This window comes from Mobula birostris, chromosome 9 (genome assembly GCF_030028105.1).
Source record: "Mobula birostris isolate sMobBir1 chromosome 9, sMobBir1.hap1, whole genome shotgun sequence".
NCBI classification, from domain to species: domain Eukaryota; kingdom Metazoa; phylum Chordata; class Chondrichthyes; order Myliobatiformes; family Myliobatidae; genus Mobula; species Mobula birostris.
Genome location: NC_092378.1, coordinates 137,275,300 through 137,346,314, shown reverse-complemented (window position 1 = coordinate 137,346,314; position 71,015 = coordinate 137,275,300). Strand labels below are relative to the sequence as shown.

Here is a 71,015-nt window from a genome sequence, read left to right as displayed (position 1 = left end):
TGCTCCTGTACAAATAGCCTTAGTTGCCGTGCAGCTGGAATTTTTAGTATATAATATGTTAATTTAAAGTGCTTCACCGTTTTCAGGCCATGTAATGAAATATCCTGCTCAGAGGTTGATCTGCGCAGCTGTGGGGAAAAAAAAAAATTAGAGGGAAGGTTGGTGGCAAGCTTATTTTTAATTTGATTTATATAACTACAGCATGTAAATCTTGAATTAATAGTCTATTTGACAGTCCTAGGCTTTATCCAATGTTTTATTCATCAATGTATTCATTGTGAATAAATCTGTTACATTAAGTGTAACAAATATAAACTTTTGCTTCTAATAAAGAGTTTATTTCATCATGATTTGAGTAGAACTAACAAACATAATTTGTACATTTATAAATCATAGCAAGCTTACAGTGATAGTAACTCATTTCACTGGTTGAGCTGTTCAATATTGTCACTCAGTGAATCCTTGGTATTTAACTCCACATTAGTCTCACAGCATGCTACTAAATCTCAGGATAGATAACTGGAATAATGCATTTGGATTTCATGGTGCAAACTACCTTAAGATGTATCCACACACACATATTCAAAGATGACTATTTTGGATAAGGCTCAATGCAACGCTGTGTTTCAGATAGAGGGTTGTCAAATACTCTCATGAGCTTTACTGCACTTGGCCAAATGCAAACAACTGACAAAAGTAGTAGTTAGGCTGTCTAAAATAATATATTTCGCAGGAATAATCCAAATGTACCTAGTGAGCATTTTTAATTTGCTCAGTTTGTTGCATCTCCCAAATACTGAATGAAATCAGACATTGCATACAAGAACTTGTGTGCTTCTATGAAAAGACAATTCGAAAAAGACAATTGGAAGAAATATTGTATTTGAAAAGACAGAAATAGAATTTAATATTCTTGGTTTCAGAAATAGGCTTAAATTCTCAACAGATGTTATATGGATGTTTTCAACAGGTATAATATTTTCATGACGAGACATTTTGTCTAACAGCAATTGAAAATTAAATAGTTGCAGTTGTTACTAGCCCAAATTTTTTTAAAATGAAGGTCAGGCAATATCTGCAAAGGACACCAGAATGAATGTTTTAGGCCAAAGATCCTTCATGACAACTGGAAAAGTGAGTAAAATGGAGGTGTGAGGGACAAAGGGCAAGCTGATGTGAGGTCAGAGTTTCCCAATGGAGAAATTGGCTTGTGAGTTCTCAGGATCAGAACCCCATGCATCCCATGAGTTGACTGTATCCTGAGCCCAATATATTGATGCAATCACAAAGAAGGCACACCAGCAGCTATACTTCATTAGGGGTTTGGTATGTCATCAAAGACTCTAGCAGATTTCTACAGATATACTATGGAGTGAATTGCATCACCACCTGTTATGGAGGCTTCAGTGCCCAGGATCAAAAAAAGCTGCAGAGGGTTATACACTCAGCCAGTTCCATCATAGGCACTAGCCTCCTCACCATCAAAGACATGTTCAAAAGATGGTGCCTCAAGAAGGCGTCATCCATCATTAAAGACTCACCATCTAGGGCAGGGGTTCCCAATCTTTTTTATACTATAGACCCCTGCCATGAACCAAGGGGCCTATGGAATCCAGACTGGGAAGCCCTCATCTTGGAGATGCCGCCTTCTCATTATTGCTGTCAGGGAGGAGGTACAGGAGTCTGAGGATACACGTTCAATATTTCAGGAACAGCTTCTTCCTCTCCACCATCAGACCGTCACTGGATTCCGGCAAACTAGCAACAGAGGAGCTGAAGGCAGTGTGGACAGGGCCAACGAACTTAACCTGTTCTTTAACAGATTTGACATTGTGGCCCCTGCCCATCTCTCACATGAGTCATCTGTTGTCGACCCCCAACCAACACATATTCCACTCTCCACTCCTACCCCTCTTCACAGTCTCCCACCCTGCTCTCATGACTATACCCCTTCCCCACACGAAACCACCACGGTGGGCTTCACAGCTGAACAGGTGAGAAGACAGGTGAAACGTCTCAACCCAAGCAAGGCTGCAGGACCGGATGGTGTCAGTACCAGGGTGCTCAAAACCTGTGCCCCTCAGCTATGTGGAGTATTTCGCCATGTCTTCAACCTGAGCCTGAGGCTCTGGAGGGTTCCTGTGCTGTGGAAGACGTCCTGCCTCGTCCCTGTGCCGAAGGTGCCGCGCCCCAGCGGCCTCAATGACTACAGACTGGTGGCATTGACCTCCCACATCATGAAGACCCTGGAGAGGCTTGTTCTGGAGCTGCTCTGGCCTATGGTCAGGCCACACTTAGATCCCCTCCAGTTCGCCTACCAGCCCTGACTAGGAGTTGAGGATGCCATCGTCTACCTGCTGAACCGTGTCTACATCCACTTGGACAAGCCAGCGAGCACTGTGAGAGTCATGTTTTTTGACTTCTCCAGCGCGTTCAACACCATTCGCCCTGCTCTGTCGGGGCAGAAGCTGACAGTGATGCAGGTGGATGCTTTCCTGGTGTCATGGATTCTTGATTACCTGACTGGCAGACCACAGTACGCGTGCTTGCAACAGTGTGTGTCCAACAGAGTGATCAGCAGCACTGGGGCTCCACAGGGGACTGTGTTGTCTCCCTTTCTATTCACCATTTACACCTCGGACTTCAACTACTGCACAGAGTCTTGTCATCTTCAGAAGTTTTCTGATGACTCTGCCATAGTTGGATGCGTCAGCAAGGGAGATGAGGCTGAGTACAGGGCTACGGTAGGAAACTTTGTCACATGGTGTGAGCAGAATTATCTGCAGCTTAATGTGAAAAAGACTAAGGAGCTGGTGGTAGACCTGAGGAGAGCTAAGGTACCGGTGACCCCTGTTTCCATCCAGGGGTTCAGTGTGGACATGGTGGAGGATTACAAATACCTGGGGATATGAATTGACAATAAACTGGACTGGTCAAAGAACACTGAGGCTGTCTACAAGAAGGGTCTGAGCTGTCTCTATTTCCTGAGGAGACTGAGGTCCTTTAACATCTGCCGGACGATGCTGAGGATGTTCTATGAGTCTGTGGTGGCCAGTGCTATCATGTTTGCTGTTGTGTGCTGGGGCAGTAGGCTGAGGGTAGCAGACACCAACAGAATGAACAAGACCTCTCGGGTAGTAATCTCTGGATAACTCCCAGTACCACGTGCTAGTCAGGGCAGGAATCAGGTGATAGCACGGATAAATGAGTGGCTGAAGGAGGGGTGCAAGGGGCAAGGTTTCAGATTTTTGGATTATTGGGATGTCTCCTAGGAAGGTATGATCTTTACAACTCCTCCCTTGGAGGGTCAGACACCCTGAGCCAATAGAGTGGTCCTGGACTTATTTCCTGGCATAATTTACATAGTACTATTTAATTATTTATGGTTTTATTACTATTTATTTATGGTGCAACTGTAACAAAAACCAATTTCCCCCGGGATCAATAAAGTATGACTATGACTATCTGTAGAAAAAAGACTGGTTACACCTGCACCCAAGGGGGCCCAATATCCTTGAGGCAAGTTTATTGGAGCTGTTGGGGAGAAGTTAAACCTATTTGGCAAAGGGATGGGTACAAGAGTGATAGAGCAGAAGATGGGGAAGTTGGCATAACAGTCGATGCAGTGTGTAGTTGAACGAGGAGGAAAGACGACAGATGATGGACAAAATTGCAGTCAGTGGGAGGAGTTGCAGTATAACATGGGCTCAAAATTGAAAAGGATAATGAATACTGAACTGAAGGTTTTATATCTGAATGCATGTAATTCAAATATATGCATTCAAATAGGTGTCCAAATAGTATCCAAGATGTGGGATATAAATTACAATGGGAAGATAGAAAAGGCATATAATAAGGGCTATGTTACAATAGTCATGGGGATTTTAATATGCAAGTAGATTGGGAGAATTAGATTGGTGCTGGAACCCTAGAGAGGGAATTTGTAGAATGCCTATGAGATGGGTTTTTAGAGCAGCTTGTGGTTGAGCCTGCTAGAGGAAAGGCAATTTTGGATTAGTTGTTGTGTAACGAACCAGATTGGATTGGAGAGCTTAAGGTAAAGGAACCCTTAGGAGACAGTACCAATAATATGACAGAATTCACCCGCAGTTTGAGAGGGAGAAGATAAAGTCAGGTGTATCAGTGTTACAGTGGAGTAAAGGAAATTATTCGGCATGAGAGGAGCTGACCAAAGTTAGTTGGAAGGGGACTCTACCAAGAACGATGGCAGAACAGTAATGGCTGGTGTTTCTGAGGGCAATTCATAAGACGCAGGATAGATATATCCCAAAGGTGAAGTATTCTAAAGGAAGGATGAGGCAACCGTGGCTGACAAGGGAAGCCAGAGCATTAATGCAAAAGAGAGGGTATATAATAGTGCGAAAATTAGGATATTAGAGGATTGGGAAGCTTTTAAATCCAACAGAAGGCACCTAGAAAAGCTATAAGGAGAGAAAAGATGAAATAGGAAGGTAAATTAGCCTATAATATAAAAGAGAATACCAAATATATTCTCTATATAAAAAGTAAAAGAGAGGTAAGAGTGTATATTGAACCACTGGAGAGATAGTAATGAGGAACAAAAATGGCAGGCAAACTTAATAAGTATTTTGCATCAGTCTTGGTTGCGGAAGATAGCAGCAAAATGCCAGAAATGTGAGATTGTCAAGAGGCAGAAGTCAGTGTTCCTGCTTTTACTAAGGGGAAGGTGCTTAGCAAAACTGAACAATCTAAAGGTAGACAAGTCACCTGGACCAGATGGAATACACCCCAGGTTTCCAAAAGAGGTAGCTGATAAATGTGAGGTGCTATATTTTGGTAGGACTAATCAAAATAGGACATACATAGTAAATGGTAGGGCATTGAAGAGTGCAGTAGAACAGAGGGATCTAGGAATAATGGTGTATAGTCCCCTGAAGGTGGAACCTCATGTGGATAGGGTGGTGAAGAAAGCTTTTGGTATGCTGGCCTTTATTAATCAGAGCATTGAGTATAGGAGTTGGGATGTAATGTTGAAATTGTATAAGGCATTGGTAAGGCCAAATTTGGAGTATTGTGTACAGTTCTGGTCACCGAATTATAGGAAAGATGTCAATAAAATTGAGAGAGTACAGAGGAGATTTACTAGAATGTTATCTGGTTTCATCACCTAAGTTGCAGAGAAAAGTTGAACAAGTTGGGTCTTTATTCTTTGGAGCGTAGAAGGTTGAGGGGGGACTTGATAGAGGTATCTAAAGTTATGAGGGGGATAGATAGAGTTGATGTGGATAAGCTTTTTTCCATTGAGAGTGGTGGAGATTCAAACGAGGACATGAGTTGAGAGTTAAAGGGCAAAAGTTTAGGGGTAACATGAGGGGGAACTTCTTTACTCAGAGAGTGGTAGCTGTGTGGAACAAGCTTCCAGCAGAAGTGGTTGAGACAGGTTCGATGTTGTCATTTAAAGTTAAATTGGATAGATATATGGACAGGAAAGGAATGAAGGGTTATGGGCTGAGTGCAGGTCGATGGGACTAGGTGAGAGTAAGAGTTCAGCACGGACTAGAAGGGCCAAGATGGCCTGTTTCCGTGCTGTAATTCTAATATGGTTATAAGAGATTGTGGAGGCATTATTAATGATCTTTCAAGAATCACTAGATTCTGGAATGGTTCTGGAGAACTAGAAAACTGCAAGTGTCACTTCATCTTTACGAAGGGAGGGAGGCAGAAGAACAGAAATTATAGGACAGTTAGCTTGACTTCAGTAGTTGGGAAGATATTGGAGTCTTATTAAGGATGAAGTCTCAGGGTACTTGGAGGCATATAATTAAGTAGGCCAGAGTTGGCATGGTTTCCTTAAGGGGAAATCTTGCCTGACAAATCTGTTGGAATTCGTTGAGGAAATAACGAGCAGGAAAGACAAAAGAATGTGTGTGGATGTTGTCTACTTGGATTTTCGAAAACTTTTTTTTAAAGTGCTGCACATGAGCCTGCTTAACAAAATAAGAACCATGGTATTACAGAAACTATGCTAGCATGGATATAAGATTGGCTGATTGTCAGGAGGCAAAGAGGGAGAATAAAGGGGGCTTATTCTGTTTATCTGACAGTAACTAGAGGTGTTCCACAGGGGTTAGTATTGGGACAGCTTCTTTTCGTGTTATATGTCAACAATTTGGATAATGGAATTGATGGCTTTGTGGCCAAGTTTGCAGATGATACAAAGATAGGTGGAGGAGCAGATAGTGTTGAGGAAGCTGGAAGTCTGCAAAAAGACTTGGGCAGATTGGGAGAATAGGTAAAGTGGCAGACAAAACGCAGTGTAGTGAAGTGTATGGTCATGCACTTTGGTAAAAGGAATAAAAATGTAGACTATTTTCTAAATGGAAAGAAAATTCAAAAATCAAAGGTGCAAAGTGTCTTGGGAGTTCTTGTGCAGGATTTCCCCCAGGTTATCTTGCAGGTTGAGTCAATGATTAGGAAGGTAAATGCAATGTTAGGATTCACTTCAAGAGGACTTGAATGTAAGAGCCAGGATGTGATGCTGAGCTTATATAAGGCATTGGTCATTCACATGGAGTATTGTGACCAGTTTGGGCTCCTTATTTATGAAGAGGTGTGTTGACATTGGAGAGCATTCAGATGAGGTTCACAAGAATGATTCTGGGAAATGAAAGGAACCATTTGATGGCTCTATGCCTGTACTAGCTGGAGTTTAAAAGAATGAGCATGAGGGGTCTCATTGAAGCCTATCCAATACTGAAAGGCCTAGACAGAGTGGATGTAGGGAGGATGTTTCCTGTAGGGAATGAGTCTAGGACTAGAGGGCACAGCCTCAGAATAGAGATGAGGAGGAATTTCTCTAGCCAGAGGGTGGTGACTCTGTGGAATTCATTGCCACAGATGGCTGCAGAGACTAGGTCATTGGGTAGATTTAAAGCGGAGATTGATAGGTTCTTGATTAGTCATGACCTCAAATGTTATAGCTAGAAGGCAGGGGATTGGGGTTGGGAGGGATAATAAATCAGCTATGATTGAATGGCGGAGCAGACTCAATGGACCGAATGGCCTTGTTCTGCTTCTCTATCTTATGGTCTAATACATAGACCTCAGCATCTCTATATGGACAATGGAGTTTTCATGTTCAAAGAGACAAGTTTCCATTGATGATATTTTAAAGTGAATTGGGCCGTTTGGTCCAATGAAACCGCTCCGCCATTCTATCATGGCTGATTTATTATCCCCCCTACGCAGAAGTTGATAAGTTCTTGATTTGTCAGGGCTCAAAGGTTATGGAGAGAAGACATGAATGGGGTTGAGAGGGATAATCAATCAGCCATGTTGGAATGGTGGAGCAGACTTGATGGGCCAAATGGCCAAATTCTGTTCCTCTGTCTTATGGCCTTATAACTGCTTTATTACTATGTCTTAAGAGATAATCAAGTAACATACAAAGATAAAAATTCTACAGATACTAGAAATGCAATATAAGAACAGAATATATTAAAAATATTCAAGTTTGGAAGCAGCATCTGTTGATTGAATACCACATTGCCAGCTGCAGCTGGTAGAAAACCAATACTTGTTCACAACATAGTGTAATGGACGTTCTTCTGTCCCAATATCTGTAATCAGAACACATGCAGAATCCATGTTTGCAGGATTTGGACTTTTTTGTGCTTGCATTTTATGGCATCTAGGAGTATTCAAAATGATAGTGCAAAGTATGGTGATGTGGAAAGCCAGCTGACATTTACAATTATATGTAAAGTTGAAATTCTACAAAAAAAATACACAAAAATGAGCTAGTGCACAACCTGATGGATTATTTTGATAATGGTAGTAAACCATTGCTCTTCAGAAACCTGTTTAAAATTTGACATCAAGGTTGATTCAAGCAAGAGCTTTGGGTTTGGGTATTTGATCCTCCACAATATTCCACGTGGGAATTTAAACTGGAAGTGGCAGTGTTTTTTTTTAACGAGGTCGAGTTGCAAGCTCAACATCAACCCGGCACGGATGGAGAGCACACTCGGGAGTGGTCTGTCACTGGATTGAACTCGGGAACCTCAGTTCTCAAGCCCAGTGCTGATCTCACTGCGCCACCAGCCGACCTAGCTTTGTTAGTGAGCAACCATTAACACATAAGAAATAGTAGCAAAAGTAAGACCATTCAGCCCTAATTTCCTGCTGTGCCATTCAGTAAAATCATGGCTAATTTTTATCAGTGCCAGTTTTCTGCACATATCTAAGGTTGCTTTGGCATAACTTCTGGGTACTATTCATTGAAAAGGCCAGAAAAATCATTGAGTTATTATAGACAAGTAAGTCTTGGAAATTTGGAATGGATTGTTGGAAAATATTAAGTTGTGCTGTGACATCTGCAGTATAAAAACAAAGGATTATCCACAACGAAAGGCCACAAAGAAATGCATTGATTTATTTTAATGTACCTTATGAGTTTAATACATCAAGGGTTACAAACACAATTTGTGCAATACCTTGCCCATTCGCCATGTACATTTACATGTATTAGGAATTTGCTGTGGTGTCTTGGTGTGACATGCAACAAAAAATATTCAACAATTGAAAATTACAGGTTGAAGTACGAATATGGAGTGAAATGTGCACAAATACATATATATCAATGTGTATTTATGATGTAAACAGCATTATAAAAATGGTTTAAAATGCTTACAGTGCAGTGATGGGGGTAATTGATAGAGGGGGTGGGAGCTAAACAGAATGATTGATCAGATTAAACTCCCTGGGGGGAAGAAATCTTAAATGGAATGATGTGTTGTACAAGTAGCCCTATAGTGCTTTCCAGAAGGTTGCTTTTGGGAAAAGGCGGTTTGCAGGGTAAGTAGTTAAGTAACATTTTTTCACGCCCACTTCCTTGTCCTGGACGTATACACACAGTGATAGTGGACAGCAGTCAGTGATGTTTTCTGCTGACCTGAGAGAATGCTGCACCAAACCAGACAGTGAGGATGCTCTCTATAATGGCAGTGTAGATCTGTATAGTTAATTTATATAATTAATGAGAAATAATGATGTTCCTGCTTGAGCAAGTTGTATTCCAGATAAAACTCTTCTGGCGCTGGATTTCAAGAATAAAATATGTTGAAACATGAATAGGCAGTGAAGGAAGTGCACAGCAAAATGGGTTTCTGTGCCTGATCAGATGTGACTTTCACACACAAGTATAAGTGGTTGGTGATGAGCAAGAATGGCCACCCTTGAGCACTGAAGGGAGTGAAGGTGTTGTACATGCTTAAAAGAAGTAATCAACGTGCCTAGTTTACTCGGGGGCTAACCACTGAGTGGTTTGATAATTACTTTATCGTAGAGGCTCTGAAACGTTATCGCAACCAAGATTTGCTGCAAATTGTAAGATTCTGTTCTTCCTAGATCAAAATTACATTTATCATTATTGATTTGTGATGTGAAATTTGTTTTATTGCAGCAGGATAGTGCAAAGATATCAAACTACTGTAAATTACAAAAATAGTACACAAAAAAGGAATAACAAGATATTCATGGACTGTTCAGAAATTTGATGGTGGAAGGGAAGAAGCAGTTTCTGACTCATTTGAGTGTGAATCTTCCAGTTCTTATAGCTCCTCCCCAATAGAAGTAATGAAAAGAAGGCTTATCCTGGATGGTGATGGTGCTTAGTGCTGGATGCCACTGCCTTGAAGTGCCACTTCTTCAAGATGTCCTCAATGGTGGACATGATGGAGCCAGCTGAATCTACAATCCTTTGCATTGGAGTCTCCACGCAAGACTGTGATGCAATCAGTGAGAATGCTATCCACCGTACATTCTGAGAAATTTGTAAGAGTCTTCAGTGACATACTACATCTCTTCAGACTCCTAATGAAGCTGAGCTGCTGGTGTGCTACTGTTAAGGAAAAAGTTACATGAGCAAAGGTCTCTCTTCCTCCCTTCCCCCACCAATTCTGATCCAGATTCAGATTTGCAGTGTGAAACTCGTCTTCCAGATGATGGAGAAGAGATTATAAATCCCACTAATGAAATTCATGACAGTAACGAAGAATCATAGAAAAATTGCCATGGATCAAGGGATAAGCATGAAAGATCAGTACACAAGATTATTTTTAGGTATGCAGCAACTATAAGAATGAACTGTAAGAATGTGGTTAGTTCTTGTTCATCTGATGGTGAACTTGAGGATCGTGCAGATGCACATCATTGGAAATCATTGGCACAAGCTGTATTGAAAAATGCCTGATATAACTTATGGCCTCTTTACCTGCCTCTTAACCATGTTGAACAACAAGCTTTAAATTTTCAGGATAAGGATATGAAAGCAGAATTGTTATTGTGTGGAAAAGATGTGGACAATGAATAATAGAGACTTAAGTGACAATGACATCATGGATTAGATTGCTGTGCTGAAACTCTTGTAGTTTGCCAAATGATAAATGAAGATGTTGCCATGGTTATGAACCTCACTAAAGACACTCATGACGATAGTGAAGAACCACAGGAGAAAATTGGCAAGGAACAAGGGATAAAAATGGAAGATGAATGTACAAGATTCTTCAAACATCAGCCAGTGAGACATTGTTTCTGTTTACTATATCCATTTGAAACTAAAAATGAAATGCATTTCATGAAGCAAATGATTCTGAAAACTATTTATAAATGCTCAAAAGTCCAATTTTTTAGGAGTTCATCTATTATTATACTTAAAGCATATTATAACTTTATATCCTAACCCACAAAGTGCTGACTTTTAAATGCCCACTATAATAGATTAGCACCCCATTGAGTTAGTTGTACCCATTGAAACAGTAGAAGAATAAATGTGAGCCAACAAGCAGCAATTTGGTTACTGAAAACAGATATGGTGAAGTTCACTGTATAAAGAACTTCCTGCAGACAGCTAGGGGCTGGTATCTAAATTGGGATAGCCTTTCAATAACCTGATTTTACCAAACTGACTGAATCATACTGTACAGACAGACAACATGGCAGACTCATCCATTACAATCCTGGGTACATCCTGTACCATAGACAGGGCAGACCCATGGGGGGTGGGGGTAGTTCATTGCCGCAAAGGAGAGCGGGAGCATAAGTTGGAATAAACTAACGAGCTTGTCCTCACAAACCCACCAATGGCAGTTCATCTATCTTCGGTGGCATTAGTAGAAATGGTCACCTCACATTCCTTATGAAGACAGTCTTATCCTCACACCAAAGATTCTTATTGTGCTGAATGAGATTGATTCAGAAACTGGACATCCATGAGGAACTGGGCACCATTACATAATCTGTAACCTCTTGTGCCCCACATAACTCTTTGCCAATGAATCTTGGTTCAGTGGAAAGGATTAATGGAGGATTTATGTAAAATTTACAGAATGGATTAATGGAGGATTTATGTAAAATTTACACTAAAAGTGGATGGCTGATGGTAGACATGGACATGTTCCTGTTTTTGTGCTATATCCCCTGACTCTTAAGAATGCCAGGAATTCCTAAAAATGAGGTATCAGGCTGCTGGAGCTCCAGTGCAGGACATGTACTCTCAGAGAATGTATTCCCTACGCCACAGAAATAGGCCCTTCATAACCTTGCCATCTGTTGTACCCATGTACACTAATTTCATTTACCTGTACTAGGTCCAATATGTCTTGGTGATTCAAAGACTTGCATCATAAAGTACCTTACTAAACAACAAAAACAGCATGCAACGGATTCTGGTAGATCTCTCAACTATCAGAGCAGTTAATAGCTCAGCAGTTTACTACATTTGGTGATGGAAAGTAGTAGACTAATAAATAGGTAATGAAAGAAGGAGGCAACAAAAACATCTCCATTCTTAAAGATAACATGACTAAGCATGAGTGCTCAAAGTTTCAATGGTTCATTTGTTAGCTAAGTATGTGTACAGCATACATCTCTGAGATTCTTCTTCTCCAGATAGCCATGGAAAAAAGAAAAACCATAAATGTCATTTTGGAGAGAAACAACAAACCCACCAACACAATCATCAACCCCCAAACCCCTCTTCCCCTCTGCACAAAATGCAACAAGAACATCACTCCCAAATCCCCCTCCCATGCACAAAACGCAACAAGGACATTGACCCCCAAAACCACCTCCTCCGCACAAAAACACGAGAACGGCAAAAACAATATAAAAACCATAAGATTGAAAAAATAATCCTTAGTCCAAAATCCATACGCAGAAACCTCGGTAGCATTCACCGGCCTTATCAAAAGAGAGCAACTTTGGGCACACAGGTAGGCCACACAGAGATAGGCTTTTTCTTTGGCAGCATTACGATCCTATCAGTGATCAGAAGGCCATCAGCACTCACCCTCCACATTCGCCTCAATGTTTCAATTGTCCTCATCCCTTTAATCGGCGAATAATGGATGCTTTAATCGATGAAATGGAGTCGAACATCGGCTCATAGTTTTTTCGCCTCGAAGTTCACACTTGCTGCTTCCCAGAATCTTCTCAGAGACAGCAAAGCACTGGATTGCTCAATCGATCTCCAAACTGGAAATTGCAGGCTCTAGCAGTTCCAGAAACACACTCAAGATGAAAAGCAGATGTAAAAGAAGTGAAATAAATAGTTTAGTAGTTTATCCAGAAGATGTTGACTGAAGAAGAGTTGTATGCAGGCACCATCTTGACTGATAAACTGCTGAAGCTTAATCAACATAATTTGGGAAGAAGTCCTGACTCGTTGATCTAGCTAGAGTGCTTGTGATCCTCATAGAAGCTGACCTCCAGCCAATTCAATTCACTCTACATTAGTGGTCACCAACCTTTTTAAGCCCAAGATCCCCTACTTTGACCTTAGCGAAAGGCAAGATCTACCTACTAAATCGTTTAGAGTAAAAAACAGCTCAGATTGTACTTCCAATTTGAGGCCTTTTATTTGGGCTAATTGTATTTGAATTACATAAAATACTTTTGTCAAACTTTCAAATTAATTCAAACAAGAAAACACTGTAACTAGCATATCAAACAGGCCATAGCTGTCTTTCCTTAAGAATATTACAATACCACACCTTTAATTCTAAGTTTCATTATTTAATTTTATTTCAACCGGAAAAATAAATGAATAAAAATTACTGTTGCACTCAGTGTGATGACTGGGGCTGAATACTTTCTGCTAGTTCCCTGAAATTTGGCTCATAACTACAGCCAGCCAGTCTGAGACAGTCTGTGAGGTGTCTGCCAGTAAGACAGCTCCTGTACTTAGATTTAATAATTTTCATCTGTGAACATGCAATTTCACATAGATAAGTTGACCCGAAGTAGGCACTGACTTTTAGTACAGGTGTTCCCCGCGTTTCGAACGTTTGCTTTACGAAACTTCACTGTTACGAAAGACCTATAGTAGTACCCTGTTTTCGCTTTCAGAAGGTGTTTTCACCGTTACGAAAAAAAAATTCAGCACGCGAAAAAATCTGCGCGCAATAAAAGGCAGTGCGCCCCGAGCAGCCGATCTCCCCCGGATTCAGAACTGCTTTGCTTAAACACATGCCTGTGAGCAGCCGTTTGCAAGATGAGTTCTATGGTATCGGAAAAGCCTGAAAGAGCTCGTAAGGGTGTTACACTTACTGTAAAACTAGACGTAATTAAGCGTTTTGATTGTGGTGAACGAAGTAAGGACAAAGTGAGTTTGGCTTGTGGAAGCTGACGAACATGATGTTTAAGAGGTTTTGGCATCCCATCACCAAGAACTGACAGATGAAGAGCTGATGCAATTGGAATAAAAAAGGATAACAATCGAAACCGAATAAGTAATGATAAAGTACGACTTTAATTTTGAAAGGGTACGTCGGTTTAGGGGATATTTGCAGGATGGTTTGAGTCCTTATTAAAGAACTCTGTGATAGAAAAATGCGTGAGGCTCAGCAGTCAAGCAAGCCTTCCACATCAGCCACAGCAGACGACAAACCTCGACCTTGGACATCGAGGCGGGCAGTGATAGAAGAAGATGAGCTGCCTGCTCTAATGGAAACAGGCGACGAGATGACACCCCAGTGTTCCACCACCCCAACTCCCAGGCTACAGACAGATACCAATTCGCGGAGAATGCAAAGGTAGCCGGGAGGCACACAGCACATCCTTAAGAAAAAAGCCGGAATAAACATGCTAATTAATTAGATGCCGCCGACACGTAATTGTCGGCCCAGATCAGAGACGACGCAATCGGAAATCAGCACTGATCTGGGCCGACAATTACAGGCAGTACCTAATTAATTAGCATGTTTGTTTCGGCTTTTTTCTTAAAGATGTGCTGTGTACCTCCCGGCTACCGCTGGACCCCTGCATGCTTCGCGGATCAGTTTCGGTTGGTGGCCCGGAGGGTGGGGGCCACTGCACCACCCAGCCTGCGACGACTCAGTCTAACACATCATCATCAGTCTGCTCGGTGCTGTCCCGATTCCGGTAAGTGATACTCCACTGTACATACATTATTTCTACTTTATATAGGCTGTGTATTTTTAGGTGTTATTTGGTATGATTTGGCAGCTTCATAGCATAAAGGTTACTGGAGAGAGTGTTCTTGCCAACAGCACTTGCGTGAGATTTTTGCTACAGAGAACAGTTCAGTAATGATTGTGGAAAAGTATTTCTACTTTATACAGGCTGTATATTTATCATATCATTCCTGCTTTTACTATATGTTACTGTTATTTTAGGTTTTATGTGTTATTTGGCATGATTTGGTAGGTTATTTTTGGGTCTGCAAACGCTCACAAAATTTTCCCATATAAATAAATGGTAATTGCTTCTTTGCTTTACGACATTTCGGTTTAAGAACCGTTTCATAGGAACACTCTACCTTTGGATCGCAGGGGAAACCTGTACTATAAAACCAATGCGGACACAGCGCATTGCTGGGGCCCCATCAGTTGTAATTGCCACCAGTTTATGAATGGGGATGTCATTTTCACGGACATATTTTTTAAATTCATTGTAAATATCCTCACCTCTCATTCTCTCTTTTAATTACAAAAGAGTGAGGAAGTCCTCCTTTGTTGTAAAATCCTGGAAATCCATTCTGACAAATACAACAACCTGAGCTGTTTGCATTACATCCAGAGATTCATCAAACTGTAGTGAAAAATATTCACAGAGTGACAAGTCGATCCACAAACTCTGACAGTAACTCTACCCTTCTTGTCACTGTTGCAGGGCCAAGTGGTATATTATGTATTGCGGTTGTGATGCCGTTTTTGTTTTTAAAGTCATTAAAAACAGTCTCTGCGGTAATGGCCATTGCTTCCTTGGATAAATCGCCATCTGTAAAAGGCTTCTTGTGTTTAGCCAAAAGGTGACTTACACGAAATGATGCTTCAATAGCAGCCTTATTTTGAACAGCATGTTTTGTGAAAAACGATTGTTGGGCCTTCAACCCTGATTACAGCTCCTCAACTTTCCTGGCATGGATTGCGCTCTCTGGGGGGTAGGTGCCTTTAAATTTCTGGTGGTTGGTGTTCTGGTGCCGCTCCAGATTCCCTCTTTTAGTCAGTGGTTGTGTTTGGTGGCACGACATACATACACACTTGTCTTTCACCAAGATAAATAGAAATTCCTCTTCCTATTCTGGATGGAATTTGTACGTTTTCGCCTTCTTTCGTGGAGCCTCCGCCATGCTATCAGGATATCACGAGCGAGTGCCGTATATTGATGTCTGCGACAGTCTGCACTCTAACCTAATTGGTCACTATGATGCAGCACAAGCTATACTGAAAACGCGGTGCATGGTGGGGGAGCTGCACACATGCGCACTGAGCAGAAAGAATGGAACTAAAACCCCGCAACCCGGAAACAATCTCTCTTTGCAAACAGCTTTCAGTAACGAAAGTATTGCTATATTACTATTATCCTAATTAGTATTACTTATTTTTATAATGCTCACATTATAACAGTATTTGTGTATTTATTTTTGATTTTTTTCGGGATCTACTGGGAAAGTCTCAAAGATCGACCGGTCGATCGCGATATACGGGTTGGTGACCACTACTCTATATAAGAAATGGCTGAGAGTGTTGGTTGCAGCAATGATGAGACAACATTCTACTGTAACACTGAAGACCAAGCTTTATAACCACCCATGTCTCTAGCCAAGCTCTCCTCAGTACAGTTACACTACCAATATCTATGCACCTGACAATTTGGAAGATGCCTAGATGAGTCCAGGTCTCATTAAAGCCTTGCTCCAAACTTAAGGCAAAGAGCTGAATGCCGCAGGTAAGATGAGACTGACAGCACTTGACCAAATTTAATATGAAGAACTCTGGTAATGATATACTTTCAGTGAAAATATTCATATGGCTGGAGTTAAACTTCACACAAATAAAAATAGCTGTGGTTGTTGGAGGTCAATAATTCTAACCCAAGAACATTACTGCAAGAGTTTTCCAACATCTTCAGCTGTTTTATGAATGACCTTACTTCCATCATAAGCTTAAAAGTAGGAATTTTCCTGATTGTGCAATATTTGATTTCATGGATTACCTCAGGAAACAGTCCGACAGTATACCAAGTCAGTGACTGGTTATGTTTTAAGGACTGATTCACCTAACAACCAAGAGTCTTTCTACCATCTACAAGGCATGAGTCAGAATATGATGGAATATTCCCCAGTTGTGAGATGACTTCGCTTCCAGCAATCTCGAGGATCTGAACAACATCTAGGACAAGGTATCCCACTTAGATTATGAAGACACACAGTCCTCTTTTATTGTCATTTAGTAATGCATGCATTAAGAAATGATACAATATTTCCTCCAGTGTGATATCACAAAACACAGGACAGACCAAGACTGAAAAACTAACAAAACCACATAATTATAACATATAGTTACAGCAGTGCAACAATACCATAACTTGACGAAGAAGTCCATGAGCACAGTAAAAAGTTCAAAGTCTCTCAAATGTCCCACATCTCACACAGATGGGAGAAGGAAGAAAACTCTCCCTGCCATACCCAACCACGGTCTGACTCTGAGTCATCCGAAAACTTTGAGCTCTGATCAGCTCTCCAACACCGAGTACTGAGCGCCATCTCTATCCGAACGATTCGACCTCCATCTCGGTTGCCAACAGCAGGCAAAGCCAGGGATTTTGAGACCTTCCCTCTGAAAGATTCCCGATCACGCAGTAACAACAGCAGTGAACTGGCATTTCAGAAATTTTTCCAGATGTTCCTCTGTGCTTTCACATCCGTCTCCATCAAATCAGAATTGTCCACTGCCCTTATTTAACGGATACAATATCATTTTTCACCAGAGGGCTGCGCACGCGTGGCGCGCTGCTCTCTCTCCTCCTGCTGTTTTCAGTAACAACGAACTCTAATTATTCATTTGCTCCACCTCCTGTGTACCTTTTATAAAGTGCATTTCAGTCCATCACTTGTGCTACTTCCTAACCTGTGACCTCTGTTACCAAGAAGGACAAAGGCTTCAGCTGCTTGGGAACATCACAGGTCTACATGTTCCCCATGTTATACTCCAGCCTGACATGGAAAAATACTGCCGTTTCTTCCTCGTCACCGGGTTAAATCCTGGAACTTCCTCTCCAGCAGAACTGTGGCAGGATCTTTAACAAAATTTTGCAAGGTTCAAGAATGCAGTTCAGCGCCACCTTCTCAAGTGCAATAAATGCCAGCAATGTCCAAGTCCTGAAAAGTGAATAAATAAAACTAAAGTATACAAATAACTTAGAAAAATAAAAACTTTGCAGTCATCACAATTAAGCATCTCACAGTATGCAAAACCTAAAAACTGTGATCCCAAGGAATTCAGACTAGAAATCTTTCATATGTTGTCCACCAACTAGGATGAGTGTAGTAAAAGCTTGTTGCTCTTCCTGTGAATGAACAAAAGAAAATTAATGCTTACTTAAAGGCAGACACAATAGCACATCAAACATTTGAAATTGTACAATAAACCATAAGTAACATTAGTGACATAAGTAATGAGATCACCATAAAATTGTTGCATTTTCCTTGTCATAAAAATGTGAATAGTTCAATAAAATGTCTATAAGGTAAAATAGATTTTATACTGTGGTCAGATAAGATAACTTGGAGTTTTAAGACCGGATCCTTTTATTAAAAAAAATTGATCAAAACTTGTGTTTGTCATATTATTTGCCAAAAATGCTGGTTTCAATAAATTTTCCTGTCTTTCTTACCATATTTGTCTACCCCTATCAAATGCAGACACTTGGAGATGTACAACATAATTACATGTCATTCAGCCAACTGAGTCCACACAGTCCATGAAGAACATATTTTTACATTAATCCTACCCTAATCCATTTAATTCTACCAATATTCCTCCCTCCTTCTTAAATTTTACCATACATACATGCAAGGAGCAATCTATAGCAGCAAATTAACTACCAATCAATATGTTTTTTCATATGGGAGGACCCAGAGCACCCAGAGGAAGCCAGTGCAGTTACAGTGAAAACATACAAATTGCACCGCAGAGGATGTCAGGATTGAACCCAGATTGCTGGAACTGTGAAGTAGCCACTGTGCGGCTTTGCAGAGCATTATTTTTCTACATGTTAAAACTAAAGATGAGAATTTGAGTGATTGAGGCATTATTGCTACTCCAATCAGCTGCTGTTAATATGCATTCATCCTTGCTTTTCAGATTGAGAAACTATACTTATTGCATTTTTGCTGCATTCTGATCTAAGTCGTCCATCTGTAAGTAAAGATCTTAATTTTGCTTGCAGCTGTAGTTCCAATATGAGGATTTTATTCCATATGTGTGTTTAATGTAAATTATTCATAGTATAGTATCTGTATTTCTTTCACTGATGCTCTAGAGAAAATATGGTTTTCAACAATTAGATGTTCCCTTAGCAATCAAAATGTCACAAATGAACAAACCTCATCTAACAAATTAAAATTACTCATGAGGCTATATTACAATTAAACTAATGATTTGCATCAAGCTTTGAGAACATAACTCACTTTCAGTGCACTACGTCATCTTAATTTATGGTAACTGCTTTTTCTTCACTGGTAATTTTAATCTGAGAAAGCTCAATTGCCAGGGGTGTGGAATGGAGTCTATATTTATGTTAATGATATCAAGAATGTAGCCAGGAAAAACATGAAATTGAATATAATGTAGTATGCAAAAGAAACAAAATAATAAACACGATAAATTTTGCAGATGCTAGAAATCAAAAGCAATGCACACAAAATGCTGGAGAAACTTCATTTCCATAGATGCTGCCTGACCAGCTGAGTTTCTCCAGCATTTTATGTGTTGCTTTGGATTTCTAGCATCTGCAGAATTTCTCTTGTTTATGAAATACTGTTCCGCTACAAAGTCCCTTCCAGGATGAGACAAGCAGAGTGGCATGGGAGCTGAGTTCTGAAGGAAGGCTGTTTTTTAAAAACTTCTTTGAGTCTAAGAAGGACGAGACTGCGCAGGCGCGTGACATAGACAGGACAGCGCAGAGAGTTTAAAAAGGAAGGTTACTTCCAACGGCTTTCTTTTGGATTGAGAGAAGCAGAGCGGTGTGGGAGCTGAATTCTGAAGGAAGGCAGTTTTTTTAAAAACTTCTTCGAGTGCAAGAAGGACGAGACTGTGCAGGCGCGTGACGTAGACAGGATAGCGCGGAGAGTTTAAAAAGGAGACCACCCTATACAGCAGGCAGCTGAGTGAGTGACAGCAGAGTGCAGGGCTTTGGCTTCAATGGGCTTCGGCGATAACAGGAAGGGGTGAGAGCAAAGCACCAGCTCTTTTTTTTTCCCCCTTGGTGAATCGGCCCGGACAGACAGGAACAGCAGGGCTCACACAGCTAACGGTTTAAAAAGTTCGTGTGTTTGGCGAGGTAAGTGGGTAAGTAGACTTATTTTTCCTGTTTCATTCCTGTAGAATTAGATAGCATGCCTGCAGGGTTCGTGCTTTGTTCAGGGTGTCAAATGTGGGAATCCTGGGAGACCTCCAGTCTCCCTGATGGCCACATCTGCGCCAGGTGCACCGAGATGCAGCTCCTCAGAGACCGTGTTAGGGATCTGGAGCTGCAGCTTGATGACCTACTGTTTATCAGGGAAAGTGAAGAGGTGATAGACAGGCGCTACAGGGAGGTAGTCATCCGTAGGCTACAGGGGTCAGAAAACTGGGTGACTGTCAGGAGAGGGAAGGAAAATGCCCGGATAGTGGAGGGCACCCCTGTGGCTGTCCCCCTCAGCAACAAGTATCTTGTTCTGGATGCTGTTGAGGGGATTGACCTGACAGGGGTTGGCCACGGTGACCTGGTTTCTGGCACTGAGCGTGGCGCTGTTGTGCAGGAGGCAAGGAGGGAGAAGAGGAATGCGGTAGTCATAGGGGATTCCATAGTTAGGGGAACAGTCAGGATATTCTGTGAGCCTGATAGAGATACCCGCATGGTGTGTTGCCTCCCAGGTGCCAGGGTACAGGATGTCTCGGATCGGGTCCAGAATATTCTGAAGGGAGAGGGTGAGCAGCCAGATATCTTGGTACATGTTGGTACCAATGACATAGATAGGAAAAGGGAGGAGGTCCTGAAGAGAGATTTCTGAGAGTTAGGAAGGAAGCTGAGAAGCAGGACCTCCAGGCTAGTAATCTTGGGATTGCTACCTGTGCCACGTGCTAGCAAGGGCAAGAATGTAGGATCAGGCAGATGAATGCAATGCTGAAAGGCTGGTGCAGGGGGCAGGGCTTCAGATTCTTGGATCATTGGGATCTCTTCTGGAGGAAGTATGACCTGTTCAAAATGGACGAGTTACACCTGAACCCAAAGGGGACAAATGTTCTGGTGGGAAGGTTTAATAGAGCTGTTAGGGAGGGTTTAAACCAAGTTGGCAGGGGGATGGAAACCGGAATGATAGAGCGGAGGAAGGGGAAAACAGAAATAAATCTGTGATAGTGAACAGTAAAGATGTCAGGAAAGACAGGCAGGTGATGGGGCAAATTTGTAGCCATTGGGATGAGTTGCTATGCAAAAGTCATAGTCATACTTTATTGATCTCGGGGGAAATTGTTTTTTGTTACAGTTGCACCATAAATAGTAATAGAAATAGTAACAGTAATATTACTATTAGTAGATAGTAAATAGTAATAGTCATAGAAATAATAAATAGTAATAGAAAATAGTAATAAATAGTTAAATAGTAATATGTAAATTATGCCAGTAAATTATGAAATAAGTCCAGGACCAGTCTATTGGCTCAGGGTGTCTGACCCTCCAGGGGAGGAGTTGTAAAGTTTGATGGCCACAGGCAGGAATGACTTCCTATGACACTCTGTGCTGCATCTCAGAGGAATGAGTCTCTGGCTCAATGTACTCCTGTGCCCACCCGGTACATTATGTAGTGGATGGGAGACATTGTCCAAGATGGCATGCAACAGACAGCATCCTCTTTTCAGACACCACCGTCAGAGAGTCCAGTTCCATCCCCACAACATTGCTGGCCTTGCGCATGAGTTTGTTGATTCTGCTGGTGACTGCTGCCCTCAGCCTACTGCCCCAGCACACAACAGCAAACGTGATCGCACTGGCCACCACAGACTCGTAGAACATCCTCAGCATCATCCGGCAGATGTTAAAGGACCTCAATCTCCTCAGGAAATAGAGACGGCTCTGACCCTTCTTGTAGACAGCCTTAGTGTTCTTAGACCAGTCCAGTTTATTGTCAGTTCGTATCCCCAGGTATTTGTAATCCTCCACCATGTCCACACTGACCCCCTGGATGGAAACAGGGGTCACTGGTACCTTAGCTCTCCTCGGGTCTACCACCAGCTCCTTAGTCTTTTTCACATTAAGTTGCAGATAATTCTGTTCACACCATGTGACAAAGTTTCCTACCGTAGCCCTGTACTCAATCTCATCTCCCTTGCTGATGCATCCAACTATGGCAGGGTCATCCGAAAACTTCTGAAGATGACAAGATTCTGTGCAGTAGTTGAAGTCAGAGGTGTAAATGGTGAAGAGAAAGGGAGACAAGACAGTCCCCCGTGGAGCCCCAGTGCTGCTGATCACTCTGTCGGACACACAGTGTTGCAAGCACACGTACTGTGGTCTGCCAGTCAGGTAATCAAGAATCCATGATACCAGGGAAGCATCCACCTGCATCGCTGTCAGCTTCTCCCCCAGCAGAGCAGGGCGGATGGTGTTGAACGCACTGGAGAAGTCAAAAAACGTGACCCTCACAGTGCTCGCTGGCTTGTCCAGGTGGGCATAGACACGGTTCAGCAAGACGATGGCATCCTCACCTCCTAGTCGGGGCTGGTAGGGGAACTGGAGGGGATCTAAGTGTGGCCTGACCATAGACCGGAGCAGCTCCAGAACAAGTCTCTCCAGGGTCTTCATGATGTGGGAGGTCAATGCCACCGGTCTGTAGTCATTGAGGCCGCTGGGGCGCGGCGTCTCCAGCACAGGGACGAGGCAGGAAGTCTTCCACAGTACAGGGGCCCTCCGGAGCCTCAGGCTCAGGTTGAATACATGGCGAAGTACTCCACGTAGCTGAGGGGCACAGGCTTTGAGCGCCCTGGTACTGACACCATCCGGTCCTGCAGCCTTGCTTGGGTTGAGACGTTTCAGCTGTCTTCTCACCTGTTCAGCCGTGAAGCCCACCATGGTGGTTTCGTGTGGCAGAGGGGTCTAGTTATGAGAGCAGGGTGGGGGACTGTGAGGAGGGATAGGAGGGGAGAGTGGAATATATTTTGGTTGGGGGCCGACAACAGATGGCTCATGTGGGGGATGGGCAGGGGTCACAATGTCAAATCTGTTAAAGAACAGGTTAAGTTCGTTGGCCCTGTCCACACTGCCTTCAGCTCCTCTGTTGTTAGTTTGCCGAAACCCAATAATGGTCCTCATCCCCCTCCAGACCTCTCTCATGTTGTTTTGCTGGAGTTTCCACTCAAGCTTCCTCCTGTGCCTGTTTTTAGCCTCCCTGATCCTGGCTTTCAGGTCCCTCTGTATTGCCCTCAGCTCCTCCCTATTTCCATCTCTAAACGCCCTCTTTTTAGCGTTCAGGATGTCCTTAATGTCCTTTGTCACCCATGGCTTGTTATTTGAATAACAAAGGACAGTTCTTGTCGGAACATTGCAGTCCACACAGAAGTTAATGTAATCAGTGATGCATTCTGTGAGCCCATCAATATCCTCTCCATGTGGCTCACAGAGTGCCTGCTGGTCTGTCACCTCAAAACAACCCTGGAGTGCCTCATAAGCCTCCTCCGACCATTTCCTCACTGTCCTCGAGGTTGCAGGTTTACTCTTCACCAGAGGTACGTAGCAGGGTTTTAGATGCACCAGGTTGTGATCTGACCTTCCCAATGGGGGAAGGGGAGAGGAGTTGTATGCATCCTTAACGTTAGCGTACATCAAATCCAGAGTCCTCTCCCCTCTGGTTGTACAGCTCACATACTGTGTGAAGTTGGGCAGTGTTCTAGCCATGGTAACCTGGTTGAAGTCACCCGAGATGGTAATGAGGGCACTTGGGTGCTGGGTTTGTAATCTGGCTATGACGGTGTAAATGATGTTACACGCCGACGTCGGGTTTGCAGAGGGAGGGATGTACACAACAACCACAATTGCATGCGATATTTCCCTTGGCAAATAATATGGCCGGAGTCCAACAGCAAAAAGTTCAATATCCGGGTTACAGACACGTTCCTTGATCGTAATATGCCCAGGATTGCACCATCTGTTATTTACCAGAACCGCCAGCCCCCCTCCTTTGCACTTACCGGTCTCTGCAATTCTGGTCAGCTCGAACGGTCTGGAAGCCCTCTATGGAAACGCTTTGATCAGGTAGGTCCTCGTGCAGCCATGTCTCAGTGAAGCACATGACACTGCTCTCCCGAAATGTTCTCTGACTCCTGACAAGCGCAGTCAGTTCGTCGATTTTATTCCCCAGCGATCTCACATTTCCCATGATGAGAGAGGGGAGACACTGCTTATAACTTCTCTTCTCCATAAGCCTCCGTTGTCTCGACCCGGTCCTCTTCCCTCGCCTTTTTTTTTGGTACTGCAACAATAAAGTTGCAGTACCAAATACTGGTCTTAAGATGTTATATTTAAATGCACACAGCATAAGGAATAAAGTGGATGATCTTGTCGTACAGCTACAGATTGGCAGGTATGATATTGTGGCCATCACTGAGACATGGCTAAAGCATGCATGTCTCTGGTATCGGAAGGATAGGAAGGTAGGCAGAGGGGGTGGCATGGCTTTATTGGTAAGAAATGATATTAAATCATTAGAAAGAGGTGACATAGGATCATAAGGTGCAGAATCTTTATGGGTTGAGCTAAGAAATCACAGGGGTAAAAGGACCCTGATTGCAGTTATATACAGACCTCCAAACAGCTGCAGGGATGTGGACTACAAATTACAACAGGAAATAGAAAAGGCTTGTCAGAAGGGCAGTGTTATGATAATTTTGGGGGATTTTAACATGTGAATGGATGGGGAAAATCAGGTCGGCACTGGATCTCAAGAGAGAGAATTTGTAGAATGTCTGCGAGATGGCTTTTTAGAACAGCTTGTTGTTGAGCCCACTAGGGGATCGGCTGTACTAGATTGGGTGATGTGTAATGAACTGGAGGTGATTAGAGAGATTGAGGTGAAGGAACCCTTAGGAGACAGTGATCATAACATGACTGAATTCACTGTGAAATTTGAAAAAGAGAAGCCAAAATCTGATGTGTCTGTATTTCAGTGGAGTAAAGGAAATTATAGTGGCATGAGAGAGGAACTGGCCAAAGTTGACTGGAAAGAGACACTGGCGGGAAGGACGGCAGAGCAGCAGTGGCTGGAGCTTATGCGAGAAATGAGGAAGGTGCAAGACAGGTATATTCCAAAAAAGAAGAAATTTTCGAATGGAAAAAGGATGCAACTGTGGCTGACGAGAGAAGTCAAAGCCAAAGTTAAAGCAAAGGAGAAGGAATACAGGAAGCAAAAATTAGTGGGAAGACAGATGATTGGGAAGTTTTTAAAAGCTTACAAAAGGAAACTAAGAAGGTCATTAAGAGGAAAAAGATGAACTATGAAGGGAAGCTAGTAAATAATATCAAAGAGGATACTAAAAGCTTTTTCAAGTATATAAAGAGTAAAAGACAGGTAAGAGTAGATATAGGACTGATAGAAAATTATGCTGGAGAAATTGCAATGGGAGATAAGGAGATGGCGGAGGAACTCAACAAGTATTTTGCATCAGTCTTCACTGAGGAAGACATCAGCAGTATACCGGACACTCATGGGTGGCAGGGAAGAGAAGTGTGCACAGTCACAATTACAACAGAGAAAGTACTCCGGAAGCTGATTAGTCTAAAGGTGGATAAATCTTCAGGACCAGATGGAATGCACCCTCGTGTTCTGAAGGAAGTAGCTGTGGAGATTGTGAAGGCATTAGCGATGATCTTTCAAAAGTCAATAGATTCTGGCATGGTTCTGGAGGACTGGGAGATTGCAAATGTCACTCTGCTATTTAAGAAGGGGTCAAGGAAGGAAAAAGGAAATTATAGACCTGTTAGCTTGACATCGGTGGTTGGGAAGTTGTTGGAGTCGATTGTCAAGGATGAGGTTACGGAGTACCTGGAGGCATATGACAAGATAGGCAGAACTCAACATGGTTTCCTTAAAGGAAAATCCTGCCTGACAAACCTATTACAAATTTTTGAGGAAATTACAAGTAGGCTAGACAAGGGAGATGCAGTGGATGTTGTATATTTGGATTTTCAGAAGGCCTTTGACAAGGTGCCACACATGAGGCTACTTAACAAGTTAAGAGCCCATGGAATTACGGGAAAGTCACGTATGTGGATAAAGCGTTGGCTGATCGGCAGGAAACAGAGAGTGGGAATAAAGGGATCCTATTCTGGTTGGCTGCTTGTTACCACTGGTGTTCCACAGGGGTCCGTGTTGGGACCGCTTCTTTTTACGTTGTACATCAACGATTTGGATTATGGAATAGGTGGCTTTGTGGCTAAGTTTACTGATGATACGAAGATAGGTGGAGGGGCCGGTAGTGCTGAGGAAACAGAGAGTCTGCAGAGAGACTTGGATAGATTGGAAGAATGGGCAAAGAAATGGCAAATTAAATACAATGTTGGAAAGTGTATGGTTATGCACTTTGGCAGAAGAAATAAACGAGCAGACTATTATTTAAATAGGGAGAGAATTCAAAGATCTGAGATACAATGGGACTTGGGAGTCCTCGTGCAGGGTATACTTAAGGTTAACCTCCAGGTTGAGTCGGTGGTGAAGAAGGTGAATGCAATGTTGGCATTCATTTCTCGAGGAATAGAGTATAGGAGCAGGGATGTGATGTTGAGGCTCTATAAGGCGCTGGTGAGACCTCTTAGAGTACTGTGGGCAGTTTTGGTCTCCTTATTTAAGAAAGGATGTGCTGACATTGGAGAGGGTACAGAGAAGATTCACTAGAATGATTCCGGGAATGAGAGGGTTAACATATGAGGAACGTTTGTCCGCTCTTAGACTGTATTCCTTGGAGTTTAGAAGAATGGGGGGGGGGGACCTCATAGAAACATTTCGAATGTTGAAAGGCATGGACAGAGTGGATGTGGCAAAGTTGTTTCCCATGATGAGAGGGCATGACTTAAGGATTGAAGGGTGCCCATTCAGAACAGAGATGTGAAGAAATTTTTTTAGCTAGAGGGTGGTGAATCTATGGAATTTGTTGTCACGGGCGGCAATGGAGGCCAAGTCATTGGGTGTATTTAAGGCAGAGATTGATCGGTCTCTGAGTAGCCAGGGCATCAAAGGTTATGATGAGAAGGCGGGGGAGTGGAACTAAATGGGAGAATAGATCAGCTCATGATGAAATGGCGGAGCGGACTCGATGGGCCAAATGGCTGATTTCTGCTCCTTTGTCTTATGGTCTTATGATGCCTACCCCCGAAGACGTTTAAATTTTCTCATGGACGGGAGTTCAGTGAGACCCTCTCACTGCTCACCCTCTGTGATCTCTGCTTCCCTCTGACTCTTCTTTGATCCTCCTTCCTCTTCCCCCACCCCCCCACCCACACTTTTTGTTCTGGCTTCTTGCCCCTTCTTGCAATCCTGAAAAATGGTCTCGGCCCACAACGTCAACTGTATATTCATTTCCATGGACGCTGCCTGACCTGCTGTGTTCCTCCAGCATTTTGTGTGTGCTGTAACAAAATAAGCTGTCTTTAGTAACATTTGCACCTTAAGAGTTTACATTAGCTAACTTCAGAATATGTTTAACATTTTGTTTAAATGTATTCCACATTTGTGAAAAGGTGTTAATCAGCCACTCCATACAGTCTTTAGTTCAAAATGTATCATAGTAGAAATAAGTGACACGTTTTTACACAAATAAGTGGCTAATTTTGAGTCAAATTTGACTGATGTCTATTTTAGAGTATTGTCAGTCCAAAATGCAATGTTAATACATTAAATATTTTCTTGGGATTTGGGTTTGTTTTCTGTTTGTGTTATTTGTTTCACGTTTGTTTGAAATATTATCTAGTTTTTAATAAGTGGCATTCTAACCATGTCTCTTCCTGAACAAAGGACACAAGCCAATAATTTTGTAATAACTACATGATTTTTAGTCATTTAAATCATTCTGTCTATTTAATCTGTTTTTCAGAGCAGTATTGCAAGACCATTGAAATAATTACAGGGCCAGCTTTCCCATGGATTCATGTTCCACAAATTGTTGGCACCATTTCTGGATTTTTTCATTACCCAGTGCTATTCCAATGATACTATACATAATGATATGAAAAGTATTGTGTGACTTTGTTCTATTATTAATGTAACAGCAAAGCCAGATATCACACTTTAGCATTGCTGTGATGTTGATTTAAATCGCCAACCACTGCCTATGGTGATGATTTAAATCTTCTACTTAAATCTCCCAGGAAAATCAAAAGTGATCATTTGTACATCTGCCAAAAAGGTTTGTACTTTATTTGCAGCTGACCTTTCTATATTGGCCCACATTGGTGAAGACAACAAATATATCAAATAGTACAGAGAACTCATATTACAGTTAGAAATATTCCCTAGAATTTATCTAAATAATTTAAATAAAACAAACTCAAGAGATACAAATGGTAGAAAATAATGAAATAGATGAAAATCACAGCAGCTAACAATATTGGGGTTGTCAAAATGGGCCCAGTTTCTGTGAACCCAATATGAATTTCAGTAAAATAAATGTAACAAGGTATATATTCCAGTATCTGTCCTTTCATAAACTTGAGCATGGCCTCTCCCTGTTTGGAAAAAATAGGCTCCTTCCAAGATAATTCATTTTGAGTTCCTAAAAGTTTTTTTAAAGCACTTAATAGAAAGGTAGATGTTTGATTTTACTCATCCCATTGCACAATTTAATTGTTCACTATACAATTGTATGTTGTACTCTTTATAGCTAAAGAGGTACTTTTGAAGTTTAATCTCTGCTGTAATATCAAAGTAGGTGCTAATTTGCATGCATTCATCTAACACAACCTGCAGTAAAGTAGTTAAATATCTGATGGGCAGATGGATTATTGACTGTTTATCTGAAAGCCTGAATCATCATTCTTAATTAATTAATCTAACTGATTTTTGACATTCTTAAATACATCTCCATTAGGAGCAGCATCAAGCTGTACTTGCTTAGCTTTGTCCTTTAATCTTCCAGGTTTTTTTTTGGTGTTGCAGTGCTATTAATATTCCTGATGATTTTTAAAATCCTGCTCCAATTAATTACATTGCCTTGATTTTCTTGTGTGCATTGCTTGCCCAATCAGCTCTCTTGTTGTTCGTTCTCACTTACAAACCTGAAGTCCTTATTAAGCATAATACTGTGACAAGTGCAGATGCATGAGTAGGATGGTAGAGGGAGCTATAGTATAAGATAAAAGTGAAAAAAGAAAAATGCAAATGCTGAAAATCTGAAATAAAAACAGAAAATGCTGGAACACTAAGCAAGTTGGTTTGCATCTGAGGAGGGAGAAATCAGTTAAAATTTCAAATTGAAGATACTTCATCAACACTGGAAAAGTTCTGATCATGAGCTTTCAACCTGAAATAGGGTAATAAATCAGCCATGATAGAATGGCAGAGCAGAGATGATGAGCTGAATGGCCTGATTCTGCTCTCATGTCTTATGGTCTTTTTTTCACTGGACTGGTATTCAAAATTGTTCTTTCTCTATCTCTGAGTCTTCAATTATAGTTATTAATGTACATATCTCACAAAAGACTAATTGCTTGAAGATTTTTTCCCTTGCTGACGGAACATTCAGCAGGGTCTCTTTCTGAGGTCAGTTTCTCACAAGTTTATTTGTGGGGGGTGGGAGACTCAACAGCAATGTCTGAACTGTGCTGAGGTAATTTTAAATTATTTTGTTTTCAAGAAAACACTAGAAAATAATGTTAGTCTACATATGTTGTGAATTGCTTTGCTGACCACACACACAGGTCTTACACCAGCCATAACACCATCCTTTTAAAAAAAGATTAGCACCAGGACTACTTTTTCTGAATAATATCACTTTACATTATTCTAAACTTCATACAGAGATTGGGCAAAATGTGTTTAATTTTCTTTATAAGCTTAACTCCTCATCTCAGGAATCATTAAGTGTGAACTTCTTTGAACCGCCTCCAGTAAAGTTAATCCCTCTTTAATTAAAGAGACAAAAACTATACGGAGTGCTTTAGATGTTTTCACCAAAATTTAATTTGTATTGAAATAATCCAACACTGCGGTAGAGGTCGATATTTGAATGACTGTATGGCTATTTTAGCTCTTGTATCTTATGTTTCTAATTATTTGCTTTTTATGCACACTGTTATCTTTTACAGGGTGTCTCAGCGCTTCGGTACGCATTCGGTAGTTTCTTTTCATTTATGTAATATTCTGCTTTTTTAATTCTTTGTACCAAGTAGAAAGCTTAAAAATCTCTTTCATTATACTCCATCAACCAAATTTCTGTCCTCTCACTTAAATGGCTCCAGTTCCAAACTCCTGCCCAATAGGTATATTATGTATAATTAGTCTTTTTACAGATTCCTAAGATTTGCAGAATTTGTTTTCCCTCCCATTTATATCCAGTAAATTTAACTGCAGTACTTTATGATTTTTCACTTAGATGATTTGTTTACTTATTCAGCAATTATTGAGAATAGATTTTTCTCTGGAGCCCTGGTTGCTACAGAATAAATTATTATCGCATTAGGGAATTCAGTCAGACAGACAGTCTTTGCTTTTCTGTATTTAAACTAAGCAGCCTTTCTGCTGTTTAAGATTATAACCATATAACAATTACAGCACGGAAACAGGCCATCTCGGCCCTTCTAGTCCGTGCCGAACTCTTACTCTCACCTAGTCCCACCGACCTGCACTCAGTCCATAACCCTCCATTCATTTCCTGTCCATATATCCATCCAATTTAACTTTAAATGACAACATCCAACTTGCCTCAGCCACTTCTGCTGGAAGCTCGTTTCACACAGCAACCACTCTCTGAGTAAAGAAGTTCCCCCTCATGTTACCCCTAAACTTTTGCCCTTTAACCCTCAACTCATGTTCTCTTGTTTGAATCCCCCCACTCTTAATGGAAAAAGCCTATCCACATCAACTCTGTCTTTCCCCATCATAATTTTAAATACCTCTATCAAGTCCCCCCTCAACCTTCTACGCTGCAAAGAATAAAGACTCAATGTGTTCAACATTTCTCTGTAACTTTGGTGATGAAACCCAGGTAACATTTTAGTAAACCTCCTCTGTACGCTCTCAATTTTATTGACATCTTTCCTATAATTCGGTGACCAGAGCTGTACACAATATTCCAAATTTGGCCTTACCAATGCCTTATACAATTTCAACATTACATCCCAACTCCTATACTCAATGAAGAGGAATTCTACAGATGCTGGAAATTCAAGCAACACACAACAAAGTTGCTGGTGAACACAGCAGGCCAGGCAGCATCTCTAGGAAGAGGTACAGTCGACGTTTCAGGCCAAGACCCTTCATCAGGACTAACGGAAGGAAGAGTTAGTAAGAGATTTGAAAGTGGGAGGGGGAAGGGGAGATCCAAAATGATAGGAGAAGACAGGAGGGGGAGGGATGGAGCCAAGAGCTGGACAGGTGATTGGCAAAGGGGATATGAGAGGATCATGGGACAGGAGGCCTGGGGAGAAAGACAAGGGGGGGGGGTGAGCCCAGAGGATGGGCAAGGGGTATAGTCAGAGGGAGAAAAAGGAGAGTGAGAGAAAGAATGTGTATATAAAAATAAATAACAGATGGGGTATGAGGGGGAGGTGGGGCATTAGCAGAAGTTAGAGAAGTCAATGTTCATGCCATCAGGTTGGAGGCTACCCAGACAGAATATAAGGTGTTGTTCCTCCAACCTGAGTGTGGCTTCATCTTTACAGTAGAGGAGGCCGAGGATAGACATGTCAGAATGGGAGTGGGATGTGGAATTAAAATGTGTGGCCACTGGGAGATCCTGCTTTCTCTGGTGGACAGAGCGTAGGTGTTCAGCAAAATGGTCTCCCAGTCTGCGTTGGGTCTCGCCAATATATAGAAGGCCACATCAGGAGCACCAGACGCAGTATATCACCCCAGCCGACTCATAGGTGAAGTGTTGCCTCACCTGGAAGGACTGTCTGGGGCCCTGAATGGTGGTAAGGGAGGAATCGTAAGGGCATGTGTAGTATTTGTTCCACTTACAAGGATAAGTGCCAGGAGGGAGATCAGTGGGGAGGGATGGGGGGGACGAATGGACAAGGGAGTCACATAGGGAGCGATCCCTGTGGAAAGCAGGGGGTGGTGGGGGGGGAAGATGTGCTTAGTGGTGGGATCCCGTTGGAGGTGGCGGAAGTTACAGAGAATAATATGTTGGACCTGGAGGCTGGTGGGGTGGTAGGTGAGGACCAGAGGAACCGTATTCCTAGTGGGGTGGCGGGAGGATGGAGTGAGAGCAGATGTGCGTGAAATCGGGGAGATGCGTTTGAGAACAGAGTTGATGGTGGAGGAAGGGAAGCCCCTTTCTTTAAAAAAGGAGGACACCCTCATCCTGGAATGAAAAGCCTCATCCTGAGAGCAGATGCGGTGGAGATGGAGGAATTGTGAAAAGGGGATGGCATTTTTGCAAGGGACAGGGTGAGAAGAGGAATAGTCCAGATAGCTGTGAGAGTCAGTAGGCTTATAGCAGACATCAGTGGATAAGCTGTCTCCAGAGATAGAAACAGAAAGATCTAGAAAGGGGAGGGAGGTGTCGGAAGTGGACCAGGTAAACTTGAGGGCAGGGTGAAAGTTGGAGGCAAAGTTTAGAAAGTCAATGAACTCAGCATGCGTGCAGGAAGCAGCGCCAATGCAGTGGTCGATGTAGTGAAGGAAAAGTGGGGGACAGATACCAGAATGGGTTCGGAACATAGATTGTTCCACAAAGCCAACAAAGAGGCAGTCATAGCTAGGACCTATACGGGTGCCCATAGCTACACCTTTAGTTTGGAAGAAGTGGGAGGAGAGAAAGGAGTGTTGCTCCTATACTCAATGCTCTGAAATAAAGGCCAGCATACCAAAAGCTTTCTTCACCACCCTATCCACATGAGATTCCACCTTCAGGGAACTATGCACCATTATTCCTAGATCCCTCTGTTCTACCGCATTCTTCAATGCCCTACCATTTACCATGTATGTCCTATTTTGATTAGTCCTACCAAAATGTAGCACCTCACTTATCAGCATTAAACTCCACCTTCCATCTTTCAGCCCACTCTTCTAAGTGGTCTAAATCTCTCTGCAAGCTTTGAAAACCTACTTCATTATCCACAACTCCACCTATCTTAGTATCATCTGCATACTTACTAATCCAATTTACCACCCCATCATCTAGATCATTAATATATATGACAAACAACACTTGACCCAGTACAGATCCCTGAGGCACACCACTACACACCATCCTCCAATCTGACACGCAGTTATCCGCCACTACTCTCTGGTGTCTCCCATCCAGCCACTGCTGAATCCATTTTACTACTTCGATATTAATACCTAACAATTGAACCTTCCTAACTAACCTTCCATGTGGAACCTTGTCAAAGGCCTTACTGAAGTCCATAAAAGATTGATAGATTTTCACCTAATATGGTGGCCAGTATCCAGTTCTGTCTTTTGTCTGCTATTTTAGAGCACAAAGTAGTCTAAAATATGGTGCCTGGAAAGTAGATGTTAGTCTGCCCTCTGAAATTTTTAGTAACTTACAAAAAAAATCAATAAGCCATGTGAATAATGATACAAGTTATTTTAATTCTTTAAATGTTCTTTGTATTGTTTTCTTTTGCTGGCCAAGTTCTGACCTGAAGCATTACTTCTGTTTTCCTGTGTTTATATTTTGTCATTATTTTTTCATATTTCCAGCATCCACAGTTTTCTGATTTTTGATTAATTTTGAATGTGATGTTATACTATATCTTAAAGCAGGCTGCAAGATGTAAATCTGACAAGATTTTGAATATTTTTTTCCAAACATACAGTATAAATGTTTAAAAGCAAACAGTTTCCCCCTTTTTTAATATATAATGATGTCTTTCATTGGTTTAATGATGAATGGAAGTAGAACAGTATAATTGTAAACAAAATTATTCTTCTTGTGATGCTTTTCAAATTGGAAGGTAGCTCAGATACATTATTGGCACCTAACCCAAACCAAATCCAACCATGGCTAAACCAAAAGCAGGTCTCTTTGGGCTTGGTTAGGTAATGAGACTCTATTTCAAGTACCTGCTATTCAAATGTAGATGAACTGCACTGTGCCAGATCAAAGGGGAATTTTGTTAGAACTAAATTAAGACATGAGCTCCTAAATTTCATGGTATTTTCATAGTTTCTTATTGTGAACCATTGAAAATAATAGACCAAAATTATTTGTGGTAGGCAAACAAATAAAAAGGTAGATGCTTGAAACTGAAACGTGTTTGCTAGGTAACTGCCTGTTGGACACATTTCTTTCCCCCATTCCCTCTGCAACTTAAAAGCTGAATTGTTTTCTCTTTCCCAGTCTTGAAAAATGTCTTGAAGAATTGGAAAACATTTCCTAGAAATTCTTCTCCAGATGATTGATTAATTTTGGTAGAAAGTGTATTGTTATGGATTGTAAATTACCTGGGGATGTAGTTATTGTGAAATCTTAAAAATTATGTACGTGGGTCTAGTGAGAAAATCAAAAGTTCCTGCAGATTTTTATAAAATTATTTATTCTTTGTGAAATGTTGTGTACTCCACTTAAGTTAGAGTTGAGGTATCTTGACAAAATTGAATGCTAATAGTTTGCATAAAAATGGCAATGTGAATGAGAATTGTGATAAATTTCTATCTTAATATCATCTGTACTTAATTATGCTATCAGTTTATCTTTGAACCTTGTAGATAATCAAACATGGCAAGTATTATCCCACGAAAAGGTTTCAGAGCAAAGAAAACCCTTAGAGTAAGTGACCGCGAACAGTGGGAAGCATTACTCCGAGGGAGACATCACATTAAGAATGGACAGCCCAACAAGGAATGTGATCATCAGGAAAAGTATTTGCAGTGTGTGGATACAGGAAATATAGATGGTGGTAAACATAATGACCTCATCATTTCAAAACATAAAAATACTGAGCTTCCAGAGTCGGAGGTAAATCAGAGAGCTAGTTTTAGTGACAAAAATGAGGTCATGAAGACCAAGTTCAAAATATCGCCTGCTGTTGACATAACAGAAAACCAAGTTGAGAATCGAAGCTTAAAAAGTCCAAAAAATGTTCAAACTAGTGGTCACCTTGAAACTAAAACATATCCTCAGAAGAAACATCATAATAGTAGCTTGCTGAAAAAGAATATAAACTCATCTTCAGAAACTGCTGATCAAAACAAAACTCCTCATGGTAGTACTCTACATATATCTTCCTTTGTATTAAAAGAGGACTTCAATAGAGCTTCTAAGACCAAATCTACCAAGGTTTCCAAGATGCTGAATCAGAAAAATTATGTAAAATCCGTTCATTCAGATAAAAACAGGAATGTCAAAGCAGCCTTTCACATTGTTGATGCTGAAGAACTTATTTCTTCAAACTCTAACAATACAACTGGCAAGCTAAAGAAATTAAAGCATTCGCTTGTTCCTGTCTTAGAAAAATTGCCCACTGCAACACAATGGAACATGATGAATAATGTACCGTTGTCAGAATTACGTGTTACTGAAAATATAAATAACAAAATTAAAATAAGTGAACATACTGAAAGTCAAAGTTCCAGTGTTTCAAAATGCCATTATGAAGAGAAATCAAATGAATCTAAAATTCTTACTGATGATCAAGATGATATTGAATGTACTCCAATTATCCTAAGGGAGATTCTGAAAAGCCCTGGTAAGTAAACTTAAATTTTATAATATAGCCAGAGCTGTTATACATGTCCAAATAGCTTGGTAGAATGAAGTATATCATTGTGATCTATCATTATTAGCTGATTAGGTTTTGATTGTATATATGAGGCAGTACTGAATTTACTGGATTTTTACTCCCAAATTTTCCTATAATTTTTAAAATTTGCTTTTGAAGCTGTTCTGGAAAGATAGCAGTTGTGGATGGATTGAGAAGTACATGTAGAGCAGAGGTTCCCAACCTTTTGTTTCAGTTGTGGACCCCAGGTTGGGAACCCTGATAAAGAGTGATGTACATATCAGTTTTTGTAGTCTTTAATTGCCTATTGCTGTTCATGTAATATTTTAAGCATGAAAATGATAGTTTCTTTCTGTTGTCAGGTGAATGGAAGTTTATAGAATTGGTCATCCACAGTTTTCTTCCCAGCTCCCTCACTGCTTTTCCTTTTTCACTATTTGATATCAAGTAATGTTAACAGCTGCAAGTGCTAATATTTGAAGTTTTAACGTAATTAACAATAGAAGAACCAAAGGTTCGACAGAAAGAATATAGTCCCTTGAAATAGTATTCAGCCCCAACCCTTTTTTTCAAATAAATGAGTGTTACAACCAGAGATTTTGATCAATTTAACTGAATTTTTATTTGTGAATCACAATGCTCCTTTTTACCCCCACATTAAAGCCCAAAATACAGGGAAAATTGTAAAGCATGACAAACTAAAATATCATAAACTGCAATGTCAGTAGTTCAAAAGTATTCATCCCCCTTTGCTCAGTATTTAATTGAACCACCTCTCACAACTATTACAGCCAATAGCCTTCTTGGATAAGTCTCTGTTAGCTTTGCATGAGCTTCTGTTAGTTCTGCACAGCGTGATGGAGCAAGAGTTGCCAATTCTTCATTGTAAAATTGCTCAAACTGTGCCAGGTTAGTTGAGGAGTGGCAGTGGACAGCAAACTTGAGGTCTTGTCAGAGATGTTCAATCAAATTAAGATCAGGACTTTGATTGGACCACTCAAGGAAATCAATTTTCTTCATTTGAAGCCATTCCTTGGTTGCTCTGATGGTGTGCTTTGGGTCGTTGTCCTGCTGAAAGATGAACTTCCTCTCCAGATTAAACTTTCTGGCAGTAGCTGGCAGGTTTTTATCCACGATCTATCGGTATATAGCAGCATTCATCTTCTCATCAATCCTAATCAGATTTCCAGTTCCTGCTGCTGAAAGGCGTCTCCATAGAATGAAGTTAGTCCTGATGAAGGGTCTCGACCTGAAACGTCGACTGTACCTCTTCCTAGAGATGCTGCCTGGCCTGCTGCGTTCACCAGCAACTTTGATGTGTGTTCCATAGAATGATGCTACTTCCACTATACAGTAGGGATGGGGATGGGGATGATGATAGTGTTACCCGGCTGATGCGCAGTATTAGATTTATGCCACATGTACCACTTGGTGTTGAGGCCAGAAAATTTCACTTTAGTCATGTCTGACCATAAGACCTTCCACATTTTTATAGTGCCTTCTAAGTGATGCTTTGCAAAGTCTTTACAGGCAAAGTTATGCTTCCAGTTCAAGATGACTTTACTGAAAACATGCAACAGCTTACTAGTAGTTCGAAGGCAAAGGAATTTGATTTAAAAGCATTATTAATAACACTTTGAAATTAAAACTGATGAACTACCACTGCAAACAATGAAGAGGTGAGCAAAGGCAAAGTGAATTCGCAAGATGTGCCCCACAAAATCGGTATACGTGGTGCTGGAGCTGTGCTGGTTGGAGTGAATGGTTCAGAGGAGATCCAATGTCCATCCAGCTATCCCGGGTGCAAGGGTGGATTGTTCTAAGCACCGAACTGATATGGAGAGATTGAGAACGGTTTCTTTAGCAGCAAAATCCAGGTCTGTAGCAAATCGCTAGGCAGAGTGGTTTGCTGTGGACCTGGATCTTAATGAGAGGTACAATACACTGTTTGGACAATCTAAATGCCGGCCCAGATAGACTGGAAAGCAGGGTGCTGTGCAAGGTTGGATCACTCGGAGTGCCAGACCAAATTGGAAAGGTCGAGAACAGCTTCCCCAGCAGTGAAATCTAGGCCCAAAGTGAATCGCTATGGCGGGGCTACATCTTAGTGCAAAGTTCAGATAATTTAAACGCTGGCCCAGATAGTCTGAGGGTTCCTCTCTCCACGGTGCTAATGCTGTGAGACTGCCCCCGGCTACTATGTTTCATGTCTGCGAACTTTGCAGCGATTTGCCCAATATGATGAACTGAGTACCAAGGCTTTGGGCCTGCTCCAGGGAGATGGATCCAAGGACTCACTTTGGTTCCGAATGTTGTTGTTTCAAGATATGTTTTGTTTTCTTTCTTTGTGGGGCACGGGGGTGGGGGGTGTGGTGGTTGGTCTTATTTTTTTAAATTCGGTTCTTTCAAATTCCTTGCTTTGCGACCGCCTCTAAGCAAACAAATCTCAAAAGTTAATTTATAATTTACTTTATAATTTTACTTTTATTTTGTTAATTTTTCTTTAATTGTAAATGCACTTTGAAACTTGAATTTCGAATCTTTTTTTTATTGGGGGCCTCTTCCTTGCCAGTCTTTTGCAAATACCCTTTTTGTGCAAGGTCTTAGAGATTGTGGAGCCATGATCTTCATCTCCAGTTGCAGCCACTGACTTCTGCAGTTCACTCAATAACTGTTGGCATTACAGTAGCCTCTCTTACAAGTGCCATTTTTCTCCAGTGACTAGGATTAGAGGAGCGGCCTGACCTAGGTAGTGTAGATGTAGTTTAATATTTTTTTCCACTTCTTCAGGAAGGACTATACTGATCTCTGAAGTATGTTCGTGCCTTTGAGATGTTTTTGTACCTTCCCCAGATTTGTGCTTCTCTATTATCATTTCCCTGACTTGTTTTGAATGCTCTTTGGGCTTCATTTTGGTTTAGTCTGTTGAAAATCTCACATACTTTTAGACCTTCCAGAAAGAATTGGTATTTACTCAGATGATTCTCCAATTTCCTACATATTAGGTGAGTTGGTAAGGTAATACTGTATATTGCACCTGAGGAAAGTTAGCATTGTAATTACAAAGGGGATGAATACTTTTTCCAGCCTCATAATTTTAGTTTTTATCTTTAATAAGTTACTGACAGAGTTTGAAATTTTTCTTTTGATTTGACATGATGCCCAATAGTTTGTAGATTAGCTCAAAAAGCCCTACTTTAAAAAGTTAAATTTAGTAAGTGTAAAATGTGAAATAATTGTGGGGGCTGAAAACTTGTTTCAAAGTACTATATATCTGACTAGAACAGAAATTCAGTTGTATACAGGTCTTTCACTGGTTGTGGACAACCTGTACAAACAAATAAGCATTTTGGACACTGACTAAATGGATGGGGATGAATTTGCTGGCTGCTTCTGCCAGATGGGAATAGGCATTTCTCCATGTCTTCTCTCCACAACACTCCTTACCATATGCCACCTCCTTGAGCCACCAGAGTTGGGAGCTGAACTGAACCTTTAAGAACTGGGAGTAGTGAGCAGACTGGCTCACTCAGTGAGGGCCACTCTTCCAATGGCTGCTTGCTCTCGTGTCACAGCTGTTTCTGTGATTCCCGCAGAAATGTTTTTGATCATATCTGACTTGGGAACAGTTTGGGATATGAACAGTTTTCAGGAACAGAAGTCTGAAATAACCGGAGGACTGCCTGTAAAGTCTTTCTTATTAAACACAGCTCATATAATCAATTGTGGTTTTTGTCTGCTAGAAGAATAGCACTTCATATATATTTTCTAAAAATTCAGTCAGGAGATTACTGTTCTATATTTCTTCCTAAGTGAAGATATCTTCTTTAAGGAGAATTGTCCAAACTCTCCACAGAATTCCACATATGACCCAAGTAATTTGCTAAACAGCAAAATGGGAAACCAGTTATATTCAGGACCTCCTATTATAACAGCTAAAACTGGTAATAGAGAATTGTAATAATGAAATAATAATTGAGGTTTTTTTTTGACGGACAGTGAGAGATTTATTTTGTTTTATCTATATAATTTTATATAATACCTTAAGATCGAGCTGAAAGGAAGAGGTTCCATTCAAGAAGAGAAGGAAAAAATAAGCACAAGAAAATCAAGATTTCACATGATGCGAAAAGCGTCCATTTCAACTTAAGTTGTGAAAAAAGTACACAAACTGCCAAGAAGATAACCTGGGAGGAGGTGATCTTAGTTTTAATTTGGTTTTGAAATAGGACTGTTGGGATGCTAAGAACTTCCAAGATAAATTATGTTCATTAAATAATGTATTTCAAAGTTGATTAAAAACATCATTTGGATGAATTAATGCTTCCTTAGATTTACAGTGATTAGTTAAGTTTTGAGATACCTCTTCATTAAAATATTCTTTAAGTTATTTTTCTTTAATTAGATAAGAGTGGATTAAAAGTGTCAAAGTGTTATTATAAAGCGGCTAAGTTTGGTTCAATTTCCTAAAATGTGGTTTACTGTGACAAGCACAGGCTATGGTACTGTACAAGGGGCATATACATGAATGTTGGACGTATTGGAAAATGCAGATGCACGATGTTATCCTAGTGTTACAAACAAGTCCCTTTACTAACAGTTGGCTCATTTGTAAATGTGAGGGCAGGTAGATGCTTGAAGTTTAGTACAATGTGATCATTGTCATTTTCACATTGCAACAATATTAATATCCTCGTTTGCAGGAGAACGGGATTGAGAGGGGTAATAAATCAGCCATGAGGGAATGGCAGAGCACTCTTAAAAACATAGAAAATCTACACCACGTTACAGGCCATTCAGCCCACAATATTGTGCCAACCGTGTAACCTGCTCTTTAAAAACTGCCTAGAATTTCCCTACTGCATAGCCCACTGATTTTCTAAGCTCCATGTACCTATCTAAGAGTCTCTTTAAAGACCCTGTTGTATCCGCCTCTACCACCTTCGCTGGCAGTGCATTCCATGCACCCACCACTTGCTATGTGAAAAACTTACCTCTGACCATAGAACACTCCAGCACAGAAAGCAGGCCATTCGGCCCTTCTGGTCTGTGCCAAAACTTTAGTTTGCAACAAAAAGGCAGGCATAGCTAGGACTTTGTGGAACAATCTATGTTCCAAACCTATTCTGGTACAAACTGAAGATGTAGCTATGAGCACCTGTAGGGGTCCTAGCTATGCCTGCCTTTTTGTTGGCTTTGTGGAACATTCCATATTCCAAACCTATTCTGGTATCTGTCCCCTACTTTTCCTTCGCTACATCGATGACTGCATTGGCGCTGCTTTCCTGCACGCATGCTGAGCTCACTGACTTCATTAACTTTGCCTCCAACTTTCACCCTGCCCTCAAGTTTACGGTCCATTTTGGACACCTCCCTCCCCTTTCTAGATCTTTCTGTCTCTATCTCTGGAGACAGCTTATCTACTGATGTCTACTATAAGCCTACTGACTCTCTCATCTATCTGGACTATTCCTTTTCTCACCCTGTCCCTTGCAAAAATGCCATCCCCTTCTCGCAATTCCTCCATCTCCGCCGCATCTGCTCTCAGGATGAGGTTTTTCATTCCAGGACAAGGGAGATGTCCTCCTTTTTTAAAGAAAGGGGCTTCCCTTCCTCCACCATCAACTCTGCTCTCAAACGCATCTCTACCATTTCACGCACATCTGCTCTCACTCCATCCTCCCGCCACCCTACTAGGAATAGGGTTCCCCTTGTCCTCACCTACCAACCCACCAGTCTCTGGGTCCAACATATTATTCTCCATAACTTCCGCCACCTCAACGGGATCCCACCACTAAGCACATCTTTCCCTCCCCCCCCTCTCTCTGCATTCCGCAGGGCTTGCTCCCTACGCGATTCCTTTGTCCATTGGTCCCCCCCCCCCCCCATCCCTCCCCACCGATTTCCCTACTGGCACTTATCCTTGTAAGCGGAACAAGTGCTACACATGCCCTTACACTTCCTCGCTTACCACCATTCAGGACCCCAGACAGTCCTTTCAGGTGAGGCAACACTTCGCCTGTGAGTCAGCTGGGATGATATACTGCGTCCGGTGCTCCCGATATGGCCTTCTATATATTGGCGAGACCAGACGCAGAATGGGAGATCATTTCGCTGAACACCTATGCTCTGTCCACCAGAGAAGGCAGGATCTCCCAGTGGCCACACATTTTAATTCCACATCCCATTCCCATTCTGATAGGTTTATCCACGGCCTCCTCTACTATAAAGATGAAGCCACACTCAGGTTGGAGGAACAACACCTTGTATTCTGTCTGGGTAACCTCCAACCTGATAGCATGAACATTGACTTCTCAAACTTCCACTAATGCCCCACCTCCCCCTCGTACCCCATCTGTTATTTATATACACACATTCTTTTTCTCTCTCTCCTTTTTCTCCCTCTGTCCCCCTCACTATACCGCTTGCCCGTTCTCTAGGTTCCCCCCCCCTTTTCTTTCTCCCTAGGCCTCCTGTCCCATGATCCTCTCATATCCCTTTTGCCAATCAACTGTCCAGCTCGTGGCTCCATCCCTCCCCCTCCTGTCTTTTCCTATCATTTTGGATCTCCCCCTCCCCCTCCCATTTTCAAATCTCTTACTAGCTCTTCTTTCAGTTAGTCTGGACCAAGGGTCTCGGCCCGAAACGTCGATTGTACCTCTTCCTAGAGATGCTGCCTGGCCTACTGTGTTCACCAGCAACTTTGATGTGTGTTGCCTGCCCCTTAATTCATTTTTCTAATCCCCCTGCCACTTCTTTTCTATACTTTTTAATCCTACTTCTCAATCCTGCTCTAACTAGGGGAACTCTAATTTCTACTTGCCTGCTCTGTAAGGAAGACTTTGCAATGCCATCCACAATTTCATTTCCCTCCACCCCAGCATGCCCAAGTATCCATGAAAATCTAACTGCACAACCCATCTTCCCTACTCTAAACAACACTAGGAATCTCAATAACTATGTCAGGACGAGCTTTTGATTTACTCCCTTTTATAGACTAAGGCAGCAGCAGAATCCGAACAGATGATAACCCTACATAGTCAAAAGTCTTCTATCCACCTTAAGGCCCAGAGCATTGCTAATAATTCTGTTGCAAAGACAGAAACACCATCTGAAACCCAGTGACGAATCTTAACTCTAAGTTGAGACACATACATCCCAGATTCTGTCCTACTGCTTTCTGGGTCCACTGAGCCATCAGTAAAAATCTTCAGATAAGATCCTCATTTATTATTTAAATATTCATTTGTGATCAACGCTGATGAAATTGCACTGCTTCCTTTAAGCTGAAAAAGGAGGAATAGGTCTACTTCTGGTTCTAGAAAGAGCCAAAAAGGGATGGGTGGCAAGCAAATTTGGCCAACTATGTCTTCCTCAGTCAGTATTAATTTCACAGCCCAGTTATTAACCAAATCTAAAAATGGGTATCTTTTAATTTTACTTTGGCACTCCGACTTCCCCTGCAAAAGACGCTTTTATGGACAGCTGTGATTGAATCCATATAGTTTTACCCAATACTGGAGGCCCAACTGAATTCATCTTAAATGCAGAGGCACTTCTCCCAGTTCCACACATAATGCCAGGACTGATGTTGTTCTAAAAGCTCCACAACAGAGTCTAAGTGCTTTGGACTGCACAGTGTCTAGTTTTCCAAGCACTGCAGTAGCAGCAGAACCATAAACAATACAACCATAATCTATAACTGATCTTATCATAGCTAGATATATTAAGTACATAGTTTCCCGCCCTGCTCCCCAGTCACATCCAGCATTACTCCTCATAACATTTAAAACTTTCTCACACTTTCCAATTGTTTTATCTATATGAACCCTCCAAGCAAGTCTTTCATCAAACCAGACACCTAAAAACTTGAATACCTTGACTCTTTCTAGTGGAGAATCATATAGACACAATTCACAATCGGGAATCTTTCTTCTAAAGCCAAAAATCATGTATTTGGACTTAGAAGCAGAAATCCTGAAACCCCATTTATTAGCCCAGTTTTCAACTGATCTTAAAGCTTTTTGTACCTGCCTTAATATATACTTGATGTTTCTTCCTCTTTTCCAGATTGCACCATCATCTGCAAACAATGATTTGCCAAATCCTGTCCCTACCTGATCAAAGATATCATTTATCATGACATTAAAAAGAACTGGACTAATGACACTTCCTTGAGGGGTACCACTACCTATTCTAACTGACTTGGAGCTTGTTCCACCTATTCTTACTTAAAAATTGTCCTTTCCTTAAGGAAATCTTCGATCCAATTAAACATTCTACCTCTAATTCCCGCATCATAGAGTTTAATTAATAAGCCATCCTTTCATAGTGAGTCATATGCTCTTTCAATATCTAGAAATACAGTTACCATTACTTCATCTATTTTGAAATGCTTTTTTAATATCATGATCTAAAAGGGCAACAGTTTCCATTGTTGAACTTCCAGTACCAAAACCACTTTGATAGGCAGCAAAATGTCCCTTATTTTCCAAAAAAATAAACAAGGCCGTTAGTGACCATTCATTCCATAGTTTTACAAAGTACTGACGTTAAAACTATAGGCCAATACGAACTAGGACTAGACGCGTCCTTACTTGGCTTTAAAACTGGAACTACCACCGCATGCTTCCATTCTACTGGTAATTTTCCTTCTTTCCGCACTGAATTAAACAATGCTAGAATTTCTGTTGATACAAAGTCATCTAAATGCTTAAGCAAATCATAACACAGTCCATCCCTACCAGGAGAAGTGTTTGAACCTGATTGGACAGCTTCCCGCAATTCCTGAAGGGAGAAAAACAAATTTATGGAGCTATTATCATCCAAACTCCTGTCCAATTTCCAACTTCCCTTTAACATAATTTCCTTTCTCAAATCACCTAACTCTCCATTACTGTAATGCTTGGAACACCTCTACAAACTTATCAGCCTTTTCCTTATTGGTTACAGCTTCAATATCTCCTTCCAGCAAAGCTGGGATAGATGGTTTCCTATATATTCCTGAGATTCTGTGAGTAATCGTCTATAACTGCTTTATAGGTGTCTCAGGGCCCAGGGTTCCACAAAATCTTCTCCAACTATCTCTCTTTGCATTTTTAATTACTCTCCTTGCTACTGCTTTCCTTTTTATACTCCATAACATTATCTAACACTGGGTACTTTCTTAATTTCCTGTAATCTATTTCTGTTTCTTACTGCTGTATCACAATTTTTATTCCACCACAGAACTAATGCTCAAGCCTTAAGTACATTCTGTAGCAGAATAGTCAACTGAGCAACTTTATGAATTATAGAACAGAGGGATTCATTCCAATTGTCTATGGAGCCCTCGCTATTAATCTCTTCTATTATATCCACAGCTTTCTCCTGGTACTCATCCCAATGGGTCAAAGAAAAATTATACCTAGCAGACCTCTCCTCAACTTCTACTATCAAATTTCTACCAAATCTACATAATATAGGATAGTGATCACTTCCTAGTGCATATCTGTCCATAACATCCCATTCCCCAGCTAAGTTTGAGGAAGTGATAGATAAGTCTAAGTGACTACAAGTATTCTTTACAATATTAAATCTTGTAGGCCTTCCATCATTTAGCGGTACCATGTTTATTTATCTAGAAACTCCTCTATTACCACTCCATTACTATCTTTACTTTCACTACCCCATATAGGTATATGGGCATTGAAATCCCCAACCCAGATTACTGGAAATCTTACCTTATTCATAATTTCATCCAAATCTGATAACATCATATTACCTGGATTATAAAAGTTAATCAAAGTTATTTGACCACGAGAGCTCCAAACCTCCACAGCCGCAATTTCAAGGTTAGATTTAAAATCAAGTCTTCTAAACTGGAGTCCTGTTTTTATGAAAGTTGCACACCCTCCACCAGATTTACCTGTTCTGTCAGCTCTCAAACTATCATATCCAGGGATCACAAAATCTAAATGAGACTTTAACCCTGTCTCCTGTATACAGATCAAATCAGGCCTGTCTTTAAAAGTTCCAACAAATCTTTGTAATTTTTGACCATTTTGCAGATAAACTTCTTACATTCCATTGTAATATTAAAAACATCAAAATACTAATTATTGGCCTCTTCATCCACATAAAGCTCCTCCGTACTCTCTGATCCCGACAGCTGGGAAGTATTCAGTCTGTCATATACTCATGTAATTTTTCCGGCAAAATTTGTTTTATATCAAGGAATCTCTCTGCAGCTCCAACAACTACTTTTATCATATCCGACCTCTTTGCTGTAGTTTTAGCCCCGACCAGTACATCAACAACAAATGCCAAAAAAGACTCTTTAGTCATCACCAACATGCTTAAAGGAACCATAGTTGGAGAACTCAGAATGAACTGACTCCCATCATTCCAATCTTTTCTTTACTTATCCTTTGCTATCAACTTTCCTTATGCTCTCTATCAACTTTCCTTACTGCTTCAGCATATGATATCTTTTGTTGGATACTAACATCCTGAATCTGCTTTGCCTTACTAAAATACTCACATCCTCTGAACGCCGCTGTATAGTCCCCTCCAGTTACTGCATTTAGGCACCGCTGCCTTATGTGCTTTAATATTATGATCCTCTCCACATTTCATACATCTTCTTTTACCTCAACATGAACCAGCAACATGTCCAAATCTCTGGCAGTTATAACAGCATAAGGGAGGCCTAATGTATTCTCTAACTTGATAAGACATGCACCCAGGATAGACTCTAGTTGGAAGAACATCACCTGCAAAAACCAGAAGAACAGGGGAATCCCAATTACCACCTTCTCTCAATTTTAATCGTTTGGCTTCAATCACTCAACCACCTTTAATATTGTCCAAAATTTCCTTTTCAGTTATGCCAGACCAAATACCACACAGTACCCCCTTAACTCCCTTCCTTTCAGAGTAATACACTCCATTTTCACAACCAATTTTCCCACCATTTTTGCGCTGTTATATTGGTCAATATCTTTGCAACAAATTTTCAGCAATCCATTAGACAAAATCTTGGCCTGGAATCCTTTACCTATTTGGTTCTCTAATGCTGCTGCCACTTTCAAAGAATTAAGGGCTCTACAACCTCTTTCTCCTTCCTTCTGACCTTTAATTTTGTACAGAACTATAAATTCCTCCAATTCACCCATTTTCCTCAATTTGTTGTCCCCCATTACTCTAGGTCTTTCACAGTCTCCCACCCTCCCCTTTTCAATCTCACCCCCCACTCCCTTTTGCAGCCATAGGCTACAAACTAACCCTTTCCAAACTACTAGGCTCCTCCACACCAAAGTCCCCACCCATTCAATCAACAGCCCCAACTGCCAGTCTCACCCTCAAACCCTCAAACCCTCAAACCCTCCCCCTCCCCCTCCCCCTCCCCCTCCCCCTCCCCCTCCCCCTCCCCCTCCCCCTCCCCCTCCCCCTCCCCCTCCCCCTCCCCCTCCCCCCCCCCTCCCCCTCCCCCCCCTCCCCCCCTCCCCCCCCTCCCCCCCTCCCCCCCCTCCCCCCCCTCCCCCCCTCCTCCTCCCCCTCCTCCCCCCCCTCCTCCTCCCCCTCCTCCCCCCCTCCCCCTCCTCCCCTCCTCCCCCTCCTCCTCCCCCTCCTCCCCCCCTCCCCCTCCCCCTCCCCCTCCCCCTCCCCCTCCCCCTCCCCCTCCCCCTCCCCCTCCCCCTCCCCCTCCTCCTCCCCCTCCCCCTCCCCCTCCTCCTCCCCCTCCCCCCCTCCTCCTCCTCCTCCCCCCCCTCCTCCTCCTCCTCTCCCCCCCCTCATTCCTGGCCACTCCTCTTCAGTTACCCCTCCTTTTATTTGTCCCTGCCAATTAGCTCAAGTACTCACCCCCTCTAATTAACTAACGAACACTCTATTTAACCCTTCAGTTGCCCTCCACACTCCTTTCAAAGTACACTCTCCTCAGCTCCTCAGCTGCTTCCCAGCACTCAGCGTTCTCCTGAGCCCCTCACTCCTCCTCCTGCGATCACACTGACACTGACATCTCCCTTGTATCTACTTCCAGGCACCTTAAAACTATGCCCCCTTGTGTTAGCCATTTCAGCCCTGGGAAAAAGCCTCTGGTTATCCACACGATCTATGCCTCTCATCATCTTTTCCACCCCTATCAGGTCACCTCTCATCCTCCATCGCTCCAAGGAGAAAAGGCTCATTCACTCAACTTATTCTCATAAGGCATGCTCTCCAATCCAGGCAACATCCCTGTAAATCTCCTCTGCACTCTTTCTATAGTATCCACATCCTTCCTGTAATGAGGCTAGCAGAACTAAACAGAGTACTCTCAAGTGGGGTCTAACTAAGGTCTTATATAGCTGTAACATTACCTCACGGTTCTTGAACTCAATACCACAGTTGATGAAGGCCAAGACACCATACGCCTTCTTAACAACACTCAACTTGCACAGCAGCTTTGAGTGTCCTATGGATGTGAACCCCAAGATCCTTCACACTGCCGAGAGTTTTACCAGTAATTTCATATTCTGTCTTTGAATTTGACCTACCGAAATGAACCACTTCACACTTTTATGGGTTGAACTCCAACTGCCACTTCTCAGCCCAGTTCTGCATCCTCTTGATGTCCCTTGATGGGCTGAGTGGCCTAGTTCTGCTCCTGTGTCTTATGGTTTTATCTATGAATTGCTTTGGTCTAAGAATCCTATTCTATGTTGTTTCGAATAGAACAGCACAGGAGCAGACTCTTCACTGTGCATATCGTCCATGTCCCTCCACTCCTGGCAGCTGACTTACAGCCTTTGAGCCGCGCCACCCAGCAATCCCCAGTTTAATCCTAGCCTTATCACGGGACAATTTACAATGACCAATTAACCTTCCAACTGGTACATCTTTGGAATGCGGGAGGAAACAGGAGCACCTAGAGGAAACTCACAAGGAGAACGTACGAGTTCCTTACAGGCAGTGATGGGTATTGAACCTGGGTTACTGGTACTGTAAAGCATTCCCACTCATCTCCGTTGAGCTTTCCCCTTTCCCCTCTCACCTTAAGTGCATGCCTTCTTGGTATTAGACATCTCAACCCCGAAAAAGGTACCAGCTGTCTATCTATGCCTCTCATAATTTTGTAAACTTCTATCAGATCTCCTCATGACATCTGCTGCCCCAGAGAAAACAACCTTAGATTACAAGGATGTTTCTCTTCTCTGGGATGAGTGGAACACTGCCTCAAAGTAAGGAGCCAACCATTCTGAACAGATTAAAATAATTTTTTCACTCTAGGATAATCAAGCTTATGAATTCTCTAGCCTAAGGGCTGTCAAGGTTCAATTGTTGAACTTATTCAAGTCAGAAATCAGTAGGTTTTTAGGTATTAAGGAAATTAAAATGACACAGCTGTAATCTTACTGTATGTTACAACACACACACACACACACACACACACACACACACACACACACACACACACACACAACTGAGTTTTAAATAAATCTCAGTAATGTCACGCACAAAAGCATTCAATTACACAAGAATTCATGGAATGTAATGGTAACTTCCAAAATCAGACCAAGAGACTTTATAAAGAACAGAGAGACAAAAAAAAATCTACTTCCAAATTATTTAAATAGGGTAACAAATGAGAGATTTTCTTTCAATTGGGTGATATTAGTTCTGAAAGAATAAGGAGACCACATTGCAATACCTGATCAATCTCACTTAATTTAGCATTGTATTTTTTAACCTTTTGAGCTTTGCTTTAATTTTCTCTATTTGCAAATCAGGAACTTGTTCCAATTTGGTATGTTATTAGATTCAGAAAATCCTTCACCATAAAATGAACACTGAGCTCGGTAGTGATACTTTGGGCAAGAAACTTGAAGAGTTAACAAGACGAGTTGAAAACATTGACTGCACGCAAAAACATGAAGAACTGGCTAAAAGTATTCAAGTAAGATTTTGACAACTATTTTAGTTCTTTATGCATACAATTTTAGACCTTTTTATTAATATGCTTTAAAACAAAGTTTAAGTAGTATCGTACTTTGCCTGGCAAATTACCCGAGATCATTGGTTGCCTCCCTTTGGAGCATATTCATTCTTATTGAGGGACAAAACTTCTTTATTAGAATTACCGACTGAAGTGCAGGGCCTGTCCATCCCATGAATGCCAGCTTTATCTTTGGCATTCAGAAATAATGAGATATCAGTAAAAATTAAAATATAATTTAAAAATAAATCTTCAATAAAAGTGTTTTGTAAAATATTAAAACTGAACCACAAAACTGAACTGAAAAGTGTCGTTTTTTCCCAATATATCTGACACAGCTGTTTGTGTTCAAGTCAGGCCCAGACAAAAAAGGGTTAATGTCTAATTCTGAGAGAGTATTCAAGGCCTGATCCTGAGGTCAATCATCCTGCAGGCCATTGCTTCCAACTACTTTTTAAATGGGCGGCTATACTCCTTTGTGTTAGTGTCAGAATCACACCGTGCAGAAACTAACTATTCCATGCTATTCACAAACATTAATCCTACACTAACCACTCTTCATTTTCTCCTTTATCCTCATTTCATCTTCTCCTTCTGGTTTCTACTCACTTGCTGATGCACCTTCAATTACTTCAAAAGACTGGAAGTAGGGTAAATACTGAAAGGCTTTTATTCACAGTAAAATGTGACCTCCATGCAGAGTGTCTGCCCCTGGACTGAGGAGGAGGAGCAATGGCGAAATCGCCTTTATTCAGGGTTCTGTGGGAGGAGCCACAGGGGCAGTCAGCAGAGGTGGGGTGTCCAGACAGGTAACCCAGTTACACTGAGTCCTCTTTTATTGTCATTTAGAAATGCATACATGCAATTTACAGTTTCAATTAAATTTCCAGTCTGAGCGTCTCTGAGATGTAGGAAGAAACTGGACCACCAGAGGAAACCCATGGAATTCTGTGGAGAACACAAAAACTCTGCACACAGCAGAAGAGATTAAGATTGATCCCAGGTCCTTGGAGCTTTGAGGCAGCACCTCTAATAGTTTTGCCATTTAACTAAGAAATCAAAAGATACACTATCCTCTGGATTTTTGTCCTCATCCTTTTAATCGTTCTAGTAATGATTTCTCTTGGTTTATAACTCTCTGTTAAGGAAAATTGGAGCCTCATAATTGTAACCAGCTCATTTAATCTTCTCTTCAGTCTGCTGTATTCCAAAGAAACAGCCATGTTGTATTCAATTTACCTTCATAACTACAATATTCCAGTCCTGGCAACAATTACATTTTAAATCTCCTCTGCATCCACTCTAGTGGAATCCCTTCTTTCCTGTAACAGGATGGCAAGAATTGTACATAGTATTCCCCCCATAGTAGTAGTTCCCCCATAGTAAATTCTTTTGGGGGGGACTACTACACAGGGTCGAAAGAAGCTGCAGAAAGTTATGAACTCAGTCAGTTGCATCATGGGCACCAACTTGTGTAACATCCAGGACATCTTCAAAGAGCGATGCCTCAAAAAAACAGCAGCTGTTAATGACCCCTATTACCCAGGACATGCTGCCTTCTCATTCCTACCATCAGGAAGGTGGTATAGCAGGCTGAAGACACATGCTCAACCATTCAGGAACAGCTTCTTCCCTTCTGCCATCTGATTTCTGAATGGTCATTTAACCCGTGAACACTATATCACTACTTTTTTGCACTACTTACTTAATTTAACTAATATATATACACACACACACAAACTGCATTGAATTGTACTGCTGCCCCAAAAACAACAAATTTCATGACATATGTTGGTGATATTGATTCTGATAGTATTCAAACCTGCCTAGTATTGTATGCAATTCTGGCAATAACTTGCTGCTCTTTTATTCCATTACTTTGTTTACCAAAAGGCAAGCCTCCATAGTCCCTTTTTAACCACCTTAATAACTTGCCTTGCTAGGATCTTCAAGGATCTGTGCAAATATATTCCTTAGTTCAAATGTTCCTCCATATGATTCCATCTCCTGTCATTCATTTTATGTACCTTTTGCCTTATTGCACCTCACCAAATGTGTAATCTGTTAATTCTCTAGGATTAATCATCATTTCCCACACTTTACAATTTAAAGCATTCCTCTTTACAGTCAACCATTTGTCTAATTAATGAATCATCTGCGGATTTCTCCATCATGCCCCCCAATATTTAAATTTAAATTATTAATGAATATTACTAAAAAGGGAACTGTGGAGCAAGTCCTATGAAATCCCACAGATAAGTCTTGAGGTCACAAAACAGATGAGCAGTCCTTCTACTGCAGGAGTTCCCAACCTCAGTTAATGGTACGGGTACATGGAATGAAATAAGTTAGAATCCCCTGTTCTACTGAGTTCACTTGGATCCAACTTGCTAATCAGTGGACATTTTTAATGACCCCACTGGGAAATTGACAAGTACCTTGATAAAGTTCATGTGGGCTACCTCAAATGCACTTTTCTCATTAATTTTTTTATTTAAAACAGGTTTGGTCCACAGGTTCAATTTCTAAATTGGGACAGGGCGGATTTTGACAATATGATATATATTATTGTCATCATCATTATGTGTTGTTTTGTATAATGTGGACGATCATAGTCTCCATGACCATGATTGTTTTTGGCAAATTTTCCTACAGAAGTGGTTTGCCATTGCTACCTTCTTTACAAGATGGGTGACCCCAACCATTACCTATACTCTTCAGAGCTGTTTGCCCAGTGTCGATGGTCCTATAACCAGGATTTGTGATATGTACCAGCTGCTTGTACGACCATCCACCGCCTGCTCCCATGGCTGCATGCAAGCCTGATCGAGGGGGTGGGAGGGGGGAAACCAAGCAAGGAATTACTTGCCGAAGGGTGACCTGCAGGCTAGCAGAGGAAGGAGCACCTTCCACCTCCTTTGGTAGAGCACACCTCGACCCCGTCACCTGAAATATAACATAAGAGTTTGCAAAAGCTGATTGGAGTATGTTATTTGTGGTGAAAGGACTTCTGGCAAGTGGGGGGTTTTTAAAAGTGAGATCACTCTTAACAGGAATCCTGCAGGCTGAAGGGCAAGGCTCATGCCTCCCAATATTTAAATTTAAATTATTAATGTATATTACTAAAAAGGGAACCATGTAATAAGTACTATGAAATCCCACAGATAAATCTTGCAGTCACAAAAGGGCAAGAGTAGGGAACCGTGCATTCCAGATATATTGAGGGCCTTTTCAGAAAAAGAAAGGAGGCATGGGTCAGGTACAGGTAGCTGGGATCCTTTAGTACACCATAAGGAAACCGGAAGGAAAACATAGGTAGAAATAGATAGAATATTGTACCTACCAGAGCAAATGATTGTTCAATAACACCTTTTAAAAGACAGTTGGACAAATACTTGGATAGGAAAAATTTAAAAGGTTATGGGCCAGATGGGACTATCTTCGATGGACTTCTTGCTCAGCATGGACAAGTTGGGCTGAAGGGTCTGTTTCCGTGCTGTATGACTTTATGACACTTGTAATTACTATCTTTGTTTAGATAATTCAGTATCAGCACCTCTCCAATTCTCACTCTTCACTCCTGTAGCCAGGGGATATTGAGTAATTTTAGTTAGAGCTTCTGCAACTTCCTTCCTTTCTTCTTGGTATAACTTTAATCCAGGTCTGGCAAGCTATACATTTTCAGAAGTGCTAGTTCCTTAATAATTTTACTAGGCTTATCTCATTGAGCAGTTGTCTGCCTTTATAACAATGCAGGATTATCCCTGTTGTTTGAGAACACCCACATCCCCAACCTCCACATACAGGTTATGTTTTGCTCCCCTGTAGGCGTTGCTCTTATTATCTACTTGCACTTTCCATATTTTTTAAATAACTTTGGATTTTATGATACTGTGATCTTTCAGGTTATCCACCTTATTAAATTCTTGCTGTCTCCCTGTTAAACCAAAATTGTCCTGAAGTGGACAATAAGCTACTTGCTGAAGGTATTAATTCTGTGATCAGTGAGAAATGTGACATGCCTTTGAAAGGTGCAAAATTCAGTCTTTACTCTGTCCTTCTAATTATTATTTCAAGTCTTAAAAGTGTTACAGAATGAAACATTATCCACTGCTTCAAAAGTTGAGAAGCATTTAGCACTCCCAACTAAGGATAACTTTGTAAACACTTTTATTTTGCTGGGTTAAACATCTGATTCCTTTCTAATTGAATTTTGCTATCTTCTGTTCTGACATGACCTTGATTTCCTATTTGTATAAATTTCTTGCCATTGTCAGTATGTTTTAAAGCATTTATTAGTATATACAAGATGTCAAGATAAAGAGTATGCCTTTTTTCCCAGTCTAGAATAAAACATTTGGAAAAGAAAGTGAGAACTATTTTACAGGCAGTAAATAGCGCAAGGCTCGGGAGGAACCCAGAAGAGGTACAAAATAATCCTGAATGTTTTATTTACATTACTTTTTACTCAGTGTTACTTTTATTTTAATTATTATAAATGATTTTTACTTCCTTGAACACGACAGCCTGAAACGATTGCTGTATCACATGATCCAATTTCTGGAGCAGATCTGAAAAATGCAGATCCTGTGGCAAATGCAAACTATGTGGATTCATGTACAGTCCTCGAAGCTCCATCAGACCAGAAATCACAGCCTTTGCCTTATAGGAAAACTTCTGATTCTATTAATTATGAACTGAACTTGCAGAAGACTGAAAGGTATTGATTCATTTAACTATAGTTTGACATTACAATAGCATTGCATGCAGGTCATCTTAGAATTATAAGATATATAACAGCGTCTCTACTCCAGAGGTGGAACTCTATGGAACAATCGTGCTAATATGCATTTTGTGTTCAGAAATATGAGTCTGGAACATATTGTACTCCAAATTAGGCCTTACCACCATCTTATCCAATTTCAATATTTCAATATAATCTCCTGTACTAAATACATTGACTTCTGAAGGCCAATGTGCCGTAACTTTTCTTTACGACCCTATCTACCTGTGACGCCACATTCAATGAATTATGAACCTCTATTCCCAGATCCCTTTGTTCTACCATGCTCCTCAGTGTCCTACCGTTCACAGTGTAAGACCTACCCTGATTGGTCCTACCAAAGTTCAAAACCTCTACATTAAATTCCATCTGCCATCTTTAGCTCATTTTTTTTTCCAGCTGATGCAAATCCCTCTGTGAGCCATGATAACCTTCCTCACTGTCCACTACATTCCTAATCTTGGTGTCATCCACAAACTTGCTGATCCAGTTAACCACATTATCATCCAGGTCATTGATATAGGTGACAAGCAACAAAGGGCCCAGCTCCAATCCCTGAGGCACATTACGAGACACAGGCCTCCAGCTAGAGAGGCAACCATCTATTACCACTCTTGGCTTCTCACACAAAGCCAAAGTGTAATCCAATTTACCCATCTTGAATGCTGAGTGACTGAATTATTTAAATGGTGAAAGATTGCAGCATGCTGTTGTGCAGAGGGACTTGGGAGTGCTTGTTCGTGAATCGCAAAAAGTGGCTTGCAGGTACAACAGGTTATTAAGAAGGCAAATGGAATGTTGGCGTTCATTGCTAGAGGGATTGAATTCAAGAGCAGGGAGGTCATGCTGCAACTATACAGGGTACTGGTGAGGCCGCACCTGAGGTACTGTGTGCAGTTCTGGTTTCCATACTTGAGGAAGGATATAATGGCTTTGGAGGCAGTGCAGAGGAGGTTCACCAGGTTGATTCCAGGGATGAAGGGGTTAACCTATGAGGAGAGATTGAGTCGCCTGAGACTATACTCTCTGGAATTCAGAAGAATAAGAGGGTATCTTATAGAAACATACAAAATTTTGAAAGGGATAGATAAGATAGAAGTAGGAAAGTTGTTTCCATTGCAGCTCTATAAAACTCTGGTTAGGCCACACTTGGACTACTGTGCCCAGTTCTGGTCGCCTTACTATAGGAAGGATGTGGAAACATTGGAAAGGGTACAGAGGAGATTTACCAGGATGCTGCCTGGTTTAGAGAGTATGCATTATGATCAGAGATTAAGGGAGCGAGGGCTTTACTCTTTGGAGAGAAGGAGGATGAGAGGAGACATGATAGAGGTATACAGGATATTAAGAGGAATGGATGGAGTGGACAGCCAGCGCCCCTCCCCCAGGGCACCACTGCTCAATACAAGAGGACATGGCTTTAAGGTAAGGGGTGGAAGTTCAAGCGGGATATTAGATGAGGGTTTTTTACTCAGAGAGTGGTTGGTGCGTGGAATGCACTGCCTGAGTAAGTGGTGGAAGCAGATACACTAGTGAAATTTAAGAGACTACTAGACAGGTATATGGAGGAATTTAAGGTGGGGGGTTATATGGGAGGCAAGGTTTAAGGGTGGCACAACATTGTGGGCCGAAGGGCCTGTGCTGTGCTGTACTATTCTATGTTTTATTAGTAGGTGAAACTAGAACTAGGGGACATTGCCTCAAGATTCAGGGGAGAAGATTTAGGACGGAGATGAGGAGAAACTGTTTTTCCCTGAGAGTAGTGAATCTGTGAAATTCTCTGCCCAGGGAAGCAATTGAGGTTTTCTCACTAGATATATTTAAGAAACAGTTAGATAGGTTTTTACATAGTAAGGGAACTAAGGGTTATGGGGAAAAGGCAGGTAGATGGAGCTGAGTTTACGGACAGATCAGCCTTGATCTTATTGAATGGCGGGGCAACTCCTGCTTCTATTTCTTATGTTCTTATGTTGAACCTTCTTGACTAGTCTTCCATGTGGGACCTTGTCAAATGCCTTGCTAAAGTCCCATGCAGACAATTCCACTGCCTTGCCTACATCCACTCGCTCTGGTAACTTCCTTGACAAACTCTAAGATTGGTTGGACATGACCTCCCACGCACAAAGCCATGCTGACTTTCCTTAATTAGTCCACGTCTATCGAAATACTTATATATCCAGTCCCTTAGAATACCTTCCAGTAAGTTTCCCCACAACTGATATCAGACTCACCGGTCCATAAATTCCTGGTTCCTGAGTTTGTTTTAAACAGTGGAACAACAGTGGCTATTCTCCAATCCTCTAGTACCTCTTGTGTCGCTGAGGGTGATTTCAATATCTGTGCTAGAGCCCCAGCAATTTCTGTACTTGCCTCCTGTAGCGACTGAGGGAACACCTTGTCAGGTTCTGGGGATTTATCCGTCCTGATTTGCCTGAAGGTAGCAAAGACCTCCTCTGTAATCTGCACAGGATCTATGACCCCTTTGCCTCCTTTCTATAAACTCTGTGTCCATCCCTTGAGTAAATACAGATGGAAAAAATTTATTTAAGATCTTCCCATCTGTTCTAGCTCCACAAATGGATTACCATTCTGGTCTTCCAGAGGACCATTTTTGTCCCTTGCAATCCTTTTGCTCCTAACATATCAGTAGACTCTCTCAGGATTCTCCTTCACTTTGTCTGCTAGAGCAACTCAATGCCTTCTTTTAGCCCTTCTGATTTATTTCTTAAGTGTTCTCTTGCATTTCTTATACTCCATAAGCACCTCATTTCTTCCTACCTGCCTAAACCTGCTATGCACTTCCTTTTTTTCTCTTACCCAGGGCTTCAATATCTCTGGAAAACCAAGGTTCCCTGCATCTATTATCTTTACCTTTTATTCTGACAGGCACATATAAGCTTTGTACTGTCAAAATTTCCCTTTTGAAGGTTTCCTAATTACAAAGCACACCTTTGACAGAAGCAGGCAGTCCCAATCAATACCTGCCAGATCATTTCTGATAACATTAAAATTTGCCTTTCATCAATTTAGAATCTCAACCTGCGGACCAGACTTCTGTTGGGATATTTACTTTGAAACTAATGGCATTGTGGTCACTAGATGCAAAGTGTAACCCTACACAAATATCTGTCACCTGCCCTGTTTCTTTCCTTAATAGCAGATCCAGTATTGCATGTTCTCTCATTGGGCCTTCTACATACTGATGTAGGAAACTTTCTTGATCCCATTAGTCATCTCTATCCCATCTAGTCCTTTTACAGTATGGGATTCTCAGTCAATAAGTGGAAAGTTAAAATCACCTACTATAACAACCTTATGCTTCTTGCAACAGTCTGCGATCTCTTTACAAATGTGTTCCTCTGGCCGGCAGGTGGCACAATGACATCGGCGCCTGACCCGGGAGCAGAGGTTCCCGGACTTGAAACCAGTCGGGTCCGCTCCCGAGTACGCATTTCATCCGTGCCGGGTTGAGTGTCAAAATCTCAATGCAACCTCGTAAAATAAAGGAAAATACTGCGAAAATGTCTGTGTGAGGAGTGGCGCGCCACACAGTCTCTCTCTGTCTCGTTCTGTGCCATGTAAAAAAAAAGGCATGAAAAAGACATCATCACGGACACACACACAGATGCGCACGCACGCACACGCAGGCATACGCAAAAAAAAACAAATGTGTTCCTCTAAATCCCTAGGACTGTTGCAAGGTCTGTAATATAGCCTCATTAACATGGACATAGTTTCTTTATTTCTTAGTTCTGTAATGCCTCACTAGACAAGTCCTCTAGTTCAGCAGTCCCCAACCACCGGGCCGTGAGGAAATGATATGATTTGGTGATATGAGACAGCTGCACCTTTCCTCATTCCCTGTCACGCCTACTGTTGAGCTTGAATACACGCGAGATCATTACCCGCGCGTCATCCATGTCAGCGAGGGAAGGAGATCAACTCCTCGAGCTTGCAAATGACAGCGGGCCGAAAAGTATGTTTGACGTAACATCTCTGCCGGCATTCTGGATCAGAGTCAAGGCTGAATATCCTGAGATAGCCACGAAAGCACTGAAAACGTTGCTTCCATTTCCAACATATCTCTGCAATGAATGCAATGAAAACTAAATTGCGGAATAGACTGGACATAAGGAACCCCCTTCGAGTATCGCTGTCTCCCATCATCCCTGGATGGCACCGTCTTGTTGCAGGGAGCAAGTATTCAGTCCAGGGCTCCCACTGATTCAGCGTTATTGGTGTGTTACAATGATTTTGTATGTTCATACGGGGAAAATATGTGCTGTGTGTTTAATATCCAAACGTTACTTAAAATGTTATGATGCTATTGACTTATAAGTGACTTATATAACCATATAACAATTAAAGCACGGAAACAGGCCATCTCTGCCCTTCTAGTCCATGCCGAACGCTACTCTCACCTAGTCCCAATCTCAAAATAATCTGCAGATGCTGCTGTCAAAGGAACACTCACAATGCGCTGGAGGAACTCAGCAGGTCAGTCAGCATCAGTTGAAAAGATTAGTCGACGTTTCGGGCCGAAACCCTTCGTCAGGACTGAAGGAAGGACTTTGGGGAGGGTTTGAAGAATGCTGGTAGTTGAAAAAAAACAGTAATTTGAAAGACAAATGGGTGGGGGGGGAAGCAGGGAGGTGATTGGCAGGAGAACAATGCACAGTAGTAGAAGGAGGCAGAACTATGAGGGAGGTGATGTGAAATAGGGATAGAGGAAGGGAGGGGGAGGGAATTACCAGAAGTTGGAGAATTCTATGTTCATACCAAGGGGCTGGAGACTACCTAGACGGTATATGAGGTGATGCTCCTCCAACCTGAGTTTAGCCTCATCATGGCAGTAGAGGAGGCCATGTATGGACATATCTGAATGGGAATGAGAAGCAGAGTTGAAGTGGGTGGCTACCGGGAGATCCTGTCTGTTGTGGCAGACGGAGTGGAGTTTCACATCACCTCCCTCATAGTTCCACCTCCTTCTACTACTGCGCATTGTTCTCCCGCCAATCACCTCCCTGCTTCCCCTTCCCCACCCCTTTGTCTTTCAAATTACTGTTTTTTTCAACTACCAGCATTCTTCAAACCCTCCCCAAAGTTCTTCCTTCAGTCCTGACGAAGGGTTTCGGCCCGAAACGTCGACTAATCTTTTCAACTGACGCTGACTGACCTGCTGAGTTCCTCCAGCACATTGTGAGTGTTCCTCTCACCTAGTCCCACCGATCTGCACTCAGCCCATAACCCTCCATTCCTTTCCTGTCCATATACTTATCCGATTTTTCTTCAAATGATAATATCGAACCTGCCTCTACCACTTCTACTGGAAGTTCGTTCAATACTTACTTCAAGCTCCCCTGTCCTCCTCTGATAATTGACTTATCGCTATATTCATGCAAGGAAAATATGCACTGTGTGTTTAATATTAAATTCGTTAGATAAACCCTTTTAGAAACAAAATTGAGTGTATTAGCCACTTATCACCTATATTCCGGTCATGATTAACACCACCCCCACCCCCGAACAGAATCGCCAAGAACGATTTGTAGAAAAAATCAGCACATACACGCATGCACACTGGTGCCCACGCAAGGCTTCATGGCCATTGTAGTCTTTCTCGGGGTAAACACAACGTACTTGACTGCTACTCTTGTCCCCCCCACCCCAGGTCGGCCGGTCTGCATTGCAAAAAAGGTTGGGGACCCCTGCTCTAGTTTTTTGTCCTGATGGAGCACTGTCATGACATTTTCCCTGGCTAGTAACACCACCTCTCCTCCTTTAATCCCTCCTGTTCTGTCAAGTCTAGAACAACGGAACCCCGGAAAAACAGAGAAGCAGGCCCTTCCGCTCAGAGTTCATAATGATTGAGCACCTACCCTAATCCTGCCCAAACCCATTCCCTCACATTCCCATCAATCCTACTTGCTTAAGCAATTTACAGTAACCAGTTTACCGAAATGCCCATACATTTTTTGGGTGGCAGAAAACCCACAGAGAGAAGCTGCAAACCCGAGGAAGAAGGTGCAAACTCCACACAACAATCATTGGTGGTTAAAATTTATCTTGGGTTACTGGAACTGTGAGAGCACTGCTCCACCCCATCATACAAAGCTACATACAGACTTCACCCAAGTCAGTCCCTTCTCACATTTTGTTGCATCTCCTATTATACTGCCCCATCATCCATCCAGAATACAGAACTCCTTCTTTCCCTCCAAGTTTTAATGGATCCAAAGAAACCTACCTTAACACTGTTTCCTGACTGTCGACAAGTGTACTTACTCATATACATTGCTATTATTTTTATTTTTCTTGGCTCAAGCTAATAAAACCTGAGATACAAACACTCAATTTCTCAATTGCTAGGAACTTCTGGACTATTCTAGTGGTGTTTAGTATCTATTAAGTAAGTTATTCTTGCTTGTTTATCCTGTATTATATCCAGATGATTATTATGAAATGTGCAGTCTGTAATAATAGATCAGTCATAAAATAATTTGTGGGACTCTGACTCTAAAATTGGATCGGGCTTGTGTTTATAATAAGATATGGTTTCTTTTGAGTTTGTATTTTAAAACAAGATTTTGGTGAATGATGTTTGCCATTTGATTGTGTCTGTGTAAGTAATCAGATTAAGCTAAAATGCTGCTGGATCCTGTAATATGTTGGATTGTTTCTGGTTTCCCTTGCCATTTTCTGCATTTGACGTCTTGAACTTGTTGGTCTTTTATTGTGTATTTTTGATTATTTTTTGTGTTAACCACCTGGTCCTATACTGCCACAAGGAACCCTTCTATTCCTGGGAAGAGGCCCCCAGTTCTGAGCCTGGCATTCAACGTTTCCTTGTTGACATCTAGTCTGCTCTGATCATAGGGATGCCCTCCATAGAGGGTCAAGCTCTTCCACTGCTTAACTTTTTCTTCAATAGTGATAATTCCTTCCATTTTTTTTCTGGGTTGTGCTCTCATTTAAGTTTAGTGGCGTGTAGAAATGCATATTCTGGTGTGTAGACTTCAGTCCGAATTGCATAAGCTTGTATGAAGTCCTGATTCCTGTTTTCATTGATGAAAGTATATCCTTGAATTTTATCTGACTGTTGTGTAGATCTTTAATGTCTGTTAGTCCCTGGAAATGAACCTGGGTTGCTGTTGTTGTTTTGTGCTACACAAACTCTTATGCTACCCTGCCCCCCCCCCAACTCCCCGTCTCATGGTAGTACTGCAGTTAGTAAACCACCTTATGGTGGCAGCAGTCACCAATCAGGGTTCGATTCCATTGGTATCTCTCACCACGTGGGCTTCCTCTTGGTGCTCCGGTTTCTTCCGACATTTGAAAGACTTAGGATTAGTGAGTTGTGGGCATGCAATGCTGGTGCCACTATACTATGTGGCAACACCTTCAGGCTGCGATGCACAGTCCTCACTGATTGTACAGTTTTCCAAAAAAAAAGACATGCAGTTCCTTCTATTTCTAATTTAATAGTCGGCCAAAAAGTTCAGTGAAAAATAAGAACACATTCAGTTTTAATTATTCTTAAGAGGAAATGTTGCAGCTAGCTTCCAGAAGGGTAAGGTCAGAGATGTAGAAATACTCTCCTGTAATACAAACCCCATTTCCAGAAAAGTTGGGATATTTTCCAAAATGCAATAAAAACAAAAATCTGTGATATGTTAATTCACGTGAACCTTTATTTAACTGACAAAAGTACAAAGAAAAGATTTTCAATAGATTTACTGACCAACTTAATTGTATTTTGTAAACTTACACAAATTTAGAATTTGATGGCTGCAACACACTCAACAAAAGTTGGGATGGAGGCATGTTTACCATTGTGTTACATCACCTTTCCTTTTAATAACACTTTTTAATCATTTTGGAACTGAGGATACTAACTGTAGTAGATTTGCAATTGGAAATGTTGTCCATTCTTGCTTGATATAAGACTTCAGCTGCTCAACAGTCCGTGGTCTCCGTTGTCTGATTCTCCTCTTCGTGATGCGCCATTCATTTTCAGAGTCAATGGTACCTTCACATACATGCAACTCACCCATGCCGTGGGCACTGATGCATCCCCATACCATCACAGATGCTGGCTTTTGCACCTTCGCTGATAACAATCTGGATGGTCGTTTTCATCTTTGGCACGGAGAACTCAACGCCCGTTTTTTCCGAAAACTAGCTGAAATGTGGACTCATCTGACCACAGTACACGGTTCCAGTCTCTCGGTCCATCTGAGATGAGCTCAGGCCCAGAGAACTCGCCGGCGTTTCTGCATAGAGTTGATGTATGGCTTCCTCCTTGCGTAAGATGCAGCGACAGACTGTGTTGAGTGACAATGGTTTTCCGAAGTACTCCCGAGCCCAGGGAGTAATTGTCACAGTAGCATGACGGTCTCTTAGTCAGTGCCGCCTGAGGGCTCGAAGATCACGCGCATTCAACAGTGGTTTCCAACCTTGCCCTTTACGCACTGAGATGTCTCTGAATTCTCTGAATCTTTTCACAATATTATGTACTGTAGATGTTGAAAGACCTACATTCTCTGCAATCTTGCATTGAGAAATGTTCCTTTTGAACTGACTAACAACCCTCTCACGAATTTTGGCACAAAGGGGTGAGCCATGACCCATCCTTGCTTGCAAAGACTGAGCCTTTGACGGACGCTACTTTTATACCCAGTCATGATACCTCACCTGCTACCAATTAGCCTGCTTAATGTGGAGTCTTCCAAACCGGTGTTACTTGAATATTCTATGCACTTTTCAATCTTATTTTAACTCTGTCCCAACTTTTGTTGAGTGTGTTGCAGCCATCAAATTCTAAATTTATGTATATTTACAAAATACAATTAAGTGGTCAGTAAAACTATTGAAAATCTTTTCTTTGTACTTTTATCAGTTAAATAAAGGTTCACATGAATTAACATATCACAGATTTTTGTTTTTATTGCATTTTGGAAAATATCCCAACTTTTCTGGAAATGGGGTTTGTACTTAAGCTTAAAGTCACACCTAAGCCTACCCACATCCATGGTGTCGTATAATTTCGCAATTGCCTTCCTTTCAAGTATCCTTGTTTCCTTTGCCTTTAAATATTGAAGCCAGTGTCAGAATGGGAGATGTGAATGAAGCAAATCATATTTGCAAAATGGACATACAAGTGTTGCACATTTTGCAAAAGCAATTAAAAATTGGTATCTTACAAGACAAAACTACAAAAATAAATTTGGAATCAATGAAATTAAAACAAGGTAATGTTTAAAAGAACCAGTGATTCACTCCATCGTATTACTGGCTAGATTATATAGATGGCTGAACTAATATTCTTTTCCTTTCAATATTTCTCTTTAGAACTTCAAATTCTGTGCCTGCAGTTGCAAAGAATACAAGGAATATTCCATTGCCAAAGTATTTGGACACTGTAATGCCGGCAAATACACACTGCTGTGGTAACTAACTTAAATAAGAAGGAGATGGAATTATTAGACCTGCCTGGTAAATCAGATATTGGATTGAAACAGCCCATCACTATACAGTTTATTACTGGTACCCTCTGCTAATCCTGAACTGTCTCGTCATATTGACAAAATAATGAGTGGAACTGAAGCTCTGCCCCTCAAGGGAAATGGAGTTGGCCGTGGTCTCTAGTTTGAGAAAGTTATTGATACTGAACTAGAGTGGGAGGCTGCATAGACAAACCACCCTTTCTGCTGGCTACACTCAGCAATGGTATATGAGTGAAATATGACGAAATTGTAAAACAATTTTAGCAGGGTATCCCCAATCCCCATCTTGCTTTCAGCAGATACTGGGTTGGATCAATGTGCGTGGCCATGAAAGTTTCAGGAAAACCCCGGTGGAAATTACGAGTGGGAAGAGCTGTTTGTCTATAAATTTGAAAGAGTGCACAGAAGTGAGATTTGCATCTTAGTAAAGGCACAAAGAGATGCTAAAAAAGGATGATGAAATTAATAATAAATGAGGCTGTATTGCTTCCTTGGAGATCTGAATAAACAGTCCCAAAATTGTATTGGCACTAGTATTTAGTTGGAGAACAATGAAGAGTTAAGGGAAACTTTACTCATAGACCCTAAAAAATTTTTATACAGAGCATTTTTCATCAGCCAGTAAATGAAGGAACAAGATTTAATATATTTAATTTAGTGCACTATATATATTGGCATCTTGTGATTTAACGTGTCATAACGTTGTTGATATAAATGCAATTACGTTGATCAGAATAGACTACTTCCTCTGACTTTTCAAATACTTGTCTGGAATTCTCAACTCTTCATCAATAATGCAATAAACGATCAATTTTCTTGTCCCCATTCAAATATCATAAAGATGTCATTTTTTAAGAAAGTTGTTTGTTGTCTTTATCCGAAGGAGTCCTGAACTTCCTGCAGGAAACACAAACAACATCATATTTTATTTCTACTATTGGCGGTAGTTTCCAATTATTCTGTGCCAGGTAATTAACATTTGACTTTTGATTCTGTTATAGTGGAAAATGATCCACTGTGTCTCATATTATATCAAACAGCTCGGTGGTTATTCAATAATGTCTTCCTTTAGTGACATTATCAAGTCAAGTCTGAATATATCTTACAACCAACTATGTTTTCTCATAATATCTTTAGCTTAAATGATGCATGTTTGGAAATTCTACCGCCAATATTGATGGATGAGCATTTAACACATGTCAATCACCCTCCTGTTGTTTCAAAGGTAGCACTCACTGTTTAATATTATAAGATCGCCATACAAATATATTCAACCCAGGTGGGAGGGTCTGATATATGAAATATCTGCTCAGACAGCTGTCTAACAATTCCAAGAATAACTATATTTGTTAGTAGGTTGTTTTTTTTCCAATAAATTTGGAACAGTTCATTAGCCATTCTAACTCTAATTGAACAGTGTTAATGGGATCGGCATTTACTTTGGACTTCTTTTGTTAACATAGGCGTAGCTTCAAAAACAACAGAAGGGAACACAGAGTCCCCAGACACCCTGGTTTGGCAACCTAATAGGAAAGAAGAACTAGGTAATACAAGACAGGTAGGTCAGAAATGCTTCTTTGCGGGGAATGTTTTGGTTTTATTGAATTTTTTTTGCAAGAGTTGCTAGTTAGGAACAACCAACTCAATAAATTATGTAATGAATAAAATCAGACATTTAGCATAAGAATCACATAGTTATTAGATTTACATATTGTAAATTTACAGTTATATTTAATTATCCTGAAGAAAGGTCTCAAACCGAAAAGTTGACTTTTCCATATACGCTGCCTGACCTGCTGAGTTCCTCCAGCATTCTGTGTGTTTGTTGATTTGGATTTCCAGCATCTGCAGACTTTCTTGTGTTTACAATCATATTTAACTTAAATATAGTTGATAATTAGTCTTAAATGGTTATCTAAAATGAACAATGTTGATTTAATTTGGAAATTGCTTTTTTTGTTAACAGTGATTAATTTTACAGTCATTAGCAAAATAATAGCATAGCTAAGAATTAGGTATCATGTAGCATCTCATTTCAAAATGATATAACTAAATGTTATGGAAAACATGTAAAAGTAGAAAATAATAGAAATGGTGTTCAGACGAGGCAGTATCTATAGAAAGGGAAACAGACTTAATGTTTCCAGATTGATCACCTTTTTTCTGAACCATTCAATTAATTTAATGTATGATATCTTGCCACATGAGAATTAACAGATCTCTTAATTAAGTTGGATATCTGTGATTATCTGAGACAAATTATTCATTGACCCACTGTGCCACATAAACTGTAAGCGTTAGGAAATAAATGGAGTTTATCTATATTATAATCAGTAAGGCATATATTAAAACTGAGTTGTCGGGAGATGCATCACTGATCATTTAATTAATACACAGTGCCTAAATATTCTGTTTTCCAGGAAAGTAATGCGACAAGTAGTGAAATAATAATTGATCTTACAGAAAGTAATGAACAATCATAGTCAGGAAAAAGGTACTCCTTGCTTTTTTATGATTCAAAGCTATAACTGAAAATCAATATCTTATTTGGGAATGTTGCCTTTTAATCTGGTGAATTTTAATGTACAAAATGAATAATATGGGTGTTCTTATAATAAATCTGTACACAACATAAAATATTGTGTGAATCAAGCACAAGTGTAATTTCAAGCATGGTGTTCAGCTTAAAGTCATGCATTCTACCCAATTCCCTAGCTGCCTCGTGCTTTTGAACTATTGGTAAATGAGATCACTCCAATGGTAAGGAATGAGCTCACAAGCTTAAGATGGTGAATTAGTCTGGGAGGAGATAGAAATATTAAGGGTAAGAAGTCAGTGTTGTGAGTAATATATGTTCCTAACAGTAACTATACTGTAGGCATAATCGGCAGCTATTTGTTGCCTTCACCTACCAGTGTCTGTCATTATCTCTACCCTTTCCTCTTTGTGTCCATCTGCCAATCAGTCATCGCACCTGGGTTCACTTATCATTTACCAGCTTTTCTCCATCCTCCTCTCCTCCTTACCCTGGCTATTTTCCCTCTTTTAGTCCAGATAAAAGGTCTTGACATGGAACATTGACCGCCCATTTCCCTCTAAAGATACTGCTTGATCCACAGAATCGCTTCAGCAGCTCTTTTTTTGCGTATCGTTTATCATTTACAGGTCTCACTGAAACATGAACTTGATCAGTAGTAAGCATCTGACACAAATGTTGGTACATCTTGTATTCACAGCTCATTGTTCTTGCTGCTTTTAAAGAAGCTGGGAGCTCTGAAATTGAGAAGCTTTGATGCTGATATATCTTGGAGGTTGTTCTGTTTTACCAATACGCTGATAGTAAACTACAAACCCCATTTCCAGAAAAGTTGGGATATTTTCCAAAATGCAATAAAAACAAAAATCTGTGATATGTTAATTCACGTGAACCTTTATTTAACTGATAAAAGTACAAAGAAAAGATTTTCAATAGTTTTACTGACCACTTAATTGTATTTTGTAAATATACATAAATTTAGAATTTGATGGCTGCAACACACTCAACAAAAGTTGGGACAGAGTTAAAATAAGATTGAAAAGTGCACAGAATATTCAAGTAACGCTGGTTTGGAAGACCCCACATTTGACCCCTTTGTGCCAAAATTCGTGAGAGAATTGGTAGTCAGTTCAAAAGGAACATTTCTCAACGCAAGATTGCAGAGAATGTAGGTCTTTCAACATCTACAGTACATAATATTGTGAAAAGATTCAGAGAATTCAGAGACATCTCAGTGTGTAAAGGGCAAGGCCGGAAACCACTGTTGAATGCGCATGATCGTCGAGCCCTCAGGTGGCGCTGCCTAAGAAACCATCATGCTACTGTGATAATTATAGCCACCTGGGTTCGGGAGTACTTTGGAAAACCATTGTCACTCAGCACAGTCCGTCGCTGCATCCAGAAATGCAACTTGAAACTGTATTATGCAAGAAGGAAGCCATATATCAACTCTATGTAGAAACGCCGGCGAGTTCTCTGGGCCCGAGCTCATCTCAGATGGACCGAAATACTGTGGAACCATGTGCTGTGGTCAGATGAGTCCACATTTCAGCTAGTTTTTGGAAAAACGGGCGTCGAGTTCTCCGTGCCAAAGGTGAAAATGACCATCCAGATTGTTATCAGCGAAGGTGCAAAAGCCAGCATCTGTGATGGTATGGGGGTGCATCAGTGCCCACGGCATGGGTGAGTTGCATGTATGTGAAGGTACCATTGACTCTGAAAATGAATGGTGCATCATGAAGAGGAGAATCAGACAACGGAGACCACGGACTGTTGAGCAGCTGAAGTCTTATATCAAGCAAGAATAGACAACATTTCCAATTGCAAATCTACTACAATTAGTATCCTCAGTTCCAAAACGATTAAAGAGTATTATTAAAAGGAAAGGTGATGTAACACAATGGTAAACATGCCTCTATCCCAACTTTTGTTGAGTGTGTTGCAGCCATCAAATTCTAAATTTGTGTATATTTACAAAATACAATTCAGTTGGTCAGTAAAACTATTGGAAAATCTTTTCTTTGTACTTTCGTCGGTTAAATAAAGGTTCACGTGAGTTAACATATCACAGATTTTTGTTTTTATTGCATTTTGGAAAATATCCCAACTTTTCTGGAAATGGGGTTTGTAGAAGAGAATTTTTTTAAAAATTTAAACGGATTAGGATCAAGTGAAGCTGAAAAATGAAAGCAGAGCAGGAAGATAAACTTTTGGTTGTTGAATCTGTGGATGTGTGACAAAGGCATGTGGAGATCATCTTTTCAATTGTTGCATTATTATTGAAATTTTTAACAAAGATGGAACATAATTGAAATACTGCATACCAGAATACTTGTGAATCAAATAAATAATAACTGTATATTTCTATATTTATTTATGTTCCCTCTCAATCTGCAGCTCCTACTACAATTTCAACAGGAGATCTACTTCCTAAACTCAATACCTCAAGCCATCCCAGGAGCCTGCAGTATATCCAACGCATGTGAAAAGTGGAATTGCAATCTCCTGGAATGCTGCAGATGTTCAACAGACTTGTTCCTGTATATACAGTTTTGTGATACTGTGCATAGCATGATGATCCTAGTCTGAAGTGCCTATCACAATGGAAAATATTTGGAGAGGCAAAAGCTGTCCTTCCACTTGCACTTTGTTTCTGTTTGTACTTGAAATTTAATATTTTACTAACTCAAGCGGAAGACGTCCATTGTTATTTTGTCTTTTTCTGTGAATCACAAGCTTTTTGCTTATTGGAACCTAAAGATTACGCTGAAGAAATCCATATCAATCATTTGTTATCGCATTGCTTATGCAAAAATACTAAAAACAAAAACAACTTTAGTTTATTGTGAACCGCTCTTTAAGGATTAATTACTGAGGAAATTTTGGTCTTGTTCTGCCTAAGTTTGTTAAAAACAAATGTGTTTAAGCATTTGTCAATGTGGTGTTCATTTTTGAACAGAAGTAAATATGTGTTCATATGTAAACATTTAACTTGTCCCACTAAATATGTCATGCTGTTGTTAGCAAGTTTTTAGTTAGCAATTAGTTGTTAGTTTCAAAAATAGAAGAAAAAATGTCCAACCAAATTTTCAAGTGTATTAAATGACTGTTAATTAACAATGGTGCTTCCTTCACTCTTGAGACAATGTGTTTTTCTAAAGTCTGCCGTTCTGCATGTAAATTGGTACACATTTAAAATTGCAGGATGATTTAGTAGCTAGTAGTTGTAAAGCAATTACTTGTACAAATACTGTTTTATTTTGAACATTAAAATGATTAAACTACAGTTCTTATTGAAGAAAGCAGTGTAAGTGCTTCCATTGGTATTCAGATTAATTGTTTTATAAATGTATAAGCCATTTAACATTAACTAGAGAATAGTTATCAGAATTTCTTGCATTGCAGCATCATTAGAACTTTAATTCTAGAAGTAAAAATCTTTTTAGCAAATCATGCTTTTTAAATATTGCATATTAGAAGAACACGTTCCATTAGTTCAGCTATTGTTAAATGATACCTTCAACATATTCTGTATTGATGGTTTAACAATGTGTTGATAGAAACAGCTGTGGTGCCTATGGAACAAACATGGGTAAATCTCATTTCCTCCACTACAACTTTTAAAAGTCGTATTGTTTGCTCAGGGAGGTATGGTCAGCATATCTGGAGTTGGTTAATATATTATTTTTCCATAAGTGAATACTCAGTAAATTATTCTCACTTCCCCTTTCCTCTATTTGTTTCTCACTTTTCCAGTTCTAATGAGTGAATTAAAATGTTACTTGTTTCTCTGTTCACAGATGCTGCCTGACCAGACTATCCCCCACATCTTATGTTTTTTTTTAAAATGTCTTATATAATCATCAGCAGCCAAGAATGTCATAAGCACCTGACCATAGCATAGTAGTAAGCTCTTCCTTATGAAAACTAGTATTTCATTATAAGGAAATGCTGTATTAACTAGTGCTGCAGTGCTGTTGGTGTTGTTATACAGATAAATGGACATCTAAGGTAATTTATGATTCTAGAAAAAGCATAATTTATATCTTCAACAGTGATTCACATCATTATTGCTCATTCTGCGTAGCATCTGCATAAGCAAGCTTTGTTCATCGTGGGGCTATCTAAGCAATCTCAGAATGAACAGACCTTTATAGGATACACAGTCATAAAAAAACTACAGCACAGAAACAGGCCCTTCAGCCCATCTAATCCAAAAAAAGAGTCGGAGTAAAAAACCTCCCACTTTTTTATTCTGACTCATCTTTTTTTCCCCAGTCCTGATGAAGGGTCCTGGCCCGAAACGTTAACTGTACTCTTTTTCAAAGATGCTGCCTGGCCTGTAGAGTTCCTCCAGCATTTTGTGTGTGTTGCCTGGGTTTCCGGCATCTGCTGACTTTCTTGTTCATGATTGGTCTTTTAACCCTCCTGATTTTATTTTTAAGTTGTCTTTTGCATTTTTTATTCTCACATACCTCAGGGACTCAATATTTCTTGAAAACCAAGGTACCCTAAACCTGTTATCCTTGCCTTTTATTCTAACGGGCACTTACAAGCTTTGTACACTCAAAATTTCACATTGGAAGGCCTCCCACTTACCAAGTACACCTTTGCCAGGAAACAGCCAGATCCTTTCTGATACCATCAAAATGGCCTTTCTCCAGTTTTGAATCCCAACCCGAGGACCAAACTTACCCTTTTCCGTAATTACCTCGAACACATCCTAGGTGTTGTTTTGGTTGTTAATGCAAGCAATGCATTTCACTGTATCTTTAAATGTACATGTACCATGTAAAGCTAATTATTAAT

General features: G+C 40.9%; 1 protein-coding gene across 2 annotated transcripts; it reads left to right on the top strand.

The window, feature by feature from the left end:
• The first annotated feature begins 35,044 nt into the window (after window positions 1-35,044).
• Window positions 35,045-69,387, top strand: LOC140203478 (uncharacterized). 2 transcript variants are annotated; one of them, XM_072269550.1, is made up of 9 exons: window positions 35,045-35,391; window positions 39,473-39,621; window positions 49,205-49,342; window positions 53,724-53,807; window positions 53,908-54,101; window positions 63,516-63,613; window positions 65,134-65,228; window positions 66,091-66,164; window positions 68,604-69,387. In XM_072269550.1, the coding sequence occupies exons 1-8, from the start codon at window positions 35,184-35,186 to the stop codon at window positions 66,151-66,153; spliced, it is 1,029 nt and encodes a 342-aa protein (XP_072125651.1). In that variant the 5' UTR covers window positions 35,045-35,183; the 3' UTR covers window positions 66,154-66,164; window positions 68,604-69,387. The 2 variants fall into 2 exon arrangements, with proteins under 2 accessions (XP_072125651.1, XP_072125652.1); XM_072269551.1 differs by lacking the exons at window positions 66,091-66,164; window positions 68,604-69,387 and having other exon boundaries at window positions 63,516-63,659; window positions 65,134-65,208.
• Window positions 69,388-71,015: the final 1,628 nt, after the last annotated feature.

Bases quoted from the DNA above. Each gene is read 5' to 3' on its own strand.
- LOC140203478 (XM_072269550.1), top strand. From the start codon at position 35,184: ATGATGAATAATGTACCGTTGTCAGAATTACGTGTTACTGAAAATATA. The intron at 53,808-53,907 runs GTACAAAATAAT...TGAACACGACAG, and splicing joins TCGGGAGGAACCCAGAAGAG to CCTGAAACGATTGCTGTATC. The intron at 65,229-66,090 runs GTAGGTCAGAAA...TCTGTTTTCCAG, and splicing joins AACTAGGTAATACAAGACAG to GAAAGTAATGCGACAAGTAG.